Source organism: Dendrobates tinctorius, unplaced genomic scaffold (assembly GCF_039654945.1).
Source record: "Dendrobates tinctorius isolate UK_male_01 unplaced genomic scaffold, ASM3965494v1 ptg000029l, whole genome shotgun sequence".
In the NCBI taxonomy this organism is placed as follows: Eukaryota; Metazoa; Chordata; class Amphibia; order Anura; family Dendrobatidae; genus Dendrobates; species Dendrobates tinctorius.
The window spans coordinates 20,085,950-20,149,517 of NW_027361697.1; the positions used below are offsets into that span (position 1 = coordinate 20,085,950).

General features: G+C 46.7%; 1 protein-coding gene across 1 annotated transcript; it reads left to right on the forward strand.

Annotated features, from left to right (window-relative positions):
- Positions 1-33,103: 33,103 nt before the first annotated feature.
- On the forward strand, positions 33,104-38,437 carry LOC141085840 (vimentin-type intermediate filament-associated coiled-coil protein-like). The gene is made up of 2 exons (XM_073571426.1): positions 33,104-33,552; positions 36,400-38,437. Exons 1-2 carry the CDS (start codon positions 33,383-33,385, stop codon positions 36,704-36,706), a joined length of 477 nt encoding a protein of 158 aa, XP_073427527.1. The 5' UTR covers positions 33,104-33,382; the 3' UTR covers positions 36,707-38,437.
- Positions 38,438-63,568: the final 25,131 nt, after the last annotated feature.

Genomic DNA, 63,568 nt, shown 5'->3' on the forward strand with positions numbered 1-63,568 from the left:
TCAATTCCTCACACAAACGTAATATCAAAGGATTGGGGTTTCAAATGAGTCATTCACCAGAACATGCATCCATCCACATATATAAAGTGCTCTCAGTGAGAGAAACAAAATAGGAATCTTGTGGGTATGATATCTTTTAATGGCTAACAAATAATAGTGAATGTTGTTACAAAGCATGCTTTCGGGACTGCTTACGTCCCTTCATCAGGCTGATATGACAAAGTATTTGAAGAAACCTTATTTATATACAGTTTAAAGTACAACATTTCAATAAACAAACAATGAGCTTGAAGATAGAATCCTAATATGGTAAGATTAGACAGGTAGTGTGAAAAGTTCTGTGAGATCAAAGGGCTACTTGGAGGAGATAGCTCAGATATGGTAATGGGACATAAAACCTTCTGACAAATTGAGTCTTGTGTGAATAGAATCAAAGATTGTAATGAATTTGTATTCCCACACTCTTCGATGTGTCTGTGATTTAAAATTGCCTTTTAAAATGACAAATTTCATATTGTCTATGTTGTGTCCTGGATGACAGAAATGTTTAGCCACAGGTAAATGTTTTTTTTTGTCTGTAATTGTATGACGATGAGACCTCATCCTTGCTCTCAGTCTCTGTCCTGTTTCTCCAACATAGAGGCCACCCACAGGACATATATTGCATAGATTCCCATTGCAAGGATATGTTCCTCTTGGTGAATCTGAGGGCATTGAACTTCGGATAATGATGTTTCTTAAGGTACTGTCACACTTAGCGATATGACGCGGTCAGGATCGCTGCTGCATCGCTAAGTGGTGGCTAGTGAGCTGCCACACAGGCAGATCTCACCAGCGACATCGCTGGGGATGGTGTTTTGAATGAGTCACCGGAGGAGGAGAAAACAAAAATACAAGCTAAGTCCAGAAAACCGGAGAGGTTGGTAGCTATCGGATTGCAGACCCCTGATCCTATTCACCACAACTAACAGTAGCCGTGGGGGGTTCCTACGGTGCCCTAGACCCCTTGTCACAGCCGGAGAACTACATAAGCATAAAGAAAGAAAGGGGAAATCTAAACTGCCCCAGAGCAGACCCCAAAGCAATAGACAGCCCCCAACATGTATTATCGGTGAAAAACAGATGAAAACACAAACACAGACAGAAAGACAGGCTGAGCAAACGATGGGGCCCAACTAACTAGATAGGACAGGACAGAAAAGATGCTGGCTGCAATCCGCAAAAAAACCTACAAAAATGTCCCAACCGTCTGATAGGAAAAAAGGCCCTGAAGTCGCTAGACTTCAAAATCACTATATCAGCACTCAGGTATATTCTGAAAACAGAGCAAAGAGATCAATTGATCAGAGACAAAAATGGAATTCAGCCAGTCCCAACCAGGACTGGCTGAATACAAACACTAAGGAAACCAGACAAAATCTCATGGAATAATAGCAGGGCAAAAACTTAGCTTTTAGTAGACAGGAACTAAAACTGGATGCCAGAGCTCAGAGCAGAAAGGATCACCAGCAAACCCTGCAGGGCGTCGGCTGCCTTATATCCACTCAGAAACTCCAGATGTCCAATCACACTCCGCCTGTTCAGATAACAGGTTCTTCCCATCCCAATCAATTTCACTACCTCTCTTCACCAGCAGAGGGAGTTCATCAGACATCAAAGGTGAAGGGGAAAATGAACTCACAACAGGATGGGGGTCGCTACTTACCTGTCACACTAGGCGATCCTGACGTCCTCCCACCCGGCTCCACGCTCGTCGCTTGTCTCTCCACAGGAAGCGCCGCAGGAAGCTGACAACGAGAAACGGTCCTGGACGTTCTCGCGTGATCAGCAATAACCAGCGGGGGAGCGGGTCGGAGGTAAGTATCAGACACAGCGATATCACTAGCAATATCGCTATAACATCACAAGTTATAGCGATATTGCTAGCGATATCGCTTAGTGTGACAGGCCCTTAAGATTGGGAGGTTGTCTGTAACATAGCAAGGGGGGTCTTTGAATAGTGTTTTTAACCAGTCTTCCTTGTGTAGGGTATGGTGAAGTTTCTTAGCAATTTTTCTGAGTATTTCAAGCAGTGGGTTGTAGGTCACTGCCAGAGGTACATGATGATTTTCGTCTTTTTTTCTGTATTGAAGTACTTGACTTCTAGGGATCCTTGTGGCCCTAACAATCTGATCATCAATCTAGGTGGGATGGTAACCTTGATTTAAAAATGACATTTTAATCTGGGTTAGGCGTTCATCCCTGTCCTTGGGACTGGAACAGATATGGTTATATCTGAGGGCCTGGCTGTAGACAATGGATTTCTTAATGTGTTTAGGATGGACGCTGTCCCATTTGAGGTATGTGGGTCGGTGAATTGGTTTCCTATATACTGATGTTTGGAATTAACCATTTTGGATTTTTATGGTGTTGTCTAGGAAGTTGATTTTTGTTTTTGAATGGTCTAATGTCAATTTTATGGTTGGATGAAATTTGTTGAATTTGTAATGGAAATTTAGAAGTTCTTGTTCAGGCTCAGTCCAGATTATTAATATGTCATCAATGTAACGGAAATAGGCAAAGGGTTTGATGGAGCAGGATGTTAAAAAGTCATTTTCCAGTTTAGCCATGAAGAGGTTAGCGTACTGGGGTGCCATTTTACTTCCCATAGCGGTGCAGGTGCGTTGTAGGTATACAGTGGGGCAAAAAAGTATTTAGTCAGTCAGCAATAGTGCAAGTTCCACCACTTAAAAAGATGAGAGGCGTCTGTAATTTACATCATAGGTAGACCTCAACTATGGGAGACAAACTGAGAAAAAAAAATCCAGAAAATCACATTGTCTGTTTTTTTTCATTTTATTTGCATATTATGGTGGAAAATAAGTATTTGGTCAGAAACAAGCAATCAAGATTTCTGGCTCTCACAGACCTGTAACTTCTTCTTTAAGAGTCTCCTCTTTCCTCCACTCATTACCTGTAGTAATGGCACCTGTTTAAACTTATCAGTATAAAAAGACACCTGTGCACACCCTCAAACAGTCTGACTCCAAACTCCACTATGGTGAAGACCAAAGAGCTGTCAAAGGACACCAGAAACAAAATTGTAGCCCTGCACCAGGCTGGGAAGACTGAATCTGCAATAGCCAACCAGCTTGGAGTGAAGAAGTCAACTGTGTGAGCAATATTTAGAAAATGGAAGACATACAAGACCACTGATAATCTCCCTCGATCTGGTGCTCAACGCAAAATCCCACCCCGTGGGGTCAGAATGATCACAAGAACGGTGAGCAAAAATCCCAGAACCACGCGGGGGGACCTAGTGAATGAACTGCAGAGAGCTGGGACCAATGTAACAAGGCCTACCATAAGTAACACACTACGCCACCATGGACTCAGATCCTGCAGTGCCAGACGTGTCCCACTGCTTAAGCCTGTACATGTCCGGGCCCGTCTGAAGTTTGCTAGAGAGCATTTGGATGATCCAGAGGAGTTTTGGGAGAATGTCCTATGGTCTGATGAAACCAAACTGGAACTGTTTGGTAGAAACACAACTTGTCGTGTTTGGAGGAAAAAGAATACTGAGTTGCATCCATCAAACACCATACCTACTGTAAAGCATGGTGGTGGAAACATCATGCTTTGGGGCTGTTTCTCTGCAAAGGGGCCAGGACGACTGATCCGGGTACATGAAAGAATGAATGGGGCCATGTATCGTGAGATTTTGAGTGCAAACCTCCTTCCATCAGCAAGGGCATTGAATATGAAACGTGGCTGGGTCTTTCAACATGACAATGATCCAAAGCACACTGCCAGGGCAACGAAGGAGTGGCTTCGTAAGAAGCATTTCAAGGTCCTGGAGTGGCCTAGCCAGTCTCCAGATCTCAACCCTATAGAAAACCTTTGGAGGGAGTTGAAAGTCCGTGTTGCCAAGCGAAAAGCCAAAAACATCACTGCTCTAGAGGAGATCTGCATGGAGGAATGGGCCAACATACCAACAACAGTGTGTGGCAACCTTGTGAAGACTTACAGAAAACGTTTGACCTCTGTCATTGCCAACAAAGGATATATCACAAAGTATTGAGATGAAATTTTGTTTCTGACCAAATACTTATTTTCCACCATAATATGCAAATAAAATGAAAAAAAACAGACAATGTGATTTTCTGGATTTTTTTTTCTCAGTTTGTCTCCCATAGTTGAGGTCTACCTATGATGTAAATTACAGACGCCTCTCATCTTTTTAAGTGGTGGAACTTGCACTATTGCTGACTGACTAAATACTTTTTTGCCCCACTGTAGCTCCTCACCGAAAGAGAAAAAGTTGTGTGTGAGGATGAAGCTGGTAAGTGCTATTACAGAATTGGAGGGGATCCCATTGGCCTCAAGAAACATTCGGCAGGTGGCTAGTCCATCTTCGCGTGGGATGTTGGAATATAAGGATTCGACGTCCATGGTGGCTAAGATGGTGCTGTCGGGGAGGGGACCTATCGTGGATAGCTTATTAAGCAGGTCTGTAGTGTCCTGTATATAGCTGGCTGTCGTCTTCCATACCAGTGGCTTGAGGATGTTTTCAATCCACCCTGAGAATTTTTCAGTGAGTGTTCCCCCCCCTGAGATGATTGTCCTCCCTGGGTTGCCTGGCTTATGAATCTTTGGAAGCATATAGAAAGTTCCCATCCTTGGATTCTCGGGTATTAAGTCCAGAAGGTTTATGGGGTCTGTACATAGACCTTTGATGACTCTTTTCAACTCCCTCAGATATTTTGGAGTTGGGTCATCATCCAGTTTGGTGTAGTACTGTATATCCATCAGTTGTCTGTGTGCCTCTTTGATGTAGTCGGTTGTATTAAGGAGAACTATGGCACCACCTTTATCCGCAGGCTTAATAGTGATCTCCCTGTTGTTCTTAAGACCATGAATCGCCTTTTTCTCCTGCAAACTTATATTAGATGTTTCCTTTGCTTTTTTATCCAATATCGTGGACTGCATCGAATGTCTAAATGAGTCAATATATTGGTCCAAAATGGTGTTGCGGCCAGAGGGAGGTGTTCAATTAGAGTTTTTCTTATTCTCTAGTCTGACTTGAGTTTGGCTGCCCAGAAGCCCCAAGTCCTCTTTGACAGAGAAGAACTCCTTCAGTCTAAGTCTCCTGAAGTATTGTTCCATGTCACTACAAAGTTCTGTTTTGTCTAGAGGTTTTGTAGGACAGAATGTGAGACCTCTGGAAAGTACATTGAGTTCTAGATTAGTGGGTTTGTAAGATGACAGATTAATAACACAGCTGACTGTACCTGTGTCCCTCTGGTGGTTTTGCCCCATGCTGTAGTGTTTAGGAGGGTCTTGACTGGTGCTGGAATGTAATCCTGCTTTCAGTCGAAGTCTGTGGAGTTTCTTTTTCTTGTTGTATATTAGGTACGACTGCAGTGTTGTATAGAAAAGCTGCATTTTCTGCTGTATGTCACCAGCAATTGTACTCCTTAACCCCTTCACTACCAAGGGTGGTTTGCACTTTAACTACCGGGCCAATTTTTACAATTCTGACCACTGTCCCTTTATGAGGTCATAACTCTGGAACGCTTCGATGGATCCCGGTGATTCTGACATTGTTTTCTCGTGACATATTGTACTTCATGTTAGTGGTATAATTTCATTCATATAACTTGCGTTTATTTGTGAGAAAAACGGAAATTTGGCGAAAATTTTGAAAATTCCGCAATTTTCCAACTTTGAATTTTTATGCCCTTAAATCACAGAGATATGGCACACAAAAAAGTTAATAAGTAACATTTCCCACATGTTTACTTTACATCAGCACAATTTTGGAACCAAAATTTTTATTTGTTAGTAAGATATAAGGGTTAAAAGTTGACCAGCGATCTCTCATTTTTGCAACGCCATTTTATTTTGACGGACCACATCACATTTGAAGCCACTTTGAGGGGTCTATATGATAGAAAATACCCAAAAGTGACACCATTCTAAAAACTGCACCCCTTAAGGTGCTTAAAACCACATTCAAGGAGTTCATTAACCCTTCAGGTGCGTCACAGGAATTTTTTGAATATTTAAAAAAATTAACATTTAACTTTTTTTCACAAAAAAAATTACTTCAGGTTCAATTTTTTTTATTTTACCAAGTGTAACAGGAGAAATTGGACTGCAAAAATTATTGTGCAATTTGTCCTGAGCACGCTGATACCTGATATGTGGGGGGGAACCACTGTTTCGGCGCATGGCAGAGCTCAGAAGGGAAGGAGCGCCGTTTGACTTTTTCAATGCAAAATTGGCTGGAATTCTGATCGGACGCCATGTCGCATTTGGAGAGCCCCTGATGTGCCTAAACAGTGGAAACCCCCCACAAGTGACCCCATTTTTGAAACTAGACCCCCTAAGGAACTTATCTAGATATGTGGTGAGAACTTTGAACCCACAAGGGCTTCACAGAAGTTTATAATGTACAGTGGTGCAATTAAAAAATCATATTTTTTCCACAAAATGATCTTTTCACCCCCAATTTTTATTTTCCCAAGGGTAACAGGACCCTAAAAGTTATTGTGCAATTTGTCCTGAGTACGCTGATACCCCATATGTGGGTGTAAATGACTATTTGGGCACATGGCAGAGCTCGGAAGGCAAGCAGCGCCATTTGACTTTTTTGGCTGGAATTGAGATCGGACACCATGTCGCGTTTGGAAAGCCCCTGATGTACCAAAACAGTGGAAACCCCCCACAATTGACACCATTTTGGAAACTAGACCCCCCAAGGAACTTGTCTAGATGTGTGGTGAGAACTTTGAACCCCCAAGTGCTTCACAGAAGTTTATAACGCCCAGGCGTGAAAATGAAAAAAATTTTTTTTCCCCAAAAATGATATTTTTGCCCCAAAATTTTTATTTTCCTAAGGGCAACAGGAGAAATAGGACCCCAAAAGTTGTTTTGCAAATTGTCCTGAGTAGGCTGATACCCCATATGAGGGGGTAAAACACTGTTTGGGCGCATGGCAGAGCTTGGAAGGGAAGGAGCGCCATTTGACTTTTTCAACGCAGAATTGGCTGGAATTGAGATCAGACGCCATGTTGCGTTTGGAGAGCACCTGATGTGCGCAAATAGTGGAAACCCCCAATTCTAACCCTAACCCTAGCCCTAACCCTAACCCTAGCCCTAACCCTAATGGGAAAATGGAAATAAATACATTTTTTTAATTTTATTATTTTTCCCTAACTAAGGGGGTGATAACGGGGGGTTTGATTTACTATTTATGGCAGTTTTTATGTTTGGCAGCTGTCGCACGCTAAAAGACGCTTTTTATTGTAAAAATAGTTTTTGCATCACCACATATTGAGAGCTATAATTTTTCCATATTTTGACCCACCGAGTCATGTGAGGTCTTATTTTTTGCGGGACGAGTTGACGCTTTTATTGGTATCATGTTCGGGCATGTGACATTTTTTGATCGCTTTTTATTTCGTTTTTTGGGACGCAGAATTTACAAAAACCAGCGTTTCATGAATTTCTTTTGGGTGGTGCGTTTACGCCGTTCCGGGTGCGGTAAAATTTATAAGGCGGTTTTATTCTTCGGGTCAGTACTGTTACAGCGATACCTCATTTAGGTCTTTTTTTATGTTTTGGCGCTTTTATGCAATGAAAACAATTTTATATAAAAAATAATTATTTTTGCATCGCTTTATTCTGCGAGCTATAACTTTTTTATTTTTTCGCTGATGATGCTGTATGGTGGCTCGTTTTTTGCGGGACAAGATGACGTTTTCAGCGGTACCATGGATATTTATATGCGTCTTTTTGATCGCACGTTATTGCACTTTTTGTTCGGCGGTATGATAATAAATCATTACTTTTTGCTTCGTTTTTTATTTTTATTTTTTAAGGGGTTCGCTTAAGGGGTTAACTATTGGGACAGTTTTATAGGGCGGGTCGTTACGGACGCGGCAATACCAAATATGTGTACTTTTATTGTTTTGTTTTTTTTTTTATTTCCAAAAAATGAATTTATTGGGGAATATTTTTTTTTTTTTTTTTTAATTTATTTAGCGATTTTTTTAAAATTATTTTTACACTTTTTTTTAATTTTTTTTTTACTTTATTACAATGTCCCAGGGGGGACATAACTGTCCTGTGACAGATCGCTGATCTGTCACATCACAGATCACTGTGACAGATCAGCGATCTGTCACAGGCACTGCACAGGCTTCCTCATGCCTGCGCTTTGCAGGCACTGAGGAAGCCAGCACATTGCGCTGCCGTGGGGGGCTCAGGGAAGCACGGAGGGAGCCCCCTCCCTGCCGATGCTTCCCTTTAACCCCCGGTACACCGCGATCGTGTTTGATCGCGGTGTGCAAGGGGTTAACGTGTCAGGGGCGGTCCGTGACCGCCCCTGACACATTGTGCCGGGTGTCAGCTATGATAATTAGCTGACACTCGGCCGCGATCAGCGGCGCTCACCACGTGGGCGCCGCTGATCGCGATGACGTAATATTCCGTCCATGGTAATTAGGTCCATGGTCACATGGACGGAATATTACATCAATTGTAGGTAAGGGGTTTAAGTTTATATTTCCATTTGGACCGTTTTCTTGGTGCTGTAGAAAACATGAATAAGGTGGTTCCGTAGTCTCTCCGAAGTCCTGTAGCAGAGGTGTTGTGAGTAATGAGTATTGTAGGTATTCCAAATGGGATTCTTTAAGCTTAGTCCTTTGGGTATTAAGTGCTCCTTCTTGCATCTTGCTAAAAAGAAGATGTCGCTATCCTGTTGTGCCAGTTTCTTCAGACGATCTTTCAGTTCCATAGATGTACGGTACATTCTGGTATACTCCATTTAGTAAAACGAAAAAAGTGGTTTGGTACCGTGTTAGCCAGTAGAAAAAAATATATAAAGTGCTCTCAGTGAGAGAAACAAAATAGGAATCTTGTGGGTATGATACCTTTTAATGGCTAACAAATAATAGTGAATGTTGTTACAAAGCAAGCTTTCGGGACTGCTTACATCCCTTCATCAGGCTGATATGACAAAATATTGGAAGAAACCTTATTTATATACAGTTTAAAGCACAACATTTCAATAAACAAACAATGAGCTTGAAGAGAGAATCCTTAATTAGGTAAGATTAGATAGGTAAAACCTGCATTCAATAGAGACCAAAGACAAAATCCAAATTCCCAACACACAGCAGGACTATAAGATCCCAGGGACATTCACATGTTCCTCTTCCAATGTGGTGTATTTAATTCTATGCAATATATGTCCTGTGGGTGGCCTCTATGTTGGAGAAACAGGACAGAGACTGAGAGCAAGGATGAGGTCTCATCGTCATACAATTACAGACAAAAAACCCCATTTACCTGTGGCTATACATTTCTGTCATCCAGGACACAACATAGACAATATGAAAGTTGTCATTTTAAAAGGCAATTTTAAATCACAGACACATCGGAGAGTGTGGGAGCACAAATTCATTACAATCTTTGATTCTATTCACACAGGACTCAATTTGTCAGAAGGTTTTATGACCCATTACCATATCTGAGCTATCTCCTCCAAGTAGCCCTTTGATCTCACAGAACTTTTCACACTACCTATCTAATCTTCTCTCACTGAGAGCACTTTATATATTTTTTTCTACTGGCTAACACGGTACCAAACCACTTTTTCCATCCACATATACACAGCAGCAAGCATGACTATACTAGCGCATGGCGGAACAGCCATGCGCGCTTTTTATAGCAAACGGGACCTTCCGGAAGTCTCCAGAACTCTGAGCTGGACCAATGGAATTAGGAGCAGGACCTGAGCACCTGACTGCCGAACACCAATGTGAGATCATCCCACGAGCATGCTCAGAAGACGGAAAGAAGGACTTAGCCTCCAGAGAGAGTTGCTGCAAAGCACTCTCCTCTACAGTCTCTTCTGTAGTAGAAAATGAGCAGGAGACTGCAGAATGTGAGGGTCTAGATTCCTGCATAGTAGGGGCAGAAATTGACTCCTAACAGTACCTTGACGGAGATTAAAGAGTGACTCGGTGGTGGAAGCGAGGCGACCCGGCTCGTCGAACACCTTACGGAAGGTGTCCAAAAAGACGGAAAGCTGAGAGACAAGTGGGTCATCCCGCTCCCAAAGGGGATTAACCCATGCAAGGGCCTTCCCCTCCAAGTGAGAAACTATAAATGCTATTTTAGCACGATCGGTGGGGTAATGCTGAGGCAAAAACTCAAAATGCAAACGACACTGATTCAAAAACCCGCAACACAACACGGGGTCACCACCATACCGAGGTGGCTTACATAAGCGCGGTAGTGAAAGAGGAACCATGGCCTGGGCAGAAATGGATTGTATAGACGACACATAGTTGAGGATCTGGCCCTGGGAGTAGCGTTGCTGCGCGAGTTCCTGCTGGAGAGTGGCCAACTGGGCAGCATTCCCAGGCTCAGAGGACTGTAAGGCAGATAAACAGAACTCCATGGACTTGAGAAATAACATAATTCTTGTCTGGTTTTCCTGGAGGAACGCCAGCTCCTTTTGGACGGAAGCCGCGGTACCAGCGGGGTCCATGGCCTGATTATACTGTGAGAGTGGATGGTCTGGAGCCGGAACCTCCAGGAGTGGATCCTCTGGGCCGTGGCACCGAGGGGCCCCGGGCGAGCTGACAGGTGGAACCGACCCCTATACAGGGACTGTTAGGAGCAGGCCCAGGAGTTCGAGTACCACGGTAGCCGGTACCGAGAGGGATGGCTCACAGGAGACACGGGTGGGTATGACTGAGGGACAGTACTGGATACTAGGAACACCAGGTGTGTACATGGAAGTGCGCTAACTACAGGATAGTGCGAGACGGGTACAAGAATGGAGGACAGGAACGTGCCAGCACAAGCGCGACATGGAGGAGGCGAAAACCCGAGAGCGCGGTGTGTGCGTGCGCACCCGAGGAGGGACCCGGAGCGGACGCAACACTGGAGAGAATGACGTCGGGACCGCAGCCCCGCCTCCTGGTGAGCGCGGCATCACAGAACCTTTTATAGCTGTGCCCTTCCGGGACATTCCTGATCCTCCAGATGGACCAATCAGAACTGGAGAAGGACCTGAGCATGTGACTCCCGATCCCCAATGGGAGATCGTCTCATGAGCATGCTCAGTGGACCGAAGGAAGGACTTAGACTCTGGTGTCTTTTGCTGCTGACCAGGCTGCATTGCCATAACTGGACCAGAGGTGGCAGCAGCAACAGAACCCACATTGCTGGTGTGGGCAGAACGCTGGGATCGTGAAGTCTGCTGAGCAGGCTCCACTGCGGCCGGAGGGGAATGGGAGACTGTCGAAGGCAAGACTCGGGATTACCACTATGCAGAGCCCGGAACCCGATGCATAACATTACCCCCCCTCCTAGGGCCCTCTCCCCTCTTAGCCTCGCTGCTCTCAAATGCCGCAATAAGGAGCAGGGCATGGATATTCTCCACTGGCTCCCAGGTCCGAGCCTCAGGACCATGACCCTTCCAGTCCACCAAATAAAATTTTTTGCCACGCATCACTCTGCATCCCACGATGGCACTGACCTCGAACTCATCTGAAGACAGGTCGGATGTCCCGGCAGATGACTCAGAAAACCGGGACAAGTGAGCAGGCTTAAGGAGGGACACGTGAAAGGTGTCAGAAATGGCCAAGTGGGGAGGAAGAGCCAGACGATAGACCACAGGGTTGACCTGCTCCAGGACCTTGAAGGGACCAATGTATCGCTGCGCAAACTTGGTGGACTTTGCCCGCAAACTGATATTTCAGGCAGAGAGCCACACCAAGTCACCAGGGGCAAAAGTTGGAGCGGGACGCCGATGCGTGTCGGCGGACGCCCTCATTCTCTCCTTAGAGGCTCGGATTGCATCATGAGTGCGATCCCAAATGTCGTGAGCCTCCACTGCCCAGTCTGCCACCCTGGAATCAGTGGAAGACACTGGCATCGAGACGGGGACGCGCGGATGCTGGCCGTAATAAAGGAGGAACGGGGTCTGACCGGTGGAGTCAGCTACTGCGTTGTTCAGAGCAAATTCTGCCCACGGTAGTAAGGATGCCCAGTCATCCTGCCTGGCCAAGACAAAATGTCACAGATATGTGACCAGAGTTTGGTTAGCTCTCTCAACCAACCCGTTCGTCTCGGGGTGATAGGCAGAGGACAAATTTAGCTCAATGCTGAGCAGACTGCAGAGCTCCAAAACCGAGACGCAAATTGGGGACCCTGGTCACTAACTATCTTGTCCGGCACACCATGCAAACGAAATATGTGCTTTATGAACAGCGCGGCGAGACCACGGGCAGAAGGCAGCCACGCGAGTGGCACCAGATGCACCATTTTAGAAAAATGATCGGTGACCACCCAGATGACTGTGCTGCCACTGAATTTGGGCAGGCCGACCACAAAATCCAAGCCGAACATCAACCAGGGTCTGTCTGCCACCGGCAAGGGGTACAGTAACCCAGCCGGCCTCTGTCTAGAGGACCTGTTCCGAGCACAGGAGACGCATGCCTGAATGTATTCTCTCGTGTCCCGAGCCATGTGCAGCCACCAATAAGTCCTTGCCAGGAGTTCCGTGGTCCGCCTAGTACCAAAGTGACCACCCACCCTGGACGCGTGAGCCTACGCGAGAACCTCTGACCGCAGGCGGGGAGGAACAAAGGTCTTGCCCGACTGCACTAACTCAAGAGCGACCGGGGCCACGGTCCTCAGACCCTCAGAGGGGATGATTAGCCGAGGCTCAGCCTCCTCCTCCTCAGCTGACACCACCGAGCGAGAGAGAGCATCAGCCCGGACGTTCTTCTCACCGGACAGATAGTGCAGTGTTATGAATGAGTCAACGAGGAGGAAAAACAAAAAGCAAGCTAAGCCCAGAAAACCGGAGAGGTTGGTAACTAGTGGATTTCAGACCCCTGATCCTATCCACAACAACTAGCAGTAGCCATGGAGCATGCCTACGGTGGTCCTAGACGCCTCGTCACGGCCGGAGAACTAAATAAGCCTAAAGAAAGAAAGGGAAAATCTAAACTGCCCCAGAGCAGACCCCAAAGCAATAGACAGCCCCCAACATGTATTGTCGGTGAAACAAGATGAAAACACAGACACAGGTAGAAAGATAGGCTGAGCAAACGATGGGGCCCTCGCTAACTAGAAAGGACAGGAAAGAAAAGCTGCTGTCTGCAATCACGCAAAAAACCCTGCCAAAAAGAATGTCCAACACGTCTGATAGAAAAAGGCCCTGAAGTCGCTAGACTTCAAATCACTATATCAGCACTCAGGTATATTCTGAAGACAGAGCAAAAGAGATCAACTGATCAGAGACAAAATGGGAATTCAGCCCAGTCCCAGCCAGGGCTGGCTGAACACAAAAACTAAGTAAACCAGACAAAAACTCATATGAACAATAGCAGAGAAAACTTAGCTTTAGGAAGGCAGGAACCAAACTGGAAACCAGGAGCCACAGTCAGGAAAAATCACCAGCAAGAAGCTAGGGAGTCGGCTGCCTTAAATCCAATCAGAATCTCCTGATGTCCAATTGCAGTCCTCTTCCTCAGGTGGCCGGTCTCTGCCATTTAGATCAGCTTCATTACCTCCCTTCACCAACAGAGGGAGTCCAGATAGAGAACTCACTACCCCTCTGTCAGCACAGCCAGCTCCATAACCCTCACCAGAAGCCAGAGGCAAACCCGAAAATGAGCTCACAACAGTACCCCCCTTGAGGAGGGGTCACCGAACGCTCATCCACGCCACCGGGCCGATCAGGATGGGCCCGATGAAAAGCACGAACCAATCTATCGGCATGAATATCAGAGGCAGAGACCCCAGAATTGTCCTCCTGGCCATAACCCTTCCACTTGACCAAATACTGGAGTCTCCGTCTAGCCAGACGAGAATCCAGTATTTTCTCTACCTCATATTCCACATTACCTTCAACCAATACAGGGTCAGGAGGTGCAGCCATAGGAACTACTGGCTCAACATATCTCTTCAACAGCGACTTATGAAACACGTTATGAATCTTAAACATAACAGGAAGAGCCAATCGAAAAGAAACCGGATTAAGAATCTCCAAAATCTTGTAAGGTCCAATAAATCTTGGCTTGAACTTTGGAGAAGCCACCTTCATAGAGATATTCTTTGATGACAACCAAACCATATCACCCACTTTAAACCGGGGACCAATGGTCCTATGCCGGTTAGAAAACCGCTGGGCCTTTTCCTGGGAGAGAGACAACTTATCCACTACTTGGTCCCAAATCTGCTGCATTCTCTCTACCACAGTGTCAACACCTGGGCAGGCTGAAGATTTCACTTGCCCTGAAGAAAATCGAGGATGAAACCCAAAGTTAAGGAAAAAGGGCGACATTCAGGTGGCAGAACTAGCTCTATTATTTAAAGCGAATTTGGCCAAGGGCAAAAATGAAACCCAATCATCCTGATCAGCAGATATAAAACATCTCAAATAGGACTCCAAAGTTTGGTTTGTTCTCTCCGTCTGCCCATTGGTCTGAGGGTGAAACGCAGAGGAGGACAACTGAATTCCCAGCTTGGAACAAAAGGCTTTCCAGAATCTGGAAACAAACTGAACTCCTCTGTCCGATACAATGTTCTCAGGAATGTCATGCAACCGAATCACCTGTTGTAAAAACAAGGGTACCAACTCTGAGGAAGATGGCAACTTTGGGAGTGGTACAAGATGGACCATCTTAGAGAATCTATCACAAATCACCCAGATAACAGTCATTCTCTGAGAGACAGGAAGATCAGAAATAAAATCCATTGAAATATGGGTCCATAGCCTCTTAGGCACCGGCAAGGGCATCAACAACCCACTAGAGCGAGAACAGGGTTTAGACCGGGAACAAGTCCCACAGGACTGCACAAAATTCCTGACATCACGAGATAAGGCGGGCCACCAAAAAAGACCGACTCACCAAATCTCTGGTACCAAAAATACCTGGATGACCAGCCAATGCGGAGCAATGAACTTCAGACATCACTCTCTTCCTCCACTGGTCAGGAACATACAATTTTCCCATAGCACAACGCTCAGGTTTGTCCTCCTGGAATTCTTCCAGAGCACGTCTCAAATCGGGCGAGATGGAAGAAAGAACTACCCCCTCACCTAGGATGGTAGCAGGCTTGGTCACAATAGGAGAATCAGCAAAGAAACTCCTAGAAAGGGCGTCTGCCTTAACATTCTTAGTGCCTGGAAGAAAGGAGACCACAAAATCAAAACGCGTAAAAAACAAGGCCCAACTAGCCTGTCTAGGATTCAAGCGTTTGGCCGACTCAAGGTAAATCAAATTCTTGTGGTCAGTGAGGACCACAACTTGATGTCTAGCTCCCTCCAACCAATGTCTCCACTCCTCAAATGCCCATTTCATGGCTAACAATTCCCGATTCCCCACATCATAGTTGCGTTCAGATGGGGAAAACTTTCGGGAAAAGAAGGCACAGGGATTCATTTTAGACGTCACCGGATTTTTTTGGGACAAAACAGCTCCTGCCCCAATCTCTGAAGCGTCTACCTCCACCTGAAAAGGAAGTGAGACATCAGATTGCCGCAAAACCGGAGCAGAAGTGAACCTCCGCTTCAGCTCCTGAAAGGCCGAAACAGCCTCTGAAGACCAATTCAGCACATCAGCACCCTTCTTAGTTAAATCAGTCAGTGGTTTAACAATACCGGAAAAATTAGCTATAAATTTACGATAAAAATTAGCAAAACCCAAAAACTTCTGGAGAGCCTTCAAAGAAGTGGGTTGAACCCAATCATAAATGGCCTGTACCTTGGCCGAGTCCATTTCAATAGTTGACGGAGACAAAATAAATCCCAAAAATGAAATCCTATGTACACCAAAAAGGCACTTCGATCCCTTAACATACAAGGAATTCTCCCTCAAAATCCGGAACACAGTCCGAACATGTTCCACATGAGAACATCCCTGGAAAAGATCAAAATATCATCCAGATAGATGATCAAAAACTTATCCACAAAGTCCCGGAAAATATCATTCATGAAGGATTGGAAGACAGAAGGGGCATTAGTGAGCCCAAAAGGCATCACCAGGTACTCAAAATGTCCCTCCGGAGTATTAAACGCCGTCTTCCATTCATCCCCATGCTTGATGCGAATAAGATTATACGCCCCCCTGAGGTCAAGCTTAGTAAACCAGCAAGCACCTTTAACTCTGGAGAATAAATCAGAAATCAGGGGTAACGGATACTAAAATTTAACCGTAATTTTGTTGAGGGAACGATAGTCAATACGAGGCCTTAATGAACCATCCTTATTGGCCACGGAAAAAAAAACAGCACTTAAGGGTGAAGAGGATGGTCTAATATGACCCTTCTCCAACGACTCCTTAATATAAGATCGCATAGCCTCGTGTTCGGGTACAGATAAATTGAAAAGTCGACCCTTGGGAAATTTACACCCAGGTCTCAACTCAATTGCACAGTCATAACTCCTATGAGGAGGCAAAGATGCAGACTTGCTCTCACTAAATACATCATAAAAATCAGCCAAATAGTCAAGAACATCATGCGACTGGGGAGAGGTGGAGAAAACAGGAGTGTCACCAAGAGCACACCGACAACCCCAACTCACCACAGACACAGATTTCCAATCCAAAACCGGATTATTGATTTGCAACCAGGGAAAACCCAGAACAATGGTATCAAGAAAATTATGCAACACCAAAAATCTGCAATTTTCTTGGTGGTCTGGGGCGACCCGCATTATCACCTGGGTCCAAAACTGAGGTTTATTCGCCAAAGGAGTAGCATCAATACCCCTCAAAGGAATAGGCATCCGCAGAGGCGTCATAGGAAAACCACAACGTTTAGCAAAATCTAAATCCATTAGATTCAAGGCCGCTCCTGAATCCACAAAAGCCTTCGCGGAAAATGTGGATAAGGAGCAGATCAGAGTAACTGCCAAAAGAAACTTAGGTTGTACACCACCCACAGCAAATGTGTGTGCAAAACGTTTCTCTCGTTTAGGGCAGACAGAAATAACATGAGAGGCATCTCCACAGATAAAACACAACTTATTACGCCTTCTAAACTCCTGACGTTGCGCCCTTGACAAAATTCCATCACATTGCAAAGGTTCAGACATTTGTTCAAAATGTGGCAGCGCCTCCCGTGTAGTCTTGCGTTCACGTAAACGCCGATCAACTTGAATGGCTAATGATATAGAATCGTCAAGACCAGAGAGAACAGGAAATCCCACCATAGTATCTTTTAAAGTCTCAGACAAACCCTTCCGAAAGAGAGCTGCCAATGCACTATCATTCCATGTAGTAAGGACCGCCCACTTTCGGAATTTCTGACAGTATAACTCTGCAGGATCCTGACCCTGGTTCAATGCCAATAGGGCTCTCTCAGCTTGGTCAATAGCATTAGGTTCATCATATAACAACCCCAAGGCTTGAAAAAATGCATCCACATTAGTCAAAACAGGATCTTCAGGTGTCAAAGAAAACGGCCAATCCTGGGGATCGCCGCGCAGCAAGGAGATGACAATTTTAACCTGCTGCGCAGAGCTCCCCGATGAGTTAGGCTTCAAGGCAAGAAATAATTTAAAATTATTCTTAAAATTCAAAAATTTAGACCGATCCCCAGAAAACACATCAGGAGCAGGGATCCTTGGTTCAACAGCATGTGAATGAGTGAGATAGGCTGAAATTCCCCGCACTTCAGCAGCGAGCTGCTCCACACGATCAGACAATTGCTTAATCTCCATCAAGGAGAAAAAAAAAAGAAACCTCCTACGGCCCCAGAGAAAAAGAGGAGAAAATATACATAATTAAAATAAAATTCTGAAATTTTTTTTTTTTTTTACAATTCTCTCCTGCTTTTGAGTACCCTAGAATCTGTGGTATGGCTGGTGATTCTGTTATGAATGAGTCACCGAGGAGGAAAAAACAAAAAGCAAGCTAAGCCCAGAAAACCGGAGAGGTTGGTAACTAGCGGATTGCAGACCCCTGATCCTATCCACAACAACTAGCAGTAGCCGTGGAGCGTGCCTACGGTGGTCCTAGACGTCTCGTCGTGGCCGGGGAACTAAATAAGCCTAAAGAAAGAAAGGGAAGATCTAAACTGCCCCAGAGCAGACCCCAAAGCAATAGACAGCCCCCAACATGTATTGTCGGTGAAACAAGATGAAAACACAGACACAGATAGAAAGATAGGCTGAGCAAATGATGGGGCCCTCGCTAACTAGAAAGGACAGGAAAGAAAAGCTGCTGTCTGCAATCATGCAAAAAACCCTGCCAAAAAGAATGTCCAACACGTCTGATAGAAAAAGGCCCTGAAGTCGCTAGACTTCAAATCACTATATCAGCACTCAGGTATATCCTGAAGACAGAGCAAAAGAGATCAACTGATCAGAGACAAAATGGGAATTCAGCCCAGTCCCAGCCAGGGCTGGCTGAACACAAAAACTAAGTAAACCAGACAATAACTCATATGAACAATAGCAGAGAAAACAGCTTTAGGAAGCCAGGAACCAAACTGGAAACCAGGAGTCACAGTCAGGAAAAATCACCAGCAAGAAACTAAAATGGGACAGTTTCCATCCAAAACACATAAAGAACTCTATTATCTATAGCCAAGCCATCAGATACAATCGTATATGTTCCAACCTCATGGATAGAGACAAACACCTTGGTCGCCTCAAAAAGACCTTTTTGAATCAGGGCTACCATCCAAGAACAATTGAAAACCAAATTACAAGAGCCACCAGAATGTCAAGGAATCACCTGCTACATTACAAAGCTAAAGAAGAAAATAACCGGGTGCCTCTAGTGGTCACCTACAACCCAAATCTGGAAGTGCTAAGGGGAGCTGCACGGAAATTACAACCTTTACTACAAAAAGATGCCCGATTACAGTCCATTTTTCCAGACCCCCCACTGCTGTGTTTTAAGCAGCCCCCAAATTTAAGAAGCATCATTGTCAGAAGCTCCCTGTCCTCTCCAACAGCTGCAGGAACCTTTCCTTGCAACCAGAAAAAATGTAAAACCTGTCCATTTATAATGACCACGGACAAGATAAAGATCCCCAACTCACATCAGGACTACAAGATCCCAGGTACTTTCAGCAGCATTACATCTAATGTGGTGTACTTAATTATTTGTACTAAATGTCCAACTGTGGGTCTGTATGTGGGGGAGACAGGGAAAAAGCTTAGAACAAGGATGAATGCTCATCGTCACACAATAAGAGAAAAAGAATGGATCTACCTGTGGCAAAACATTTTTGTATCCCTGATCACAGCAACATGGATATGAAATTACTGGTATAGAAAGGTATCTTCACATCTCAGAGAGAGAGACGTGTTTGGGAGTATAAATTTATGACGACCTTTGACACTCTCAGTGCTGGAATGAATTTGTCGCATGGATTTATGTCTTTTTACATCAATTAAGGAATTTGCTTTCAAGACCTTGTGGAGGCATCACAACACATTAGGAGACCCCAATCAGAGGACTATAAAACATCCGAACTCCTTATCTATGAACTTGTCCAATATTTATGTTTCTCCCTCTCCCATATTGATAGTTCTGCTTCACGTCACTTGTCTTATCTATTGCATTTTTTCTGTGTTGTATTGTGCATAAATATGTGACTCTTCAGATTTTGTATTAGTCTAGCCTGAAGAAGAGACCTGAGTAGTCTCGAAAGCTTGCAATGTGTTACCATCTTTTCAGTTAGCCATTAAAAGGTATCAACCACTGAGGACTCTCAATTCTGAATATTTTTCTATCTACTGGCTAACACGGTACAAAGATATACATCTTTCCTGTATCAGCAAGAAACTAGGGAGTCGGCTGCCTTAAATCCAATCAGAAACTCCTGATGTCCAATCGCAGTCCTCTTCCTCAGGTGGCCGGTCTCTGCCATTTAGATCAGCTTCATTACCTCCCTTCACCAACAGAGGGAATCCAGATAGAGAACTCACTACTCCTCTGTCAGCACAGCCAGCTCCATAACCCTCACCAGAAGCCAGAGGCAAACCTGAAAATGAGCTCACAACAGTGCAGGGTGAAGCGGAAGCGGGAGAAGAAAAGCGACCACCTGGCTTGGTGAGAGTTCAACCGCTGAGCCGCTTGTAAGTACACCAGGTTTTTATGATCGGTGTACACCTGAAAGGGAAACCGGGCTCCCTCCAGGAGATGTCTCCACTCGGAAAAGGCCAACTTCATTGCCAGCAGCTCCCTGTCCCCGATGGAGTAGTTTCTCTCCGCCGGTGAGAAGGTCTTGGAGAAAAAGAAGCAGGGATGCTTCCGACCTTGAGCATCTGGATCGCCCTTGCACCCAGGGCGGCGGGGTACTCGGAGCCAGGCCCGTTGTGTTCAGTGGGAGATGTCACGGTAGCTGTGACCTGGTCCGTGGCCCTGGGCGTCCATTGTAAAAGGGGAATGTTGAGTGTGTGGATAATGATTAAAGTTTGAGTGGATGATTCGTGACGCCACCTGTGGTGTTCGGCAATGGAGATGTTAAGCAAACGCTGCAGACAGAACCTCTGGGACAGATGGTGTGGTGCAGCAATGATGATGTGGCCCTCCACAGGTAGGGCTGTAGTCCCAGGGCAGTGTAGATGAAGAGATAGGGGAGAGACGTAGATGGCACAGTGTTAGGCACCAGGATGTAGCAGTGCTGGGTGTAAGGAATAAGCGGAGGACACCAGGGCATGTAGTTGCAAAGCTTTACTCACAGTCTGTTGTGCATACAGTTGCCCGCATCCGTGCCGTGTACTCCGGGTCAGGAGCTCAGCCAACTTCCAGGCAAGACGAAGTACTCCGTTCCAACGCTCCGCCAACATATGTGCCTTTTCTGAACGTCTCCCTTTTGCGCCTATAGTGAAGTACTCACAGTACTGAGTTACACTGGAGTTCCTCCTGTCAGATGTTCCTATGAACTCTACTTGTACGGCAGACAGCTGTAGCCTGCTTCGGGGACTCCTGGCTACTAAGTCCCGGCTCACTCTCGTTGCTGTTGTGCCCCCAAGTCTTGTGTGGGAATAAAGTGGTGACAACTTCTATTCCTCCGGTGTCTGTCGCAGGACCATTAGTATCCATACAACCTCTGGGACCAGACCCCGGCTGTGATTTTGGGAAGGGTTCTGCTCTAACCCTGACCCTTAGACCTCCTCTCCTTACGTTCCGTACTAATCCTTCTTTCTTATTGAGAGAGTCAGGCTTTCTATCAATGTTCCTTTCCTGTACCAGCGGACCCAGGTCACTGAGTTCGGCTGCAGCACTTCCTTCATCCATCCCACTCAGGGGATCTTCACTTTTCCTCTGACTCTGTCAGACTGACTGACTAAATCCTAAATTCTTCCCGCTCTTTTGATGCTAACTAAACTCCACCCGCCTCCCAGCACGCCTCGCGTTCCAAGCAGGGAGCCACCAAAGGGTGCTTTGTTACACTACTGTGTTGTGTGGGATGCAGGTGTTGGAGCGTGGTCAGGTGTCTCCACCTTACCTGAATGGTGGGGTACCACACCTCAGGAGGAGGTGCAGTACCTCTGTGGCGACTGAACCCTCAGGGGCACCACATATCCTTCTGGAAAAGGACTGCTCCTGCACCGACGGATGAGGCATCTACCGCTAGGATAAAGGGTTTATCCACATCGGGATGATGGAGGATAAGAGCACCAGCAAAATGGGTCTTAAGAGACGAGAAGGCCGCGGAGACCTGTTCTGACCAAACCTTAGGATTGGCTCCTTTTTGGTGAGGGCGACTAAAGGAGCCACCAGTGTGGAGAAATGGGGAATGAATTGGAGGTAGTAATTAACGAACCCCAAAAAATGCTTCATCGCTTTAAGAGAGTGGGGCTCCTGCCAGTCCATTACTGCCTGCAATTTGGCAGGATCCATAGCCAACCCCTGGGCCAAGATGATATAGCCCAAGAACGGCAAAGACTACTGCTCAAATTGACACTTCTCCAACTTGGCGAAAAGAGAATTCGCCTGCAAACGGTCGAAGACTTTGCAGACGTCACTCCGGTGGGAGGCCAAATCTGGAGAGAAGATGAGGATGTCATCCAGATAGACCACCACCGAAGTGGAGAGCATATCGCGAAAGACATCATTCACAACTAAGTTCTACAACTTAGGGAGTGGTACAAGATGAACCATCTTAGAGAACCTATCACAAATCACCCAAATAACAGTCATTCTTTGAGAGACCGGCATATCAGAGATGAAATCCATTGAAATATGGGTCCATGGCCTCCTGGGGACCGGCAAAGGCATCAACAACCCACTAGAGCGAGAACAAGATTTAGACCGGGAGCAAGTCCCACAGGACTGCACAAAATTCCTGACATCATGAGACAAGGTGGGCCACCAAAAAGAGCGACTCACCAGATCTCTAGTACCAAAAATACCTGGATGACCAGCCAATGCAGAGCAATGAACTTCAGACATCACTCTCTTCTTCCACTGGTCAGGAACATACAACTTTCCACTGGGACAACGCTCAGGTTTGTCCTCCTGGAACTCTTGCAGAGCAAGTCTCCAATCGGGCGAGATGGCAGAAAGAACTACCCCTTCGCCTAAGATGGTAGCAGGCTTGGTCACCACAGGAGAATCAGCAAAGAAACTCCTAGAGAGGGCGTCTGCCTTGACATTCTTAGTTCCAGGAAGAAAAGAGACCACAAAATCAAAACGTGTAAAAAACAAGACCCACCTAGCCTGTCTAGGGTTCAAGCGTTTAGCCGACTCTAGGTAAATCAAATTCTTGTGGTCAGTGAGGACCACAACTTGATGTTTAGCTCCCTCCAACCAATGTCTCCACTCCTCAAATGCCCATTTCATGGCCAACAGTTCCCGATTCCCCACATCATAGTTACGTTCAGATGGAGAGAACTTTCGGGAAAAGAAAGCACAGGGATTCATTTTAGATGTTACAGGATCCTTTTGGGACAAAACAGCTCCTGCACCAATCTCTGAAGCATCCGCCTCTACCTGGAACGGGAGTGAGACATCAGGTTGCCGCAAAACCGGGGCGGAGGTAAATCTTCGCTTCAGCTCCTGAAAGGAAGCAACAGCCTCCGGAGACCAATTCAACACATCAGCACCCTTCTTAGTCAGATCAGTCAATGACTTGGCAATACTAGAAAATTTTGCTATAAATTTCCGATAAAAATTAGCAAAACCCAAAAACTTCTGGAGGGCCTTCAAAGAAGTGGGCTGAACCCAATCATAAATGGCCTGTACCTTGGCCGGGTGCATTTCAGTAGTTGACGGAGACAAAATAAATCCCAAAAATGAAATCCTCTGTACTCCAAAAAGGCATTTCGATCCTTTGACATACAGGGAATTCTCCCTCAAGATCCGGAACACAGTCCGAATATGTTCCACAAGAGAATCCCAATCCTTGGAGAAGATCAAAATATCATCCAGATAGATAATCAAAAATTTATCGACAAAGTCTCGGAAAATATCGTTCATGAAGCACTGGAAGACAGAAGGGGCATTAGTGAGCCCAAAAGGCATCACCAGGTACTCAAAATGTCCCTCCGGAGTATTAAACGCCGTCTTCCATTCATCCCCCTGCTTAATGCGGATAAGATTATACGCCCCCTGAGGTCAAGCTTGGTAAACCAGCAAGCACCTCTAACTCTAGAGAATAGATCCGAAATCAGGGGTAACGGTTACTGATATTTAATAGTAATTTTATTGAGGGCACGATAATCAATACAAGGCCTTAAAGAACCATCCTTTTTGGCCACAAAAAAAAACCCGGCACCTAAGGGTGAAGAGGATGGTCTAATATGACCCTTCTCCAACGCCTCCTTAATATAGGACCGCATAGCCTCGTGCTCGGGTACAGACAAATTGAAGAGCCGACCCTTGGGAAATTTACACCCGGGCTTAGTTCAATTGCACAGTCATAACTCCTATGAGGAGGCAAGGACGCAGACTCATTCTCACTAAATACATCATAAAAGTCCACCAAATAGTCAGGAACATCATGCGACTGAGGAGAGGTGGAAAAAACCGGAGCCTCACTAAAGGCACACCGACAACCCCAACTCACCACAGACACAGACTTCCAATCCAAAACTGGATTATGAATTTGCAACCAGGGAAACCCCAGAACAACGGCATCATGCAGACCATGCAACACCAAAAATCTGCAATTTTCTTGATGGTCTGGGGCGACCCGCATGACCACCTGGGTCCAAAACTGAGGTTTATTTTTAGCCAAAGGAGTAGCATCAATCCCCCTCAAAGGGATAGGCGTCTGCAGAGGTGTCATCGGAAATCCACAACGTTTAGCAAAATCCAAGTCCATTAGGTTTAGCGCTGCTCCCGAATCCACAAAAGCCTTGGCGGAAAATGTGGACAGGGAGCAGATCAGAGTAATTGCCAGAAGAAACTTAGGTTGAACACCACCAACAGAAAACGTGTGTGCAAAGCGTTTCTCTCGTTTAGGACAAACAGAAATAATATGCGAGGCATCTTCACAGAAAAAACACAGCTTATTACGCCTTCTGAACTCCTGACGTTGCGCCTTAGACAAAACTCTATCACATTGCATAGGTTCAGACGTCTGTTCAACCCGTGGCAACACCTCTCGTGCAATCCTGCGTTCACATAAACGCCGATCAACCTGAATGGCTAATGACATAGAATCGTCCAGACCAGAGGGAACAGGAAATCCCACCATAGTATCTTTTACGGCTTCTGACAAACCCTTCCGAAAGAGAGCAGCCAAGGCATTATCATTCCAGGTAGTAAGGACCGCCCATTTTTGGAACTGTTGACAGTACAACTCTGCAGAATCTCGACCCTGGTTTAATGCCAACAGGGTCTTTTCAGCCTGATCTATAGCATTAGGTTCGTCATACAACAACCCCAAAGCTTGAAAGAATGCGTTCACATTAGTCAGAATAGGATCATCTGGTTTCAAAGAAAACGCCCAATCCTGGGGATCGCCACGCAGCAAAGAGATGACAATTTTAACCTGCTGCGCGGAGCTCCCTGACGAGTTAGGCTTCAAGGCAAAAAAATTTACAATTTACAATTATTTTTGAAACTCAAAAATTTAGATTGATCCCCAAAAAATACATCAGGTGTAGGGATCTTTGGTTCAACAGCATGCGAACGAGCAAGGTAGGCGGAAGTTCCCCGCACTTCCGCAGCGAGCTGCTCCACACGATCAGACAATTGCTTTATCTCCATTGAGAGAAAAAAAAATTCCCCCTACGGCCTCAGAGATATAGAGGAAAGAATATACACACACTTTTTTTTTTTTTTTTTAAACACAATTCCTTCCTGCTATTGAGTACCCTAGGATCTGCGGTATGGCGGGTGATTCTGTTATGATTGAGTCACTGTAGGAGGCAAAAACAGAAATGCTAGCTAAGTCCAGAAAACCAGAGAGGTTGGTAGCTATCGGATTGCAGACCCCTGATCCTATCACAACAACTAACAGTAGCCGTGGGGGGGTTCCTACGATGCCCTAGACCCCTCGATCACAGCCGGAGAATTAAATAGGCCTAAAGAAAGAAAGGGGAAATCTAAACTGCCCCAGAGCAGACCCCAAAGCAATAGGCAGCCCCCAACATATAATGACGGTGAAGCAAGATGAAAACACTAACACAGACAGAAAGATAGACTGAGCAAAGACGGGGCCCAAACTACCTAGATAGGAAAGGACAGGAAGGCTGCTGTCTGCAATCCGTGAAAAACCCTATGAAAATAAGAGCCAACAAACTGACAGTGAAAAAGGCCCTGAAGACGCTAGGCTTCAAAAAAGCTATGTCAGTACTCAGGAATATTCTGAAGACAGAGCAACCGGCAAAAGGAGATTCAGCTCATCCCAGCAGGGAATGGCAGAATCCAGAAAAGCAAGGAAAACAAAAACAAAACATAAATGCAAACAGGCAAAGCAGAAAACTTAGCTTTAGGGAAGTAGGAATCAGACTGGTGTCCTAGAAGTCCACAGAGAAATCACCCGCAGGGCAGAAGGGCGTCGGCAGCCTTATATCCAGTCAGTGACTCCACTCAGCCAGTCATCCTCATTAGGCTCAGGTGCCTGATAATCAGACTCATTACCTTCCTTTACCAGAATAGGGAGTTCACCAGACCTCAGTGACGAAGGGGAAAATGAACTCACAACAGCCTCAGTTGCGAACGTCACTGCAGTCGCCGTCCAGGCGGAAGCAGGGGCGGTCTTCCGTGCCTCTACATCCATTCCCGTCCCAACATTTTCCTGTCTCCCATTACCCAACAAGTTCTCGGGCGACAGTGCCACCTGTAGGGGTTTCGTGAGCCAGTGCTCTATCCAGCTTGAGCTACTGGCCACGCGATTCCCTTCAGAGTGGGCTAAGGTGGGGTTCATCCTCTCCCTCCTGTCGGGCAGGGCTTTGGAATGGCCCACTCCACTGTGGGAGCGTGGTGACCTCATGGTTCTGAGTGCTGCTCAGTTCCTGACCTCCCTAAAGCAGGTCTTCTTGGGGCCGCAGGTCACACACGACACCTCTCTCCAGTTGTTGGCACTAACACAGGGATCCCTCTTGGTCAGCCATTATGCCGTCTGCTTCCGGACACTGGTTTCCGAGCTGGAATGGCCTGATAAAGCACTCGTCCCTGTGTTCTGGAGAGGTTTAGCGGAGCACGTTAAAGATGTCTAGCCACCAGGGAGGTTCCCGTTAGTCTGGAGGAGCTGATTACCGTTATCACCCGCATAGATCTCCGTTTTACGGAGCGCGGGTTGGAGCGTTCTCAGTCCAGACCGAGGGTTAGGTTGGCTCCCCCTTCTCTAAACCCCTTGAACCCCCCGCTCTGGGAGTAGTCTCGCACCGGCTCCAAGTCGCGCCCAGTGCGAATCTCAGCACGCTGTTTCCAGTATCGACAGCCTGGTCACCTGGCTAACAGGTGCCCTCAGCGGTCGGGAAACGATCGCGTCTAGTGGTAGTCGGAGGAGGCCTGCTAGACACTGGAACGTTCTCCTCCAAACTGTCCTTCCGAGGGACGTTATAGAGCAGTGCTTCCACCTGGGAGGTAGAGGTCTGTGTGGACTCCGGGGCAGAGAGAAACTTTATGTCCTCGGCCTTCGCCGAACAGCACGCAGTTCCTTTGGTGCCATTTCCTCACCCCGTGACCATCAGGGTGGTCAACGGTTCGACCTTACTGTCCCAAATTACACACCAGACAGCACCCCTTGGGCTCTCAATCTCGCCGTCTCACCACGAGACATTGTCTCTGCTCATTATGCCCGAGGGCATCGACCAGGTTCTCCTAGGAGTTCCCTGGCTTCGATGCCATTCTCCTCATATAGAGTGGTCCTCGGGGAGAATACTGGGTTGGAGCAAGTCCTGTGAGGGTAGATGCATGAGGGACTGCATTCAGGTAGCCTCCACCAAGGTGCCCGTGGCTCTCTCCGCACTCCCAAGACACTACCAGCAGTACATGGATGTGTTTTCTAAAAAATCTGCAGAGACACTTCCGCCCCATCGCCCCTACGACTGTCTTATAGGCCTTTTGCCAGGCGTGGAGTTTCCTCGAGGCCGCGTATATCCTCTGTCTCTCCCAGAGACGGAGGCCATGTCGCAATACATCTAGGAGAATCTGGCAAGAGGGTTTATTAGCAAGTCGGTATCAACAGCGGGGGCAGGGTTCTTCTTCGTACAGAAGAAGAGTGGAGGGCTGTGCCCTTGCATTGATTACAGAGGTCTCAATGCCATAACCGTCAAAAGCAAGTATCCTCTTCCCCTGATCTCTGAGCTGTTTGACAGGTTGCGAGGGGCCTGGATCTTCACTAAGCTAGATCTACGGGGGCTTACAACTTGATCTGCATACGTGAAGGGGACGAGTGGAAGACAGCCTTTAATACCAGGGATGGCCACTATGAGTATCTGGTCATATCCTTCGGCCTCTGTAACGCACCAGCTGCCTCCTACGGTGACTCAATCATAACGTGAGGCTGAGCGCTCGAGAGAGGACAACCTGCCCTCCAGCTGCTGGACATATCGCTGCAGGCGCTGCTCGTCCGTCATTGTTAGCCAGGCCCTGGCGCTATGATAATGATACGGGCTGGCGGAACCCACCAAAGATGAAACACTATATGAGGTGCGTTCGCAGCCCGGGCCCACCGTGCAGAGGTGACTAACTGCAGCTGAATAATGAGACAGTGGCTTGTAGAAGAATGCAGGACACCGGTGGATAACCACTGACCTGGTGTTAGCAGGCACGAACCCCGTTGCTTCACGAAGCACGCACCAGCCGGCGAACAACTGCAACCTGTTGACATCACAGGTCACGGTAGTACGAACCACCGCTTAGTACGGGTACAATGTCCACCCTGACGGACGCCACTAACCAGCCTATCAACTGAGCTGGAAAGCTCCCCTATGGTGCATGGTGTTTAGGTGAACGCTTCGGTAGCAGTGGTCCAGGAGGCCTGTACTGGCCGACGCCCAAGGCGCTAATGGAAAACGATGAGGAACACTGCGGCGCTATGCAGTGTCAGAGCTGCTTTGCTGACTCTAATTCCTAACCCTAGCTCATGCGTAATATCCAAGGAGGGGGAATTATAATGCGTCAGTCACCAGGCTCATTCATCCATCATCACACATACACTAAGTACTATAGCCTCAGTGTATCATAGCACATGGTGATACGGCCATGCGAACCTTTTAAAGCCGTGTCCTTCCAGGACCTTCCTGATCCTCCAGATGGACCAATCAAAACTGGAGAAGGACCTGAGCATGTGACTCCCGATCCCAAATGGGAGATCGTCTCATGAGCATGCTCAGTGGACCGAAGGAAGGACTTGGACTCTGGAGTCTTTTGCTGATGGCCAGGCTGCATTACCATAACTGGACCAGAGGTGGCAGCAGCAACCGAACCCACAATGCTGGTGTGGGCAGAACGCCGGGATCATGGAGTCTGCTGAGCAGGCTCCACTGCAGCCGGAGGGGAATGGGAGACTGTTGATGGCAAGGCTCGGGATTCTCGCTGTGCAGTGCCCGGAACCTGACGCCTAACACACAGAGCCTGACATATGCCTTTCCCCCGATCATTCTCATTCCGGCAGTCATAATGAAAGTCAGAGTTGACGGAACAAGAATGATATTAATAGCCCCTTTTTGGCCCAAAAGAACTTGGTTCTCCTGGCTGAGAATGCTCTTGGTAACTGACCCTTGGATTCTACTGGATCTCCCGGACCTACTATCTCAGGGGCCCGTGTTACACCCTCGGGCAGTGAAACTCCATTTAACAGCATGGAATTTGAAAGGGCACTGCTGAGGGAAAGAGGGTTCTCGGAGAACCTAATTACTACACTACAAAAGAGTAGGAAACCGGTTACGACAAGAGTCTATGGGAGAACTTGGAAAAAATTTCTGTCCACCTCCGGGGTGAGAGTCCAGGATGGGGTCCAGATTGATAAAATTCTTGAATTTCTACAGAGAGGCCTAGAGCAGGCGCTGACGGTTAATACATTAAAGGTACAAGTAGCGGCTTTAGGTGCCCTTTATGACCATGATATGGCAGGCAACCCTTCGGTAGCACGTTTTATTAAGGCTGCAACCAGGTCTAGGCCAATAGTTAGACGGAAGTTACCATCGTGGGACCTGAATCTTGTACTATCCACACTAACAGGTTCCCCGTTTGAACCTATTCAGTCAGCACCCCTAAGAACCTTGTCATTAAAAACTGTTCTTCTGGTGGCGCTAACATCGGCTCGTAGAGTGAGCGATATTCAAGCTCTATCAGCAGTGCCACCATTTACAAAAATTCTAGAAGATAGGACGGTTGAGGTTTTAATATGACTTTATCTACCTAAAGTGGCATCACATTTTTATAGGTCTCAAGAAGTAGTCCTTCCTTCCGCCCAAATCCTAGGATTACGGGAGAGGATAGATTTCACGCCCTAGATGTGAAAAGGTGTCTAGTTCAGTACAGTACATAGAGGCCACCAAAGGATGTAGGAAGGAAGGCTCTCTCTTTGTGTGTTTCCAGGGACCCCGGAAGGGACTCAAAGCATCTAAGAGTACCCTGGCAAGGTGGATAAGGGATGCGATTGACCTGGCCTATTCATCCAGCGGGAATACCATCCCGGAAGGGTTGAGAGCCCATTCCACAAGAGCAATGGCGAACTCATGGGCTGAGAGATCTGAGGTATCGATAGAACAGATCTGTAAAGCGGCCACCTGGTCATCACCGTCAACCTTTTTCAGACACTATTGATTAGATCTAGCCTCTACGTCTGACCTGACCTTCGGGAGAAGGGTTCTTCAGGCTGTGGTCCCTCCCTAAGCTACCAGTCTCTGTAATTCTCTCTGTGGTGCTGTAATGGGTGAGAAAGAATAACTTAGTTACTTACCGATAACGGTGTTTCTTGGAACCCATGACAGCACCTGCTTATTCCCTCCCTTCACGTGTGTGGTGAGCACACTTTACTGTTCGTAGAGTGTTTTCGTTTAGGCACGGTGCTTCTTGATAATAAGCAATATTATAATGTTATGTACATATTTCTGTTGTTTAACTAACCTGGAGACCCTCTGATGCTCTGTAACCAACTGGGAGCGGAGGAGAGGTGCCACCCTTTTTATCTGTAGGTTCCTGTTCCTGAAGGGCGGATCCCCTCTCTCTGTGGTGCTGTCATGGGTTCCGAGAAACAAGATTATCGGTAAGTAACTAAGTTATTCTGCTACATAGAGGTGATCTGAGCATCGACTCTATGTAGCATAGCCAGTCAAGTTGTGGCAGCTTCTAGCCTCCCATGGAGCCTATTGAAGCATGCCAAAAGTAAAAAAAAAGTTGTAAAAATACGAAATAAAATACAGAAGCTCAAATCACCCCCCTTTTGCCCCATTCAAAATAAAACAATAAAAAAATATCAAACAAGCATATTTGGTATGGCCACGTTCAGAATCGCTTAATCTAGAAAAAAAGATTAACCTGATCGCTAAACGGCGTAGTGGGGAAAAAATTAAACACACGAGAATTACATTTTTTTTTTGGTCGCCTCAACATTGCATTAAAGTGCAAAACCGGCGATCAAAATATCGTATTTGCACCAAAATTGTATCATTAAAAATCAGCTCAGGATGCAAAAAGTAAGCCCTCGCCCAACCCGAGATCACAAAAAATGGAGAGGCTATGAGTATCAGAATATGGAGCAGTTTTTAATAAAGTTTTGAATTTTTTTTTTCACCACTTAAGTTAAAAAAAAAGAACCTAGACATGTTTGGTATCTGTGAACTTGTAATGACCTGGAGAATCATAATGGCAGGCCACTTTTAGCATTTAGTGAACATGGTTAAGAAAAAAAACAAAGTGTGGGATTGCACTTTTTTTCGCAATTTCACCGCACTTAGAATTTTTTTCCCCGTTTTTTTGAGTGCATGAAATGGTAAAACAAATGGCATTGTTCAAAAGTACAACACGGCCATATAAACTGAAAAATAAAAAATGTATGGCTCTGGAAAGAAAGGGAGTGAAAAACGAAAACGCAAAACCGAAAATGGGCTCTGGCGCAAAGGGGTTAATAAAATTTCTGCACAAGCCCATGTGAAAATAAAAGGGCAAAATACTCATGTCTACATGTGTTTGTCAACAAGGTGCAATATTACTTTATTTCATATTTTATTCTGACTTGTAGTAAAAATATGTAATGAACTAGACAAATTATTAAAAGGTACTGAAGGGAATAAAACAGGTTTTAGTGGATTCATTTGTGGAGAAGTCACCTGTTCACAGTGGTAATCCAGTTTTTTGCATTAACATCAAGGAATGTAGATTGTGAGCACCAATGGGGACAGTGATGTGTAATGATGAGGTAAAGTGCTGTGGAATTAATGGCGCTACATAAGTGAGTAAAATAAATGGACACAGTTTACCTCCTCTCTGTCCCTGTACACTGACCATTACTCATTTCCATTCTAAAAGTTTCCGTGTCTCCGGTACGTGTGGTGACAGTTATCACACGATGTATCGGAGACACGTACTCACGTAGGCTCATTCAAATGAATGGGTCTGTGCACGTCAGTGTGTTCCCATGGACCGTGTCCGTGGGCAAAACACACTGACATGTCTGTTTTTTGTCGTCAGTACGGATGGCAAAACATCCCGCACACGGAGAACACACATTGATGTCCTCCATGTGACACGCATTGGCGCTGGGGAAGAAGCGCTACAGTAAGCGCTGTTCCCCGGCAGCTTGTGCTGAAGCCGGCTGTCATTCTCCCCTGCTCTGTCGTACACAATCCGTTTTATTACTCAGCGAATATTAATCATACAGGACCAGTTACAGTTTCCGATGTTACAGGACTGCAATGTATCTGATGCCGCACTATCGCTCCACAGGACTCCTGATTTTTTTTCTCGCATCCATCTAATTTCAGAGTCAGATCCCATCACGTTGCGATTTTTTTTTCCTAGATTGTCTATCAGCAGCACTGCCCTAATGAATAACACGGGTCAGTGTGCTAATAAGAAAAATCGGATAACACTGGTCTGATTTATACGGTGGTGCGAGCGAACCGTCCGTCTTCATATTTTTGGTCGCTGAATGGTTGGCACCAAACATGTCCGTTTTTGATCTGAGTCATGGATCAAACTCGCCAAGTCTATGGGACCGTGAAAACATTGGACAGCATTCGGATGCCATCAGTGTGCAGTCTTGATTGTTTGCTTGGTAAAGCTTAAACAATCTTCATCATTTTGGGGTGTTTGCATGCGAGAAAAGAAAAAACAATGAAATTCCAATGGTAAAAACGGACACTGACCAAACTCTGATGAAAAGCTGATCCAGAACACCCATAAAAATAAGTACTTTTTTTTTTTCCGCATGCAAGAAAAGTCACCATCTGAATGAGGCCTTAATACGTCTTCTCTTCACGGTAGCCATTCATCTAAACGCTGCAGTGTGCGGGGAACCCAGCGAGGTGTGCACAGGGCTCTATAGTGCGGCTCGGGCACCATAGAGTTAAAATCCAGTCCATCATCCCATCAAGGCTCAGCTGGGCCAATAAGCGCCCCACAGCCGCCCCCTAGTATTCATCCAATCCCCTTCAGGCACAGAAGCTTCCTGGAGCCACAGCTGCTGAAAGTTACTTATTTTCTTGCTCTTATTATTGAGGCTTTCAGGGTAATTGACAGATTAGTTGCCACCTTCACCTGTGGATGGTGAACCTGCTGTATGGTGCGGACACATCACCAGCACTGCCATCCACACTGGGCTGCAGAGCTTGCACTCGCTCCATTGACAAATAATTGGTCTGTCCACCAGCCATAGTTGTGTGACCCCTTCTCAGTCCAGAGGCTCCTCACAATTGCAGCACAGGCTTCGTCACCTTGATCCTTCTAGGAGATCATCCGCTCTTCACAGATCTGACCTAAGAAGCTCGCGGTCCACCATGTCTTCTCCAACCGCTAGTCAGGATAGCGAGGCTAATGCCCACCTGACCGCGCTGTACAAGCAGCTGGAGGAGCAGGAGGGCACGATACGAGAGCAAGCCGAGCGTCTTATCAAGAAGGATGAGCAGCACCAGGCTTCTCTAAAGGACTTGGCTGATGCCAAAGACAGGTCAGTAGTGTAATGCCCTGCGCCGATCGGCAGAAGCTTCTCTTCTCTACTAACACTATTTCTATGTCGTGAACCAAAGTCGAATGTGTGTGTGTGTGCGCCACACTGCTGCTGTGCTGGTAATGCCACTTCCTTAGAAGTAGAAGTTCCGCTATATCACATGAGTATCGGTGGCGCTGTGTAATGGCTGGTGCCGCGGTGGTGCTGTTCATCAGCCGGTGCGGCGGTGCATACACATGGTTTAGTAATCCCATGCGGATTCACCTGCGTTCAACAGAAGGCAGCGCTCTGGACGCAGCGAACATGCGCCACTTCCAAAACACTGCTACTTCTGGAACATGGGCACATAGCCATAGAAACTTGAGAAACCTCCATATGGTGTGGCTTTTTTTTTTTTTTTTTTTTTTACAACTACTAATGAAACGCTGATGGTAAAAACCGACAACCTGACCAAACACTGATAAATATTGGATCCAGAAGACTAATAGAAAAATCACTGACCTCTGAATGAGGTCTTACAAATCTGTGCTCTTTACTAAAGCCTCATTCACACCAGGTTTTCACTGATGAGCAGATTTATCCACTTTCTATTTGTCAGTGAAAAAATAATTACAATGCACACAGATGGCATCCGACTAGTGTCAGATTCTTATTTACTTTGATTTGGTGGCTTTTTGGGGAGCACTGGGTCACAACTGATGTCTTTTGATAACCGTGTAATCAGCTGAGGCACAATAAAACTGGTTTTGTTGCAACTTCTATATGGAAACCTTGGATTAAACTCAGATGAGTGCACATTAGATGTGAGGTGTTCCTCTGCATAGCGGATGGGCGCGGGAGTCGCCTGCTATCTACGTGGCCTAGTTGGTGCATGGTGAGCTATCTTTCTTTCTTTTTCCCACAAGGCCAATATACACTAGCATTGGATATGGATCGCAGATACGGTTGTTGGGGCAAAATGACCTGAACAGTACTGATACTCCACAACTACAAAAAACAAATTCATATATCGATCTCATGTAAAGACAACAGCATATTAGAAGTATAACGTGTTTTTTTTTGTCATTTTAATGTCCATGTGCACATAGAGCTGATACTCGGCATATTTTCCTTCCAGAATTTTTGAACAAAAAAACTGAAATACATTGTTTGCAGTTTTTTGACATTTCCTTATTGATTTACAGTCAACACCTGTTTTTGCACTACTTTTTTGCTGTGTAAAATGCATCAGCTGCCTTTGACGGCATTAATATGAGAACATACATTTGGAGTACAGATGCTGGCAGTGAAGGGGTCATCTGAGCACCTGTCTCAAATGGCTATTCGGATGCCAATATCTTCTATGTACGAGAAAATCGCACCAATTATTTTGATCGGTTTGGTCCTAGCCTCATTAGTTATTTTATTTATTTTTTTTTTTTTTTGTGTGCATTTAGAAAAAATGAAAATGTCCCCCCTCCTAGACTTGCATTGCCAAGTTTGATCTGAGGGCTGTGGCATGAAGGGGTTTAACAAAATGTGTATTTTTCTTTTTCCGTCAGTATGGCCATGTGAGTACTTGTTTTTTGCAGGCCGAATTGTACTTTTGAACGACCCTATTGGCTTAAACATATCATTTACGTGTGTGTGGGATTGAAGTGCTGTGAAATTGCAAAAAGCACTTTCTTTCTTTTTTTTTTTTTAACATGCTCACCTAATGCTAAAACTGACCTGTCATTATGAGTTTGTAGATGAAAAACATGTGTTAGTTGTTTGTATAAATGGTGAGAGAAATCCATAGTTTGTGTACTGGTTGATTTGTAGTTTTCTGATACCCGTAGCGTCTCCATTTTTCGTGATTTTGGGTTGGGTGAGGGCTTTTAATAACATTTTGGTGCAGATACAATCTTTTTATTGCCCTTTATTTTAATGCAATGTTGAGGCGACCAAAAAAACTTAGTTCTGGTGTTTTGACTTTTTTTTTTTTTTTTTTCGTTTTTATTTCACTACTTTTACCAATTTGATTCTTTTTATATTTTGATCAGGCGATTCTGAACAGTGATACCAAATGTCGTTTTTTTTTATTTATATTTTTTTTCCCACTTGCTGGCAATCAGTTGGCGACCTGCGGTCATATGACACGGGCGGGATTAGGGTCGTGCTTCTGGCGCTATGACAGCAGCATTTAGTGGATTTTCAGCCGTGGTTGGATCATGATTTCACCCGTGGCTGTTAGGGGGCACATGACAGCTGGTCAAAACAGCTGACGTGCCAGAAAAGATGAGGGCTCAATGAAGGAGCCCTCATCAAAGTGAGAGACATGACATGTGCAGTGCATGTCACAAATGGGTTAATGGACCTCCTGGTTCAAGGAAAAAAAATCATACATGTGAACAGCCCCATTGACTATCAAAAGTACGAGTCTTATTGGTGAAGAAACATGGATCATGTCTGAATGAGACCTTAATCCGAGGATAAACTCCTGCAGGAGACTGTTCTGCTTATCAGGACACTCCACAGAAGGAGACAGGTGCAGACCGATCACTGCCATCATCTGTACTACAAATTAGCATGTTCTGATATAGAAGCATCTGAATGAAGTTAATGAGACTGGGGGGAAAAGCCATTTATATGTAATTTTGTTTCCAGGAATTAAAACAAACCCCCTAAAGTCTAAAGCCTGAATGCATACTCGCAACCGCTGGCTGTGCAGGGAACTACAGCAAGCCAATCCACTTCCATGGAACGGTGTTGCGCTACCAGCAATAGATTAATAATGGATATTTCTAATTAAAATTCAACACTAAGGGTTTATATTCTCTCAATTTCACATCCATTCACTTATACAGCTTGTTCCCATTTTTACAGAGCTGTTGCTGAACTCCAGGTGAAGTTGGCGCAATCTGAAGAAGAAATAGAGAAGTTGAAGGCCTCCATAAAGAATAAGGACCGGGAGCTGACGTGCCGTCGACACCATAGCAAACTTCTGGCTGGAATGTGTCGCAGCCGACCTATGTTGGCTTCTTTAGTTTCTCTTATGGCGAAAGCTGAAGAAATTCCTTGTCTTCCCAATGTGGGACACGGTAACGGTAACAGCCTTCCGAGTGTTCATCACCACGCTCAAAGTGATGAAGACTCGGATGTAGACAGAACACTTTTTGGGACCACTGTATAAGAAGTATGTTACTTGTGTACAAGTTCCTATTTGTGTGTGTGGTTTTATACTTAGTGTTTTTTGTCACAATTCTTACTTTTAGTTAGAACTCGGGCAATATTTTATGAATCTGTTCATATACTGTGTGAAATTAGAGCGTCTGAGATATACACTTATCATTCCATTTCTCATGTTACACATCCACGGAAGGTGCCCATACATCTCGGTGGGACCCACTGACTAGCAATGCATAATTGGGCCTCTCGACTATCCCCTAACAGACATTGGGAGAAGGGTCAGGCATGTTAAACTTTAAATCTTTTTGTTCTTGGTGAAGATGAGCTTCCGCCACAGGTGTCTGGCAGGGGCTTTCTCCCCTCTGAAAACACATGGATGTATATCACGGAACTGGACGGAATAGTTGTTGACCGAACACGATTGAAGATGGCTTGACATATTGATATTTGGGCCATGTTCACACGGCAGTATTTTGGTCAGTATTTGTGCTGGGATAAGGTGTTATCCGAGCATGCTCGGGTGTTATCAGAGTGTTCGACATGCTCAAATATTATGTTCTAGTCCTGGCAGCTGCATGTCTTGACTTTTCAACAGCTACAACACATGCAGGGAGTGTCTAGCAGCGGGGACTAGAAAATATTCTTCTATAACAAGTTACCAAGCACTTTTGCTCATCACTAATCAGTACATATAAGCCAAAACTAGGAGTGGGTGAAAACTGCAAAAAGCATTTTTTTTCCTCTGTTCCACTCATGATTTTGACATACATTCAATTATTGTATGAAAGTGTAATCTAACATTCCATCACCCCCAAAATTTTAATCGCCTATACAGTATTGTAGGGTACTTTGTTATAGGGGCAATCATACTAGCCCTGTATTGGTTCTTGGTTTAGTGCTTGAGAATTTAACTTAAATTCATATGCAAATGAGGTTTTCCCACACCCTTGGTGTGACCAAGAGTTTGGTGCCCAGTTACACCTCCTTATTTGCATATTGGGACCTTTTCTCCGCTTCTGACTGGAAGTGGCCGAGTGCATTATCCTCCGTCTCCTTTTCTTCTAATGCCACACTACACCCAAAATTGTAGATTTGTGTAGCAAGCGGCGTCAGAAGATGGGAGACAGGGAGGTAAAACAAGCAGGCTGGCAGCAGTCAGACAGAGCTAGCTCTGGGAAGCGCATGCTGTCAATCAGAAGCAGGGGAAGGACCCCAATATACAAATAGAGGCATAGCTGTTGGTCATGCCAAGGGTGCACCAAAGACGAGCAGCTTATTCTGCACTTCCATTACAAATACTTTAGAAGTTGGTGTGTGTAGTCAGGAGTAATACCCACCAAACGAGTATTTGCTAGCAGCTATTCCAGAGGTGGGACATCATCATGTGGTTTTTTTGATGATTCTCATTCTCGATGTGCTTGTTTCGTGCTCCTCACTTGAATGCTCTTTATGCTGCCCCTTCTTTAGCTCTCATTCATGTTTGTCTACCATATTACTGATCAACAGGCAAAAAGGGAGAACCAGTGACCTCCACTCATACAAGCTACAGAACACTAAGGGAACTATAAAGTGTCAATGATCTCAGGAAACCTCAGAACAGTGAAATCCTACATTCTATTATAACTGTTACTTCAGAGTTGTCCTTTTTGTTTTTAGGTATTAAAATGTTATAAGGCATGTTCACTTGTGTTTTTTTTATAAGGCAAATTAAAGCATCATGTTTTAGTAATCTCAACGCGTGCGTGATTTTATTTTTTATTTCCCCTCTGACAACTTGAGAACTGCAGTGCTTTATAAATCCTATGGGATGTCAATCTCTGCATTTTTGCAGGGTTTTTTCACCCATAGACAGGGGGAATGCTGAAGGAAAACTGACTGTAGATAAAGTACATATGTAATCTGCACCCAAAAAATAGTTGCAAAAAATCATATTAAAGGGAACCTGTCACATCGTTTTTTCCACAATAAGCTGCGGCCACTGCCTTTCGGGGCTTATCTGAAGCAATCTATAATGCTTGAAGTTGGGATTGTCAAGTTGTTCTCGTTTGTGGGAGACAAGACCATCCTGAAGACCAATACCACTCCCCATAACTTAACACCATACGCTGCTTAATAACACCAGAGACCAAGAGTTTCTTTTGGAATATATATGGCCACAGCAGCCTTTTATTAAATTAACAAACAACAATAAATAATGTAATGTAGCAATACTTGAACACTGAGGAGGAGTCCTTGAAGCCACAAAGATCTAGGTGAATTATACTGTTGTGGACGAAACCAACATATTACTCCCAGCCGTTACCCCACAGGCTCGGGAGCACCACCACACCGAGGTATATTGTCCACTAATCAACTAGGGGATCCTCCCACTTTATGGAAACTCCCCATCCAATTTTCACCAGATCACCACCACCAAATCAATGAACATGGGAGACCCAATACCATGAGTCTCCAAAAACAATTTCAAAAGGCCTCCCCCCCCCCCTGCATTTTGAACCGCCACAACGAGGGCCCATTGAACACCTCAATGCCTTCCTGCAGACCCAGAGCCCAAATGTCGGATCCCACCGCGTTCAAATGAACACCATCAGCCAACCAAAAATCTCCTTCCCCTTTTTCAAGATCAAAATGACGTACGACCACACCCCCATTCCTAACCACAAAAGAAGATACCGCCCTGTTAACTTTAATCCTTGCCTTGTCGACCTTCACCAAGGATCTCATGTAACGCCAACGCTTGCGTGGAACAATTTCTGACCAGACAATGGTGACCCCTGGATACAACAACCGCAAGCAATCCTGCTTGATGTCCTTGATCAGCACCCGAAAAGGTCGAACCGCTAAATCATTGCCCCCAACATGAAGAACCAGAATGTCCGGAGCGCGGTCCAACTGAGCACACACATGAATTTCTTTCAATACCCTTCTCCACTCCATTCCCCTGAAACCGAGCCACCGCACCACCGCCACGGTCCTGGAGAAGCCGAGTTGTCTGCCATCGTTCCGGACGTCAGCACGCACAGCTCCCCAATGAACAAAGGAGTGCCCAAAAATCCAAACTAACAAAGGTGCGGTATCTGAAACAAAAAGAGGGGAAGGGGGCGCTAAACATCACAACATACCACAGTGCACGAAAATAACTCCCAATCCGCCACCAACTTCCACTCAAGCCACCCCCCCCTCCAATTGAGGCCGAACATAGCTTCGGTACCGATTAGACTTCCAGCCACCAATCTGCATTATGCACGCAGGACCTAAACCCCCAACCGCTGCTTCCGTGGCAGCACCAATCCTAAAAGAGTGAGTTGCAAAACGGGATTCGTCTAAGCCCAACAACCGAATAGACTTTTTGAAAACGGCCCCAAACTGATAACGAGACAAACTACTACCATCAACATGACACAACAACGATCCGCTCAAGCTGGGTCGCAGTTCCCAAAAATTCTATAAACCCTGAACAGGGCACATAGAAGAGCCGGTCACGCTGCCCAACACCACCCGACGGCCTTTTCCCGAGTGATCCGTCTTGGACCGTCGTAACCAAAATTCCACACCACGCGATGTCAACACAACATCCCTAGCCAACAACCCACCAACTGAACCTGTGTTGGGGGAAAGAAGCTCTCCCGCCCGTAAAGCTCCGAAAAAGGCGAACGAGAAAGCTAAATGAAACAACAAAAGCTTATGACGCGAAGAACAAACCGACTCCAGCACAAGGCCCAACAGTTCCAACATATTAAAAGATATCGGCCTCCTCAAATCACCCCCACTTTTGCACCGGCGAAAACCCTTAGCCGCTTGTCTGACCAAAAACGTCTTTGTCAAATCGCGACTATTGCGTAGCCGAAAGCCAAACGACAATCCAGCCAAAACCCGTGACACTTTTGCGCAAGACCAGCCCTCAAGTGAACCACGCCCCAACCAGGCCAGCAGCATTCCCTCCTGATCCTGCCCGAAACCAATGACAGGGCCGGCTGCCGCAACTTCCTCCCACATCCGCCATACTGCCCGGTAGGCCTCCCAGGTTTTCGGCGCCAAGGAGGACTCAATCAGCGCCTCTGCGGCCCATAAGCCAACCTCCACAGTTCCTCCGGGCAAGCCAAACCCTCGACCTCTGCTTCTGGCGCCAAGGAGCGAAAACGATCCCACTGCGAACGAGAAAGAGAGTCTGCTATTTCGTTCCTGACTCCAGGAACATGTGACGCGGTCACGCACGCATTCAAAGACAAACATAGCAGAACCAATTGTTGCAGCACCCGAACTACCGGAGGAGATGAAGCGGTAAGCCCGTTGATTGCGCACACGACACCCATGTTGTCGCAATTAAACCGCCCACGCTGATCCCGAAACTCCCGACCCCACAAATGCACTGCCACCAGGATCGGAAAAATTTCCAACAACGCAATGTTGCGCACCAAACCAGACTCGATCCACTCATCAGGCCAACGAGACGCGCACCACTGTCCTCTGAAATAAGCTCCAAAACCGATGCCCCCAGCCGCATCCGTAAACAGCTGCAGCGCGTCGTTGTCAACCACATCAGACATCACCAAAGAGCCACCGTTGTACCCTACCAAAAAAGACTCCCAAACCGCCAAATCCGCCCTAAGCTCTGACGACAATCTGACAAAATGATGGGGGGCCTGAATCCCTGCAGTAGCGCTCGCCAGCCTACGTGAAAAAACTCGCCCCATCGGCATTACTCGACACGCAAAATTCAACTTCCCCAGCAACGACTGGAGATCGCGCAATGATATTTTCTTCAAACGTCGCGCCCGAACCACCTCAGCCCGCAGATCAGCCAACTTGTCCTCCGGCAGCCGAAACTCCTACGCAACGGTGTCAATAACAATCCCCAAAAAACGCAAGCATGTACTTGGGCCCTCGGTTTTACCAGACGCCAGCGGAACGCCAAAGCGCTCAGCCACCCACTCGATGGTTTGCAATAGTCTGTGACAACGCAACGATTCAGCCGGTTTGACGCACAAAAAATCATCCAAATAATGCATAACTGACTCAAAACCAGAGACGTCACGCACCACCCAATCAAGAAAAGAACTAAAGGCCTCGAAATACGCGCAAGACAATGAGCAGCCCATGGGTAAGCACCTGTCCACAAAAAACTTGCCGTCCCAAAAACAACCCAAGAGCCTCATGCTGTCCGGGTGGACCGGTAACAGACGGAAAGCAGCTTCCACGTCAGTCTTGGTCATAAGGGCCCCCCGACCACAACGCCGCACCCACCGTGCCACCTCGTCGAAGGAGGAGTAAACCACCGAACATATCTCCGGATCAATACCGTCGTTGTCCGACCTACCCCGAGGAAAAGACAAATGCTGGATAAGCCGAAACTTATTTGGCTCCTTCTTTGGGACCACACCCAGGGGAGAGACCACCAGATCCGGAAACGGCGGGGACGAGAAAGGGCCAGCCATGCGGCCCAAAGAAACTTCCTTTTCAATTTTGTCCGAGACCACAGCCGCGTGAACCAGAGCTGAACGCAAATTTTTTAAAACGAGTGGAATGACAAAAGGAGGATGCGGAATCACGAAACCATCTCTAAAACCCGCATACAACAATGCCGCTTTTTCCCGGTCCGCATATCTATTTAGATAAGGGACCATCCTTTCCAGTTTCACCAGAGTCTCCCCTTTTGAATTACCGCCCCCAGCTCCTGACTTCCCTTTTTTAAAACACTTAGACGCTCCATGGGAAGCACCGTTACAGGCGGAACAAAGGTGTTTGAATCTACAATTCGCCCCGAACTTGCACTGCCCATCGTTGAACTGCCAACAAACCCCCAACTTGTGGTGCCCCCCTTCATAGAATCGTAGAGTTGGAAGGGACCTCCTGGGCCATCTGGTCCAACCCCCTGCTCAAAGCAGGATTCGCTAAATCATCCCAGTCAGATGTCTGTCCAGCCTCTGTTTGAAGACTTCCATTGAAGGAGAACTCACCACTTCTCGTGGCAGCCTGTTCCACTCATTGATCACTCTAACTGTCAAAAAGTTTTTTCTAATATCTAATCTGTGTCTCTTCCCATTCAGTTTCATCCCATTGCTTCTAGTCTTTCCTTGTGCAAATGAGAATAAAGTTGATCCTTCTACAATGTGACAGCCCTTTAGATATTTGTAGACAGCTATTAAGTCTCCTCTCAGTCTTCTCTTTTGCAAACTAAACATTCCCAAATCCTGCAACCTTTCCTCATAAGACAGGGTTTGCAGACCGGTCACCATTCTCGTCGCTCTTTTCTGAACTTGCTCCAGTTTGTTGATGTCTTTTTTAAAATGTGGTGCCCAAAACTGGACACAATATTCCAGATGAGGTCTGACCAAAGAGGAGTAGAGGGAAATAATGACTTCACGTGATCTAGACTGTATGCTTCTGTTAATACATCCTAGAATTGCATTTGCCTTTTTTGCTGCTGCATCACACTGTTGACTCATATTCAGTCTGTGATCTATTAGTATACCCAAGTCTTTTTCACATGTGCTGTCACTTAGCCCTATTCCTCCCATTCTATATATGCTTTTTTCATTTTTATTGCCCAGATGTAGTACTTTGCATTTCTCCCTGTTAAAAACCATTCTGTTAGTTGCTGCCCACTTCTCCAGTTTATTTAAATCTTTTTGAATCCTCTCTCTCTCTTCTCTAGTATTAGCTATCCCTCCTAGCTTTGTGTCATCAGCAAATTTAATCAGTTTACCCTCAATTCCTTCATCTAAATCGTTGATAAAGATGTTGAACAATACAGGGCCCAGGACAGAGCCCTGTGGTACCCCACTTGAGACATTCTTCCAACTGGATGTACAGCCATTTACGACCACTCTTTGGGTCCGATCACTAAGCCAGTTATGAATCCACCTAACAGTTGCCTTGTCCATTCCATACTTAGTCATTTTTTCAATAAGGATTGTATGAGAGACTTTGTCAAATGCTTTGCTGAAGTCAAGATATACTATATCTACAGCATTTCCTTGATCCACCCAATCAGTGATACCGTCATAGAAGGAAATTAAGTTAGTCTGACATGACTTATTAGTTAGAAACCCATGCTGACTCTGTTTAATCACTTCATTCTTATCCAGGTATTGACATACATGTTGTTTAATAATTTGTTCAAAGATCTTTCCTGGTATAGAAGTCAGACTCACCGGCCTATAGTTGCCTGGGTCCACCTTCTTCCCCTTTTTGAAGATAGGAACAACATTTGCTCTTCTCCAGTCTTCTGGCACTTCTCCTGTTCTCCAAGAATTTTCAAAGATTATGGAGAGGGGTTCAAAAATTTCTTCTGCTATCTCCTTCAGTACTCTGGGGTGTAATTCATCTGGACCTGGAGACTTGAATTCATTTAGGTTAGCTAAGTGTTTCCTCACTATCTTTCTGTTTATAGATATCCTGGATTCTTCTATTCCCTTAATAGGACAGTGAATAACAGTTGATGTTGCATTTCCTTTCTGAGAGAAAACAGATGCAAAATAGGAATTTAAAAGTTCAGCCTTCTCAACATCCTGTCTTACCATTTCATCATTTTCATCCTGTAAAAATCCTATAGCATCTTTGACTTTTCTTTTACTTTTGACATATCCCCAAAATCCTTTATTATTGCTTTTGACATCTCTTGCAAGCCTCAGTTCATTTTCAGCTTTAGATAATCTGATTTGTGCCCTGCAGGTTCTGCAGACAGCATTATATTCTTCTTTAGATATGCCTCCCTCTTTCCATTTTATAAACATTTTTTTCTTCCTTTTTAGCATGTGCTTAAGTTCTGTGTTCATCCATCCTGGTTTCCTTAAATGCTTCCTATTCTTCCCTCTTTTCGGAATTGTTAACAACTGTGCTTTGAGAATTTCATTTTTCAAGATTTCCCATCCTTCCTGGACATTTTTGTCTTTAAGGATATCCAGCCATTGGATCCCTCCAATTCTCTTTCTGAATCCCTTAAAATCTGCCTTTCTGAAATCTAACCTTGACGTCTGAGTCTTCACAGGTCTTCCACCTCTAGTAATCCAAAATTCTAAAATAGCATGGTCGCTACCTCCTAGGGTCCCAGCCACTTTTACCTCCTCAACCATTTCCTCCCTGTTTATAAGGATTAGATCCAAGGTAGCAGTTCCCCTTGTTTTCTCCCTTACCTTTTGGAAGATAAAGTTGTCAGCAAGAGAGGATAAGAATTTCCTTGACCTGTTAGTTTTGCCTGAGAGAGATTCCCAACAAATGTCTGGATAGTTGAAATCTCCCATGACAACTATGTCATATTTTTTGGAGAACTTGGCCATCTGATGCATAAAGAGTTCATCTATATATTCGGCTTGCACAGGCGGCCTGTAGTAAATGCCTACAATGGTGTCCTTTCCATTGTTCTGTCCTTGTATTCTTACCCAAACAGTTTCCACAGAACTCCCAGTCTCTGAAGCTTCAATCTCTGTGCAGATATACGCATTTCGAACATACAATGCGACACCCCCTCCTCGTTTATCAAGTCTGTTTCTTGCAAATAAGTTGTATCCTTCTAGTCTTGTATTCCAATCATGTGTATTGTCCCACCAAGTTTCAGTGATTCCAATTACATCATATTTCTGTTCCTGTGTTAGTAGTTCCAATTCTCCTTGTTTGTTGCCCATGCTTTGTGCCTTGCCCCGATCCACTCCCGCTTGCGGCACTTGAGTTACCGCTGCTCTGGCTGGTGCTGCCAGCCCCCCATGAAAGGAGCTCCCATACTTGTTCTGAGCAATAACGCGCATCCATAACCCAATATCCTTCTGATCCCAAAGAATGGCTGGGCGAACAGCCTTCCTCTGCCGGAATTGTTCATCGTACCTCAGCCACGCCTGACCCCCGTAAACCCTGTAAGCTTCACCTATCGCATCCAGGTAACAAAACAATGCCGAGCAATTGTCCGGGGCCCTTTCCCCTATAACGCTTGCCAAAATGGCAAACGCTTGCTGCCAATTCACAAACGTTTGAGGAATTAAGCGCCACCTGCGTTTCTCCTCATCGTCCTTTTTGCTATCCAACTTCTTGCTCTTATCCAGATTAAATTTTTCAAGCCGCAATAACGAGAAAATCTCCACATATTCGTCCTTCCATATGCGCTCCTTAACTTCCTTCTTTAAATGAGCCCCCAATGGGCCCTCAAAGCAGACATAGACCTCGCCGTGAGCCCTGTCATCCAAGTGCACACGACATTCCTTCTCCTTTTCAGTTTGCACTGAAACTGACACTGGTTCGCTAGTACGACCCGCCAGCTCTGGACCGCTCAGCCCCACCTGTTCCCCAGCTGAAGACCCCACCCAGGACACCAAAGGGGATGATACAACGATGCCCCGCTCTAAACGTGACAGCAAATTGCAGACCTCTGCAAGCATGGACGTAACCCCCACCCCATTACTCAAACCGTCTGTCAAGGGACCCACCCCGCCTAACCCTGGAGACGCCAATGACTGACATACAGGGGACACAGATGCATACTCACCGGGCTGCGAGGGAGCTGTGAGCCCTCCAGCCGAAGCGCCAGGATCCCCAGATGCGTTCCTGCCCGATTGGCTCCTGATGCCGTCATCACTTGACCACCGCCGTCGTCCGGGACTCCCCCCTGAGGGAACCGGGCCATCGTGCCCGAAGACCAAGGGGGATCCCGCTTGTAGATCCCCAGGCGACGTTGCTGATTGCGCCAACACGGCCGGAGACCCCGATGACGCGCCAGCCGTCCGCGCTGACACGTGTGCGGCCCCCGCTGGCGAGCTCCGTGGGACCACAGCATACCCCCTGCTGCCGGATTTGGGGGTGGATGACGCATGCCCTGCAGAGCAGCAGGCCGACCCGTTCCTGCTGCTAGGCCTCCTGTCGCTGCTCCCGGAGCGGGAAGCAGGCCGCATTGCGGGCACCCCCCCGCCGCGGCCCCCCGATGGACCCGCAGACTCCACCACACTGGAGGGTGAGAGGCAAGGCCCTGCCGTGGCGCAGGCCGCTGACGCAGTCCTCGCAGACCGGGGAGAGGAGTTGGGAGCAGGACGCGCTGGATTAGGGCCCCTAACGCGGCCCTCCGATTGATCCTGTGACAAGCGCCGCCCGGCGCGTGTCCGCCCCGCCCCCTGCACGGAGCGAGACTGAGGCCCGGACACCGCCACAGGGCCTCGCCGGGCATGAGGATTCCTCCCAAGCCGGGGCCCGCTGGAGGGAGCAGCGCGGGGCGCCCGGCCTGGAGGGTCCCCGGAGGGGCTCCTGCGCCGACGGGAGGCCCTAGGAGCCACATCAGGGGAGAGTCTTTCGGGCGGCCTCACCCGCCGTGCGCGCTGCTCCCTCGGTGTCGGCAGGACCGGCTGCCCGGACGTCCCCGGGGTGACCGCCGCCAACTGCGCCTCCAGCCATCCTGGCGGCTGGTGCAAAGAAGCCGCCCTCAGGCACTGCAATGCCCGCTCCAGGTCAGCCATGGTGAGTGGGACAACTGCTTATTGTAGCAGAGCGGGAACTGTGAGGAGGGAGGCCCCACTACACACCCATATATAGTGGCAACACCCCCTCAACTAACCCACTCCCCCCACCTTCACCCCTCCAAACCCTCCGTCATGCTGGCCTCCGCCTAACGCCTTTCCTGGGGGAGGGGAGGCTCGGCTCCAGCCACTACTGTAGTGCTGTATAATGCCCCCGATCTCACCTGAAACATAAGGAAAACAAGTTTAATTATACTCGCCTGTGGGCAGTCTGGTCCGATAAACGTTGCTTGTCCGACGCCTCCCATCTTGCGATGTCTTCATCTTCCTTGCTTCATGTTAATGCTCCTGCACAGCCATACTGATCTGCCCTCAACAGGGTAGAGAATTACACCTGCGCAGGAGCTGTGACACGAAGCGACGAGGATGACAACATCGCATGAAGATGGGAGGTGCTGGACCAGACTGCCCCCTGGGTGAGTATAATAAAACTTGTTTCTCAATCTAACAGTGGCAAACCTACTATCTCTCTCCGCATTACACATTCGGGGGACAGAGAGCAGACTTTCCGAGCCGCTCCCAATTGCAGCAGGGAGAATAGGTCCTGGGGTACCCCAGACATTAATCTGTTTGCCGACTTCAAAAGCAAAAAAGTGGAAACTTTCTGTTCCCTAGACCCCAGGGGAATCCTCAGGCTCTGGACGCATTTATGCTTCCATGGACACAATGTTACGGGCTGGCGGAACGCACCAAATAAATAAAGATGAAACGCTCTATGAGGTGCGTTCGCAGCCTGGGCCCACCATGCAGAGGTGACAAACTACAGCTGACCAATGAGAGAGTAGCTTGTAGAAGAAAGCCGGACACCGGTGGATAACCGCTGACGTGGTGTTAGCAGGCACGAACTCCGTTGCTTCACGAAGCACGTACCGAGCCGGCAAACAACTGCAACCTGTTGACGTCACGGTAGTGTGAACCACCGCTTAGTACGGGTGCAATGTCCGCCCTGACGGATGCCACTAACCAGCCTATGAACTGAGCTGGAAAGCACCCCTAAGGCGCACGGCGTTTAGGCGGACGCTGCGGTATCAGTGGTCCAGGAGGCCTGTACTGGCCAACGCCCAAGGTGCTAAAGGAAAGCGATGAGGAACACTGCGGTGCTATGCAGTGTCAGAGCTGCTGTGCTGACTCTAATTCATACCCTAACTCATGCGCAATATCCAAGGAGGGGGAATTATAATGCGTCAGTCACCAGGCTCATTCATCCATCACACATACACTAAGTACTATAGCCTCAGAGTCTATTATAGCGCATGGCGGGGCGGCCATGTGAACCTTTTATAGCCGTGCCCTTTCGGGACCTTCCTGATCATCCAGATGGACCAATCAGAACTGGAGAAGGACCTGAGCATGTGACTCCCGATCCCCAATGGGAGATCGTCTCATGAGCATGCTCAGTGGACCAAAGGAAGGACTTAGACTCTGGAGTCTTTTGCTGCTGGCCAGGCTGCATTGCCATAACTGGACCAGAGGTAGCAGCAGCAACCGAACCCACATTGCTGGTGTGGGCAGAACGCTGCAATCGTGGAGTCTGCTGAGCAGGCTCCACTGCAGCCGGAGGGGAATGGGAGACTGTCGATGGCAAGGCTCGGGATTCCCGCTGTGCAGCGCCCGTAACCCGACGCCTAATATTACCCCCCCTCCCACTGCCCCTTAGCCTCGCTGCGCTCAAATACCACAATAAGGAGCAGGGCATGGATATTCTTCACTGGCTCCCAGGTCTGAGCCTCAGGACCATGACCTTTCCAGTCCACCAAATAAAATTTTTTGCCATGCACCACCCTGCATCCCACGGTGGCATTGACCTCGAACTCGTCCAAAGACAGTTCGGATGTCCCAGCAGATGACTCGGAAAACCAGGACCAGTGAGCAGGCTTAAGGAGGGACATGTGACAGGTGTCAGAAATGGCCAAGTGGGGAGGAAGAGCCAGACGATAGACCACAGGGTTGACCTGCTCCAGGACCTTGAAGGGACCAATGTATCACGGCGCAAACTTGGTGGACTTGGCCCGCAGCCTGATATTTCGGGCAGAGAGCCTCACCAAGTCACCAGGGGCAAAAGTTGGAGCGGAATGCCGGTGCGTGTCGGCGGACGCCCTCATTCTCTCCTTAGAGGCTCGGATGGCATCCTGAGTGCGATCCCAAATGTCGCGAGCCTCCACTGCCCAGTCTGCCACCCTGGAATCAGTGGAAGACACTGACATCGGGACGGGGACGCGCGGATGCTGGCCGTAATTAAGGAAGAACGGGGTCTGACCAGTGGAGTCAGCTACCGCGTTGTTCAGAACAAATTCTGCCCACGGTAGTAAGGATGCCCAGTCATCCTGCCTGGCCGAGACAAAATGTTGCAGGTATGCGACCAGAGTTTGCTTAGCTCTCTCAACTAACCCGTTCGTCCCGGGGTGATAGGCAGAGGACAAATTTAGCTCAATGCTGAGCAGACTGCAGAGCTCCCTCCAAAACCGAGACGCAAATTGGGGACCCTGGTCACTAACTATCTTGTCCGGCATACTGTGCAAATGAAATATGTGCTTTATGAACAGCGCGGCGAGACCACGGGCAGAAGGCAGCCGCGCGAGTGGCACCAGATGCACCATTTTAGAAAAATGATCGGTGACCACCCAGATGACTGTGCTGCCACTGGATTTGGGCAGGCCGCCAAAAAATCCATGCCGACCATCTCCCAGAGTCTGTCTGCCACCGGCAAGGGGTACAGTAACCCAGCCGGCCTTTGTCTAGAGGACCTGTTCCGAGCACAGGAGACGCATGCCTGAATGTATTCTCTCGTGTCCCGATCCATGTGCGGCCACCAATAAGTCCTTGCCAGGAGTTCCGTGGTCCGCCTAGTACCAAAGTGACCACCCACCCTGGACGCGTGAGCCTACGCGAGAACCTCTGGCCGCAGGCTGGGAGGAACAAAGGTCTTGCCCGACGGCACTAACTCAAGAGCGACCGGGGCCACGGTCCTCAGACTCTCAGAGGGGACGATTAGCCAAGGTTCAGCCTCCTCCTCCTCAGCTGACACCACCGAGCAAGAGAGAGCATCAGCCCGGACGTTCTTCTCACTGGACAGATAGTGCAGGGTGAAGCGGAAGCGGGAGAAGAAAAGCGACCACATGGCTTGGCGAGAGTTCAACCGCTGAGCCGATTGTAAGTTCACCAGGTTTTTATGATCGGTGTACACCTGAAAGGGAAATCGGGCTCCCTCCAGGAGATGTCTCCACTCGGAAAAGGCCAACTTCATTGCCAGCAGCTCCCTGTCCCCGATGGAGTAGTTTCTCTCCACCGGTGAGAAGGTCTTGGAGAAAAAGAAGCAGGGATGCTTCCGACCTTGAGCATCCTTCTGGAAAAGGACTGCTCCTGCACCGACGGACGAGGCATCTACCTCTAGGATAAAGGGTTTATCCACATCGGGACAATGGAGGATAGGACCGCCAGCAAAATGGGTCTTAAGAGACGAGAAGGCCGTGGAGACCTGTTCTGACCAAACCTTAGGATTGGCTCCCTTTTTGGTGAGGGCGACCAAAGGAGCCACCAGTGTGGAGAAATGGGGAATGAACTGGCGGTAGTAACTAACAAACCCCAAAAAACGCAGCATCGCTTTAAGAGAGTGGGGCTCCTGCCAGTCCATTACTGCCTGAAATTTGGCAGGATCCATAGCCAACCCCTGGGCCGAGATGATATAGCTCAAGAATGGCAAAGACTCCTGCTCAAATTGACACTTCTCCAACTTGGCGAAGAGAGAATTCGCCCGCAAACGGTCAAAGACTTTGCAGACGTCTGGGTCGCCCTCCCAGGGCTGTGGGGTACTCAGTACCGGGCCGGTATCAGTGGGATGTGTCACAGCAGCGGTGACCCGGACCGTGGCCCTGGGCACCCAAGTAATAGAAAGATTTGAATGGTGGAATGTAGTTAGATGAATAGTTCGTGACGCCACCTGTGGTGCTTGGCAAGGGAGGTGTTAAGCCGACGCTGCATGCCGATCAGCTGGGACTGATGGTATGGTGCAGCAAAGATGTAAAAGCTTCCCACAGGTGAAGCTATAGTCCCAGGGCAGTGTAGATGTGGTTGGCCACGGGGATGTAGCGGTGCCGGAAAGGTAGGAAGCAGACAAGACACAGCGGGGTGCAATTTCTGTACCTTTACTTGGTAACTGCAGTCCAGGGTCCTGATTACAGATGGTATTGGAGCAGGCTAGCCTGGAAGCAACTCAGAGATTCTCTCTCAGCAGATGGGTTTTGCAGTCTCCTTAAAAGCGCTTATTCGAGTGAAGTACTCCCAGTACTGAGTTACACTGGAGTTCCTCCAGACAGATGTTCTCAAGAACCTCACTTGCACCGCAGACAGCTGTAGCCTATCTCGGGGACTCCTCTCTCCTGAGTCTCGGCTCACTATCCAAGCTGATGTTGTGCCCTCAAGTCTTAGATGGGAGTAGGGCATTTACAGCCTCCTACTCCTCTGGTGTCTGTTGCAGGACCATTAGTATCCGTACAACCGTGGAGACCAGGCTCCAGTTCATGCACTCTCTCCAGAGATGAGCTCGTCCTCTCCGCTCTATCTCAGCGCTCCTTCCACACGTCTTCACACTTCACCCTCCGCAGACTAACTAACTAACCACCCCTTCCTCCTGGCCCTTAATCCTGGTTCAGAGTTTCCCCTGCTGGCGTGGAGTGGAACTGTGTTGCATGCATAGATTGACTGCGAGAGAGACCCATCATTGCCTCCAAGCCTGGCATTACCCTCCCCTGGAGGAAGGCAAAGCCACTCTGGCGACCATACTCCTGGGGGGCACCACACGTCTCTCCAGTGGGAGGCCAAATCTGGAGAGAAGGTGAGGATGTCATCCAGATAGACCACCACCGAGGTGGAGAGCATATCGCGAAAGACATCATTCACGAAGTCCTGGAAGACAGCTGGTGCGTTACAGAGGCCGAAGGGCATGACCAGATACTCATAGTGGCCATCCCTGGTATTAAAGGCTGTCTTTCACTCGTTCCCTTCACGTATGCGGATCAAGTTGTAAGCCCCCCGTAGATCTAGCTTAGTGAAGATCTGGGCCCCTCGCAACCTGTCAAACAGCTCAGAGATCAGGGGAAGACGATACTTGTTTTTGACGGTTATGGCATTGAGACCTCTGTAATCAATGCAAGGGCGCAGCTCTCCACTCTTCTGTACGAAGAACCCTGCCGCCGCTGGTGATACCGACTTCCTAATAAACCCTCTTGCCAGGTTCTCCCGGATGTATTGTGACATGGCCTCCGTCTCCAGGAGAGACAGAGGATATACGCGGCCTTCAAGGAGGCTCCGCGCCTGGCAAAAGGCCTATAAGACAGTTGTAGGGGCGATGGGGTGGAATAATCTCTGCAGATTTTTTAGAAAACACATCCGTGTACTGCTGGTAGTGTCCTGGGAGTGCGAAGAGATCCACGGGCACCTCGGTGGAGGCTACCTGAACGCAGACCCTCATGCATCTACCCTCACAGGAATTGCTCTAACCCAGTATTCTCTCAGAGGACCACTCTATATGAGGAGAATGGCAACGAAGCCAGGGAACTCCTAGGAGAACCTGGTCGATGCCCTCGGGCATAATGAGCAGAGACAGCGTCTCGTGGTGAGACGGCGAGATTGAGAGCCCAAGGGGTGCTGTCTGGAGTGTAATTTGGGACGGTAAGGTCGAACCATTGACCACCCTGATGGTCACGTGTTATGATTGAGTCACTGTAGGAGGCAAAAACAGAAATGCTAGCTAAGTCCAGAAAACCAGAGAGGTTGGCTGCTATCGGATTGCAGACCCCTGATCCTATCACAACAACTAACAGTAGCCGTGGGGGGTTTCTACGATGCCCTAGACCCCTCGATCACAGCCGGAGAATTAAATAGGCCTAAAGAAAGAAAGGGGAAATCTAAACTGCCCCAGAGCAGACCCCAAAGCAATAGGCAGCCCCCAACATATAATGATGGTGAAGCAAGATGAAAACACTAACACAGACAGAAAGATAGACTGAGCAAAGACGGGGCCCAAGCTAACTAGATAGGAAAGGACAGGAAGGCTGCTGTCTGCAATCCGTGAAAAACCCTATGAAAATAAGAGCCAACAGACTGACAGTGAAAAAGGCCCTGAAGACGCTAGGCTTCAAAAAGCTATGTCAGTACTCAGGAATATTCTGAAGACAGAGCAACCGGCAAAAGGAGATTCAGCTCACCCAGCAGGGAATGGCAGAATCCAGAAAAGCAAGGAAAACAAAACACAAATGCTAACAGGCAAGCAGAAAACTTAGCTTTAGAGGAGCAGAAATCAGACTGGTGTCCTAGAAGTCCACAGAGAAATCACCCGCAGGGCAGAAGGGCGTCGGCAGCCTTATATCCAGTCAGTGACTCCACTCAGCCAGTCATCCTCATTAGGCTCAGGTGCCTGATAATCAGGCTCATTACCTTCCTTTACCAGAATAGGGAGTTCACCAGACCTCAGTGACGAAGGGGAAAATGAACTCACAACAGTACCTCCCCCTTGAGGAGGTGTCACCGAACCCTCAACCACGCCACCAGGGCGATCAGGGTGAGCCAGATGAAAGGCACGCACCAATCTTTTGGCATGAATATCAGAGGCAGAGACCCAGGAATTATCCTCCTGACCATAACCCTCCCACTTAACCAAATACTGGAGTCTCCGTCTAGCCAGACAGGAATCCAGTATTTTCTCTACCTCATATTCCATGTTACCTTCAACCAATACAGGGTCTGGAGGTGCCACCCCAGGAACAACTGGTTCAACAAACCTCTTCAACAAGGACTTATGGAACACATTATGGATTTTAAATGTGACAGGAAGAGCCAAACGAAAAGAGACCGGATTAATAATCTCCAAAATCTTGTAAGGTCCAATAAATCTAGGCTTAAACTTAGGAGAAGCCACCTTCATAGCAATATTTTTTGATGATAACCACACCATATCACCAATCTTAAACTGGGGACCAATGGTCCTATGTCGATTGGAAAACCGCTGGGCCTTTTCCTGGGAGAGAGATAACTTATCCACCACTTGGTCCCAGATCTGGTGCATTCTCTCCACCACAGTGTCAACACCTGGGCAGGCAGAAGGCTCCACCTGCCCTGAAGAAAATCGAGGATGAAACCCAAAGTTACAAAAAAAAGGTGACATCAAAGTGGCAGAACTAGCTCTATTATTTAAAGCAAATTCGGCCAAGGGCAAAAACGAAACCCAAACATCCTGATCAGCGGAAATAAAACATCTCAAATACGACTCCAAGGTCTGGTTTGTTCTCTCTGTGTGCCCATTGGTCTGAGGGTGAAAAGCAGAGAAGGACAACTGAATTCCCAGCTTGGAACAGAAAGTCCTCCAAAATCTAGACACAAACTGAACTCCTCTGTCAGATACAATGTTCTCAGGAATCCCGTGTAAGCGAACCACCTGTTGCAAAAACAGGGGCACCAACTCAGAGGAAGATGGCAACTTAGGGAGTGGTACAAGATGAACCATCTTAGAGAACCTATCACAAATCACCCAAATAACAGTCATTCTTTGAGAGACCGGCATATCAGAGATGAAATCCAATGAAATATGGGTCCATGGCCTCCTGGGGACCGGCAAAGGCATCAACAACCCACTAGAGCGAGAACAAGATTTAGACCGGGAGCAAGTCCCACAGGACTGCACAAAATTCCTGACATCATGAGACAAGGTGGGCCACCAAAAAGAGCGACTCACCAGATCTCTAGTACCAAAAATACCTGGATGACCAGCCAATGCAGAGCAATGAACTTCAGACATCACTCTCTTCTTCCACTGGTCAGGAACATACAACTTTCCACTGGGACAACGCTCAGGTTTGTCCTCCTGGAACTCTTGCAGAGCAAGTCTCCAATCGGGCGAGATGGCAGAAAGAACTACCCCTTCACCTAAGATGGTAGCAGGCTTGGTCACCACAGGAGAATCAGCAAAGAAACTCCTAGAGAGGGCGTCTGCCTTGACATTCTTAGTTCCAGGAAGAAAAGAGACCACAAAATCAAAACGTGTAAAAAACAAGGCCCACCTAGCCTGTCTAGGGTTCAAGCGTTTAGCCGACTCTAGGTAAATCAAATTATTGTGGTCAGTGAGGACCACAACTTGATGTTTAGCTCCCTCCAACCAATGTCTCCACTCCTCAAATACCCATTTCATGGCCAACAGTTCCCGATTCCCCACATCATAGTTACGTTCAGATGGAGAGAACTTTCGGGAAAAGAAAGCACAGGGATTCATTTTAGATGTTACAGGATCCTTTTGGGGCAAAACAGCTCCTGCACCAATCTCTGAAGCATCCACCTCTACCTGGAACGGGAGTGAGACATCAGGTTGCCGCAAAACCGGGGCGGAGGTAAATCTACGCTTCAGCTCCTGAAAGGAAGCAACCGCCTCCGGAGACCAATTCAACACATCAGCACCCTTCTTAGTCAGATCAGTCAATGGCTTGGCAATACTAGAAAATTTTGCTATAAATTTCCGATAAAAATTAGCAAAACCCAAAAACTTCTGGAGGGCCTTCAAAGAAGTGGGCTGAACCCAATCATAAATGGCCTGTACCTTGGCGGGGTCCATTTCAATAGTTGACGGAGACAAAATAAATCCCAAAAATGAAATCCTCTGTACTCCAAAAAGGCATTTCGATTCTTTGACATACAGGGAATTCTCCCTCAAGATCCGGAACACAGTCCGAATATGTTCCACATGAGAATCCCAATCCTTGGAGAAGATCAAAATATCATCCAGATAGATAATCAAAAATTTATCGACAAAGTCTCGGAAAATATCGTTCATGAAGCACTGGAAGACAGAAGGGGCATTAGTGAGCCCAAAAGGCATCACCAGGTACTCAAAATGTCCCTCCGGAGTATTAAACGCCGTCTTCCATTCATCCCCCTGCTTAATGCGGATAAGATTATACGCCCCCCTGAGGTCAAGCTTGGTAAACCAGCAAGCACCGCTAACTCTAGAGAATAGATCCGAAATCAGGGGTAACGGATACTGATATTTAATAGTAATTTTATTGAGGGCATGATAATCAATACAAGGCCTTAAAGAACCATCCTTTTTGGCCACAAAAAAAACCCGGCACCTAAGGGTGAAGAGGATGGTCTAATATGACCCTTCTTCAACGCCTCCTTAATATAGGACCGCATAGCCTCGTGCTCGGGTACAGATAAATTGAACAGCCGACCCTTGGGAAATTTACACCCCGGGCTTAGTTCAATTGCACAGTCATAACTCCTATGAGGAGGCAAGGACGCAGACTCATTCTCACTAAATACATCATAAAAGTCCGCCAAATAGTCAGGAACATCATGCGACTGAGGAGAGGTGGAAAAAAACGGAGCCTCACTAAAGGCACACCGACAACCCCAACTCACCACAGACACAGATTTCCAATCCAAAACTGGATTATGAATTTGCAACCAGGGAAACCCCAGAACAACGGCATCATGCAGACCATGCAACACCAAAAATCTGCAATTTTCTTGATGGTCTGGGGCGACCCGCATGACCACCTGGGACCAAAACTGAGGGTTTTTTTAGCCAAAGGAGTAGCATCAATCCCCCTCAAAGGGATAGGGGTCTGCAGAGGTGTCATCGGAAATCCACAACGTTTAGCAAAATCCAAGTCCATTAGGTTTAGCGCTGCTCCCGAATCCACAAAAGCCTTGGCGGAAAATGTGGACAGGGAGCAGATCAGAGTAATTGCCAGAAGAAACTTAGGTTGAACACCACCAACAGAAAACGTGTGTGCAAAGCGTTTCTCTCGTTTAGAACAAACAGAAATAATATGGGAGGCATCTCCACAGAAAAAACACAGCTTATTACGCCTTCTGAACTCCTGACGTTGCGCCTTAGACAAAACTCTATCACATTGCATAGGTTCAGACGTCTGTTCAACCGGTGGCAACACCTCTCGTGCAATCCTGCGTTGACATAAACGCCGATCAACCTGAATGGCTAATGACATAGAATCGTCCAGACCAGAGGGAACAGGAAATCCCACCATAGTATCTTTTACGGCTTCTGACAAACCCTTCCGAAAGAGAGCAGCCAAGGCATTATCATTCCAGGTAGTAAGGACCGCCCACTTTCGGAACTTTTGACAGTGCAACTCTGCAGAATCTCGACCCTGGTTCAATGCCAACAGGGTCTTTTCAGCCTGATCAATAGCATAAGGTTCGTCATACAACAACCCCAAAGCTTGAAAGAATGCGTTCACATTAGTCAGAATAGGATCATCTGGTTTCAAAGAAAACGCCCAATCCTGGGGATCGCCACGCAGCAAAGAGATGACAATTTTAACCTGCTGCGCGGAGCTCCCTGACGAGTTAGGCTTCAAGGCAAAAAATAATTTACAATTATTTTTGAAACTCAAAAATTTAGATCGATCCCCAAAAAATACATCAGGTGTAGGGATCTTTGGGTCAACAGCATGTGAACGAGCAAGGTAGGCGGAAATTCCCCGCACTTCCGCAGCGAGCTGCTCCACACGATCAGACAAGTGCTTTATCTCCATTGAGAGAAAAAAAAATTCCCCCTACGGCCTCAGAGATATAGAGGAAAGAATATACACACACTTTTTTTTTTTTTTAAACACAATTCCTTCCTGCTATTGAGTACCCTAGGATCTGCGGTATGGCGGGTGATTCTGTTATGATTGAGTCACCGTAGGAGGCAAAAACAGAAATGCTAGCTAAGTCCAGAAAACCAGAGAGGTTGGCAGCTATCGGATTGCAGACCCCTGATCCTATCACAACAACTAACAGTAGCCGTGGGGGGTTCCTACGATGCCCTAGACCCCTCGATCACAGCCGGAGAATTAAATAGGCCTAAAGAAAGGGGAAATCTAAACTGCCCCAGAGCAGACCCCAAAGCAATAGGCAGCCCCCAACATATAATGACGGTGAAGCAAGATGAAAACACTAACACAGACAGAAAGATAGACTGAGCAAAGACGGGGCCCAAGCTAACTAGATAGGAAAGGACAGGAAGGCTGCTGTCTGCAATTCGTGAAAAACCCTATGAAAATAAGAGCCAACAGACTGACAGTGAAAAAGGCCCTGAAGACGCTAGGCTTCAAAAAGCTATGTCAGTACTCAGGAATATTCTGAAGACAGAGCAACCGGCAAAAGGAGATTCAGCTCACCCAGCAGGGAATGGCAGAATCCAGAAAAGCAAGGAAAACAAAAACAAAACACAAATGCTAACAGGCAAGCAGAAAACTTAGCTTTAGAGGAGCAGGAATCAGACTGGTGTCCTAGAAGTCCACAGAGAAATCACCCGCAGGGCAGAAGGGCGTCGGCAGCCTTATATCCAGTCAGTGACTCCACTCAGCCAGTCATCCTCATTAGGCTCAGGTGCCTGATAATCAGGCTCATTACCTTCCTTTACCAGAATAGGGAGTTCACCAGACCTCAGTGACGAAGGGGAAAATGATCTCACAACAGTCACGGGGTGAGGAAGTGGCACCAAAGGAACTGCGTGCTGTTGGGCGAAGGCCAAGGACATAAAGTTTCCCTCTGCCCCGGAGTTCTCCTTCCGTTCTCCCTCTGGTAGTGACAGGAGGTAGTGAGGTTAGTTTAATTGGTAATGGTCTGCCACCTGACGAGGAGGATAGTGATTGGATCTCTGGAGTATCAGACTGGATGTAAGACAGCCAACGCCCTATCCTGTTGCTGGTGATTCAGTCTGTTTCTCAGGTCTTGGATTTCAGCTCTGCTCCAGTCATCTCAAGTTAAGTTTGTTTTTTGCTAATGTTCACACTTGCTCATGTTGGTTAACTCAGTTTTTGTGTGGTCAGCCAGCCCGGCTGGGCTGTGCTGAATTTCCACTCTTATTTATCTTATTTGCCAATTTGCCTTTTTGTCCTTTATTAGATTGGCCTCTTTTTGCTCTGTCTCAGAATATTCCAGAGTGCTGATATAGTGGGAGAAGTCTAGTGACTTCAGGGTTAATTTTGTTATCAGAAGCGTTGGACATTATTTTTGGTCAGGTTTTTTGGCAGATTGCAGACATTATCTTTCCTTTCCTGTCCATTCAAGTTAGTTTGGCCCCATCGTTTTCTCAGCCTATTTTTCTGCCTTTGTTTGTGCTTTCATTTTGCTTCACCGTCAATACATGTGGGGGGCTGTCTTTCCTTTGGGGTCTGCTCTGGGGAGTTAGTTTTCCTCTTTTCTTACTTTAGGCTTATTTAGCTCTCCGGTTGTGACGGGGCATCCAGGACCACCGTAGGCACGCTCCACGACTGCTTCTAGTTGTGTGTTAAGATCAGGGCTCTGCAGTCTGCATAGTTACTAACCTCTTTGGTTTTCTGAGACTTAGCGTGTGATGCTTTTTTACTCCTCGGTGACCCATTCATAACAGAATCTCCAGCCATACCGCAGATTCTAGGGTACTCAAAAGCAGGAAGGAATTGTTTAAGAAAAAAAAAAGGGAAAGAAATAAAGTGTCAGATTTTTTTTTTTTTAATATTTTTTCCTCTTTTTCTCTGGGGCCGTAGGAGGATTTTTTTCTCTCCTAATGGAGATTAAGCAACTGTCTGATCGTGTGGTGCAACTTGCTGCTGAAGTGCAGGGAATTTCTACCTACCTCATTCATTCACATGTTGCTGAACCCAAGTTCCCTACTCCTGATGTGTTTTCTGGGGATCGGTCTAAATTTCTGAATTTTAAGAATAATTGTAAATTATTTCTTGCCTTGAAGCCTAACTCATCAGGGAGCTCTGTGCAGCAGGATAAAATTGTCATCTCCTTGCTGCGCGGCGATCCCCAGGATTGGGCGTTTTCTCTGACACCTGAAAATCCTATTCTGACTAATGTGGATGCGTTTTTTCAGGCTTTGGGGTTGTTGTATGATGAACCTAATGCTGTTGATCAAGCTGAGAGAACCCTGTTGGCATTAACCCAGGGTCAGGATCCTGCAGAGTTATACTGTCAAAGATTCCGAAAGTGGGCGGTCCTTACTGCATGGAATGATAGTGCACTGGCAGCTCTCTTTCGGAAAGGTTTATCAGAGACCGTAAAAAGATGTTATGGTGGGATTTCCTGTTCCCTCTAGTCTGGATGGCTCTATGTCATTAGCCATTCAAGTTGATCGGCATTTACATGAACGTAAGACTACACGGGAGGCGCTGCCACTTTCTGAACAAATGTCTGAACCTATGCAATGTGATGGGGTGTTGTCTAGGGCGCAACGTCAGGAGTTTAGAAGGCGTAATAAGCTGTGTTTTTTCTGTGGAGACGCCTCTCATACTATTTCTGTCTGTCCTAAACAAGAGAAACATTTTTCACACACATTTGCTGTGGACAGTGTACAACCTAAGTTCCTTTTGGCAATTACTTTGATCTGCTCCTTGTCCACATTTTCCACAAAGGCTTTTGTGGATTCAGGAGCAGCTCTAAATCTGATGGATTTGGACTTTGCTAAATGTTGTGGCTTGTCCATGAGGCCTCTGCAGACGCCTTTTCCTTTGAGGGGTATTGATGCCACTTCTTTGGCAGAGAATAAACCTCAGTTTTGGACCCAGGTGATAATGCGAGTTGCCCCAGACCACCGAGAGAATTGTAAATTTTTGGTTCTGCATAATTTACATGATACTATTGTTCTGGGTTTACCCTGGTTGCAAACTCATAACCCAGTTTTGGATTGGAAATCTGTGTCTGTGGTGAGTTGGGGTTGTCAGTGTGTTCTTAGGGACGCTCCTGTTTTCTCCACCTCTCCTCAGTCTCATGATATTCCTGATTATCTGGCTGATTTCTCTGATGTATTTAGTGAGAGTAAGTCTGCGTCTTTGCCTCCTCATAGAAGTTATGACTGTGCAATTGAGTTGATGCCTGGGTGTAAATTTCCCAAGGGTCGGCTTTTCAACTTATCTGTACCCGAACATGATGCTACGCGATCCTATATTAAGGAGTCGTTGGAGAAGGGTCATATTAGACCATGCTCGTCACCTTTGGGCGCTGTCTTTTTTTTTGTGGCCAAGAAAGATGGTTCATTAAGACCGTGTATTGATTATCGTTCCCTTAACAAGATGACGGTTAAATATCAGTACCCGTTACCTCTGATGTCTGATTTATTCTCCAGAGTTAAGAGTGCCTGCTGGTTTACTAAGCTTGACCTCAGGGGGCGTATAATCTTATTCACATCAAGCACGGGGATGAATGGAAGATGCGTTTAATACTCCGGAGGGTCATTTTGAGTACCTGGTGATGCCTTTTGGGCTCTCCAATGCTCCTTCTGTCTTCCAGTCCTTTATGAATGATATTTTTCGAGACTTTGTAGATCAGTTTTTGATCATCTATCTGGATGATATTTTGATCTTTTCTAGTGATTGGGATTCTCATGAGGAACATGTCAGGACTGTGTTCCGGATTTTGAGGGAGAATTCCCTGTTTGTTAAGGGATCGAAATGCCCCTTTGGTGTACAGAGGATTTCATTTTTGGGATTTATCTTGTCTCCATCGACTATTGAAATGGTCCCGGCCAAGGTACAGGCCATTTATGATTGGGTTCAGCCTACTTCTTTGAAGGCTCTCCAGAAGTTTTTGGGTTTTGCTAATTTCTATCGTAAATTTATAGGTAATTTTTCTAGTATTGTCAAACCACTGACTGATCTGACCAAGAAGGGAGCTGATGTGCTGAATTGGTCTCCTGAGACTGTCTCAGCATTGCAGGAGCTTAAGCGGAGATTTACTTCAGCTCCAGTACTATGGCAACCTGATGTCTTCCATTTCAAGTGGAGGTGGACGCTTCTGAGATTGGTGCAGGAGCTGTTTTGCCCCAAAAAGATCCTGTGACTTCTAAAATGAATCCCTGTGCCTTCTTTTCTCGAAAGTTCTCCCCATCTGAATGCAACTATGACGTGGGGAATCGGGAATTGTTGGCCATGAAATGGGCATTTGAGGAGTGGAGACATTGGTTGGAGGGAGCTAGACATCAATTTGTGGTCCTCTCCGAACACAAGAATCTGATTTATCTGGAGTCGGCTAAACGCTTGAATCCTAGACAGGCTAGATGGGCCTTGTTTTTCACATGTTTTAATTTTGTGGTCTCTTTTCTTCCTGGCACTAAGAATGCTAAGGCAGACGCCCTTTCTAGGAGTTTCTTTGCTGATTCACTTAACGTGACTGAGCCTACTACTATCCTAGGTGAGGGGGTAGTTCTTTCTGCCATTTCGCCCGATTTGCGACGTGCCCTGGAGGAATTTCAGGAGGATAAACCTGAGAGTTGCCCTATGGGAAGATTGTATGTTCCTGACCAGTGGAGAAAGAGAGTGATGTCTGAAGTCCATTGCTCCGCATTGGTTGGTCAACCAGGTATTTTTGGCACCAGAGATTTGGTGAGTCGGTCGTTTTGGTGGTCTGCCTTTTCTCGTGATGTCAGGAATTTTGTAGTCCTGTGGGACTTGTTCTCGGGTTGTAAAATAATGGGTATTCTTGTAAAATACTCAGGACTAGTTACCAGATAAAAAATGTAGTGGTTTATTTGGATTCTTCCATCAAAGAAAAGATTATTACAGAAAAACATAAAAATAGGTGAGAGATTGTCCATTAGTTCATAGCAAAAGCATGTCACCTTCTTTCTCTGGGATGGCAAATGGTAAAATGGCGTCTGGCTCTCTTCGGCTTCTCAAATAGCAAAGTTACATACCAGCTGTTCAGTTATGTCCGTGCAGAGATAACATTATTGCGTCTGTGTTTCATGATGGTGAGGGAAGGAGACAGCGACCTCTACAGTGAGCCATGAATTATATACGTCTCTTAAAGCAGGTGATCTCTGTATATATGGAGTTGTCCTGTACCATGAGCCAAGCTTACAAAAATAGCCTATGTCGTGTCAGCTAAAGCAATGTACAGAACTGAGTCCAAATTATTAATATTTAACAATTCCCCCTTTTGAGGGAGACAGACATTAATTGGAACCCTCAAAATATAACAAGATCTTCTTTCTTCTTTTCTTCTTCTTTGACAAAATAATATCAATAACATCAGATTACCGTTATAAGTACTCAATGACATAATTGATGTGAATTCATGCTATGGTAAGCTGTGAACAATATTCATATAAAATATGTATAATTATACTTCCCTAAATCTAAATTGAAGCATCTCAGGTCCAGCCATCATCATCTGATGTCATCTGGTCTTCATTTTGATGTCTTCTGTCTTCTTCTTGGTTCTTTTAAAAACACAGTTTTTCTCTAGCATATAGATGTTGTAGAAATCGTGTCGTGTATAAAATCAAAGTCCATAAATTCAAATGTTGATAGGAAAACAAAGTCTATAGATGAAATGCAGCTTTAATATCTGTGCAGTGTCACCTTTAAAAACCTGGGCTTACATTG

What these genes read in the sequence shown, in the direction of transcription:
- LOC141085840 (XM_073571426.1), top strand. Translation starts at nt 33,383, where the DNA reads ATGTCTTCTCCAACCGCTAGTCAGGATAGCGAGGCTAATGCCCACCTG. An exon ending in TTGGCTGATGCCAAAGACAG is followed by an intron (nt 33,553 to 36,399) that starts GTCAGTAGTGTA and finishes CCATTTTTACAG; the next exon opens with AGCTGTTGCTGAACTCCAGG.